The following is a 72,089-nucleotide window of genomic DNA, read 5'->3' as shown; positions in this document are numbered from 1 at the left end:
AGGAAATGTCATTAGTCTTGTGTTTTGTCCTGTTTCCCACCTCACTATAGTCAGTCAATGTTATCTAAATGCCAAATTATGACCATCAGCTAAATTAGGATTTGGAGTTAAAGAAGAAGTTGAGGAGCATTGAGGGTTATTACATTTGGGAGGAGTTATCTGGTCAGAGGTTCTGATGAAATAGTGTTTTCTTTAATTATTCTTGTCCAGATGAGTTACACCAAGGAGCAGTCCAATGGCTTCGTCCATGCTTTTTTAATGAAATGGGAGACCCAGACGTGACATGGAAATGGGATGATTCTGAGGGAAAAAAAAAAAAATCTAATTTACACAAATTATCCACTTATCTCAAATCAGCCAAGACATTTTTTAGTGTCCAAATTTTTTGTGTGTAGCATGAGTAACAAGCATTAGAAGCATCATCATGATAGCTACAAGCCAAAACCTTCACACACTGCCCTTATACCATCACTGGACGTATTAGCAATTGTAGGTAAACCTAGCATGATAGAATATCTACATGTAAACATCTGCAACATCTTGCAATGGCTTAGATATAATTATATAGGTATTTAGATAATTATATAAAGATAAGATGCTTTCAAAAATAATGGCTATTAGAATATATGCAGTAAGTGGTACAACAACCATTATATCAGGAGTCATGGTCATTCTCATAGTTACATTTAAAGGTGCATTAAGATCTAATAGGTTCTCTATTTCAAATGCAATGGGCTGCTAGTTTGTTTCAGGATTCTTGATACTTGATACAGTTCCTTTGTTTCTGCAGATGAAATCTCAGAAAGCCTTGATGATGTTTCCAAATGGTGGTCTAGTATTTAGTAATTTTTTTATCATATATTTTTTTCTTTGTTTCTACTGACACATTAAAGATTAGGTATTATTGCTTCAGGGTAGAGAAGGATCGGGAGCATTTCCTGGAAACACTGGGCATGAGGCAGGAATATGCTCTGGATTGGACCATCTCATATACACACACACACACACACACACACATATAAACACCTAGGGACTATTTTGCATAGCCAATTTACCTTAAAAAAAAGAGAACCTGGCACACTCCACACAAAAACAGGAAGAACATGTGATACTCCACACAGACAGCTATAAGGCATAAAATATGTATGTAACAAAATTTCCAACAATGTGGAGTGTCTAAGATATCTGCACAGTACTGTATAGGCCCCAAAGGCGCTTTAAGGTCATTGATATCAGCCAATATGGCCATAAATGGCCTAATTAATCATCCTGTGAGGGTGTGTCTGTATCTAATCCTAATAGTAATCTTGTGTAGTGATTTAGATACCAAATGTAGTTTCCTCTATGTTTCAAATTATTTTTAGCTGGACTCCACTCAGTTGTATTTGGTTTATTTTAAAACATTAAAATAAGTCCTAAAACTAATGAAATAAAGAAACCAAATGCGTTCTGAAAGAGGAACAGATGTACAAAACAGAAAGAGAGAGAGAGAGAGAGAGAGAGAGAGAGAGAGAGAGCAAGCGTGAGAAAAGGGCGGGGAGGCTCGGTCTGGGTGTTCAATTACTGGAGCCGTGAGGTTAAATCAATAGCATTTAAATTGCTTATGCTAATCACCTGAGTTCCAATCACTGCGATCACCATAAGCAATCTGCTGACCCCAGCCAAGTTGAACGCAAGCTCCGCAACAGCACTCCTAATCTCCACCTGAAACATACAAGCAGAGTTCACACCGCTCTGATCCTATAGGGTTTTATTGAAATGGGGTGAGTCTAATGCTGTGTGTTCGAAGGGAACTCGGTTTATGTGTCTTTCTGAAGGAGCATCCTGTGGAAGATCTTCTAAACCAGATGTGGGTTGACAGTCCACTTAGCATATGGCATTTTTCGATATGACTGAGCAGCTGAGTTCTGTCTGTGCAATTCAAATATTAGCATTTGAAGTTTGGTGGGATTTCAATGGATTTTGCAATTAAGTTAGAGGCACTTCTAAGAACCTGACAAGTTTCCTTGGAAGTTTTGGTTGCACAGCCCAGGCCTCAATCCACTGACGTGTCTAGCGGTCGGTTCATTATGGAAGAAAAGGCTATTTTGTCCTTCTTTTAACTGCATACCTTTGGCCGAAAATGGCACATGGCAAAATTGTGACCTGAACTTACCAGAGAAAAATATTACCAGCTGCCACATGCTGTAATCAAGGCTTCAGGATGACAACAAAGCAGAGCGCAAAGGATCAACATTAAAAAAAAGACACTATTCATAGGGAGAAAGCCTGAAAGGTGACATTTGCTGAATGTAGATTTGTATTACGTACTGCCTGAGCCAGAATAGCTTTGAACTGCTACTCCATCATATCCCTCATTGAAAGCTAATAGGTTGTAGCAAGTGTGTGTGTGTCTGACTGTGACCATTATAGACTGGCCTCAGGTACATTGGGGCCTGTTTCATCATATCAACCTGAGCTGGATGAAGCACCAGCAGTCCACACATTACCTCAGAATCAGTCGCCATGGAACCATCACCTGCAATCAGCATGTGCCCTCGAATCGTCCGTGCTGCGAGGTCCAGCGGGCAGCAGACAGCAAGGCTCAAACTCAAATTGATTTATAATGCAGAGTGTCGGCTCTAAGTCGGATCTCGGCTAAGCATTCATTAATTTTTCAGGAGCCGGGGAGCCATTGTGTGATATAAATCTCTGCCGCACCTCAGCACCAGCCCGCGCCACCACTTTGAAGTTCTGCCTAATTAAGCCCCTGTACAGTTAATAACCCGAACAATAAGGCAGCGGGCAGATCTGAGAAATATACGATGTCTGCTTAATACAGAGACAAAGAGTGAGGAAATGTTCTGACAGGCATGGAGGTGCACAGGCAGTCCATCTGTGTTCTCATCTGTACGTCTGAACGTCTCTCGGATTAGTGATATGTTACCATGAAATGCTATAGGGTGCAGGAGAGTTTTTTAAGAAAAAGCTAATTCCAAACCAGTTTTTGGGAAGGAGCAACCAAGAGCATCTAGATCTGAGCCCTTGTGCCATAGACAGAGGAGGAGGATCGGTAGCTATTGATCATAAAACAAGGTTTAGGCGTGCCTCAGCTGCCAGGACTGTAAAACGCTCGACTTGACTGACGTATTGCCCCGGATCTGGACAAACACACAAAAGAAATAAACACAAGACTCTCTCTGCAAGGCGTTTTCCCTCTAAGCTATTATGTAACTAAATAGCGTTTAATTTGTTATAAACTGAAGGTTTATTAAGGAAGTGTGCTCCTCTGAACTTCTTGTATACTTGAGCTCGATATGCCTGCGTTATGTAAATAACTCACTGATTCATGGACCTTCCTTCATGTATTTGAAACTACAAACCTATAGGTGGGAAATGTGCGAGTTCATAAAATCAGAGGCACATATTCTGTGTGCAGTGATCAGTTGAAATGGATTGGGTTTTCAAACACCTCCCTCTAGTGGACACAGAACACATCACTTCTGTTAACGTGACTTTAAGAGCAATGTGTTCTGGTATGTCAGACTTATTAAGTTAAGTGCGACTGGACCAAAAAAATAAAAAAGAGAAAAAATGGGTTTTGGTTTATTTTGTATTATTCACATTGTAAATTTAAATTTTTAATATAATGTATAGAATTTTCTAAAATTTTATACCTCAATTTTCAAGCAAAAAAAAAGGAATCATTTCAGATATAAATTAAATCAAATAAACAAAACTGTACCATTTTATAGCATGTTTATTTTCACTTATCTTCTCTTGCTTTACAATGTGCTCAGATCAAAATAACATTTTCATATAAAATTCATATACACAAAAATTCGATATTACATATTTTATTACATGTTTTACCTTTTGAATAATTGTTGTTAAAACTAGCATGGTTATTAAAAAAATATATTTATTAATAATATTTCATAGCTGGTGTGGTTGTATTCAGGAGTTCGAACAATGTGTTAACTTGTCTTCACTGTCTGATGTGAAATTATACTAAATTTAATAGCATTCAGACTGCTCTGTCTTTACCATTACATGCTTGTTTCTGTGGCAAATGTGTTAGCCTGCTCTCTGGAATCTACTCTCTCTATTTTTTTCATATCACTTTTGCAGCTTTGATCAGTTTTCTTTTTATACCTTGCAGTAATCTTGAGAGAATCTAAAGGTTGATAAAAGGAGGTGAAGGATGGACATACGTCCATACACTTGGGCATATTTATATCACAAATGAGGACTGGGATATTGTTGTTCTGAAATTTTTAAGAACATCATCACTTATTCCATTTATTTTTCATAGTTAATACTACATCTAATCCAGATGAAATCCTCAGTCTTGAACTTTTTTATATTTATTAGTGTTGAAACTTATAAGTGAAATGAGTTTAATTGTCATTAAATCTACATAAAGTAGCCAATAATACAGAATAAGGGAGAAACTTTTAAATATTTGGCAACATTGCAAATAATAAACATAAAATTTGTAACTGCATAACTATTCACCCTCACTGGTATGAAGCACCTGAATTAGGTCCGATTGCCATTTCATGCATAACTACAACAACAGTCCTCTGAAAATAGTTAAAAAGAATAAGGATAAAAGAATAGGATAAAAGAAAACATAGAAGAAAAATCTCTAGATCAATATGAACTAAAGGCATTACTATAACACTTGTTTACACTTGATGTTATTCCTGTAAGATTTCATGACAAATCACTGCAAATTTTTTTTAAAAAAAAGAAATGTATTCAGCGCTGCATTAAAAGTAGTAAATGGATAATATATGGTCTGGTGTCCGGTGATGTTTCTCTGAGGATTCTCTCTACAGCCGCATTACAGTGGTGAGGATGCAGTAGGCCATGGAGATAGTAGTGCCCATGCCCACCATCCAGGACAGACCCCTAATGGGTTGAGGCAGTATGTTCACATATGCTACTGTGTGCATAAAACGTGACCCGACAAACAGACGGAAGTGGAGCAGAGCGGTGGAAAGAGCTGGTCCTGTCAGAGTGTAGATCAAGCCAATCATCACAAAGGGAATGATGTTCTCCAGGTCATTCAGATGGCATCTGGAGACACAAAGCAAAGCTCATTTTCACACAATTGAATCGCATTTGAATATTTTTGATACACTTGAGTACACTATACATGTCTATGAGATGTTAGACCTTCGCACACGTTCCACATCTTCATTGACCTGCAGCATCCTTTTTTTCTCCTCAGGAGTTCTGCCCATGTGAGTGTCTTCAGGGTTTGCAAATGCCTGTATAAGTGAAATAAAAAGATCATAATCTAGAACAAACCATATTGATATATATTTAAAAATGACCTGTACTAGTTATCTATCTATCTATCTATCTATCTATCTATCTATCTATCTATCTATCTATCTATCTATCTATCTATCTATCTATCTATCTATCTATCTATCTATCTATCTATCTATCTATCTGTCTGCCTGTCTGTCTGTTTGCTGCCTGTCTGTCTATCTATCTATCTATCTATCTATCTATCTATCTATCTATCTATCTATCTATCTATCTATCTATCTATCTATCTATCTATCTGTCTGCCTGTCTGTTTGCTGCCTGTCTATCTATCTATCTATCTATCTATCTATCTATCTATCTATCTATCTATCTATCTATCTATCTATCTGTCTGCCTGTCTGTTTGCTGCCTGTCTATCTATCTATCTATCTATCTATCTATCTATCTATCTATCTATCTATCTATCTATCTATCTATCTATCTATCTATCTGTCTGCCTGTCTGTTTGCTGCCTGTCTATCTATCTATCTATCTATCTATCTATCTATCTATCTATCTATCTATCTATCTATCTATCTATCTATCTATCTATCTATCTATCTATCTATCTATCTATCATTTAACAGTTAAATCACATCCAAGTATGGCTTTTGTGGTGAAAACTGTGCAGTAACTGTGAAGAGTGGCTCTTAAGGTCTACGTGTTAACAGACATCTATGCTAAATAAAATATATGACACAGGCAAATTTGTGGTCATTTGCCACAACAGGACTGCTTCAGCATGAAATGGAGTGAGAAGAGAAGCGTAAGGAATATGATTTGTCCACTTTTAATGTCTTAACATTCTAATTTTTCGGTCCATATGATTTAAACGTAAACTCCAGCTTGAACAACTTGCCTAATAATCCTTTTAATTAACCCAACTTCAGTGGTTTATTTTGTAATGCGATATTTGGATTGTTTTCACTAGTTTAACCATTTCCTACATTACCCACAATGCCGTTTGACTACATTCTGATTTTCGACACCTGTGGAATTTAGCCCTTACATTACCTCTATTTACAAAGGCCAATGCAGCATTGCTTTAGTCTTTTTGTCTGTCCAGTTCTCAATTCCTCATCTGTACAGCCTCGGTTTTCATGTTAATACCATCACCAGCACCATTAGCTATAATTATACCAAATCTCTGACATATTTCAGCACAATGGCATCGTATAGCTGAACTGCTTTGAGGAGTATCTCTACTACATTCATCTACATTGGATTTCTCTTTGAAATGACATCACTAGGAAATGGTGGGTGAGTAACGTACTCTTTTGTTTTTTAGACACCAACAGCGAAACCTGACACTGTAAACACCATTGTAACTACGCCAGAAATGTGACCTAGATGTAGCACAAAACCAGTAACCTTCTCACGAGAATAATAAAAAATGTAAGCATGTCACTTTAATATAAACATATTTAATGTGTTCGAGGCAGGGTAGAGCTTTCCTTTAATTAGAGTGTTCAAAAATGCTAAAAAAGAATCCTCACAAAACCACAGGAGTAATAAAAATAGAACAATGTTCAATATATGCCAAGACAGTGTTGTCTAACGTGTATCCTCTGTTACCTTTCTGGTGACTCTGAAGTATCCAGTTAAAACGCTCATGAACATCATCTTGAGAATGACAATGGTGGCATAAGTGGAGAAAGCCTGAAAAACCTCACTGTCAATTATGTTGGCCATTGTCGGAGTTCCTCGATGAATTCCTGTCATAACAGAAACGGTATTTGACACGTCCAAAGTCAGTCAATTTCCCCAATAACATTTGCAAATCTCTTTCAGTCTGCCATTCATTTTGAGTGTGAATCACTGCTCTGGGTAGAAAGACTTTTCTGGCACCTCAGGATTTAGTCACGATCCAGACTGAACAATAAGTATATCCCTTCATATAAATCCTACTGGACAATCGAAAACCTTCTGTCATATAGGATAATGTTCAGCTTTGCCTGTTATCTGTTCACAAGTAAATTCCTGCACTGTGAAATATCCAGTTACTTCTGTGCACTGTAAAGTGTAAAGGACTCTGCTCAAGTAGACACGTCTCAAGTAGCACATAGCATTCATAAAAAACAAATTCATAAAAATCTTAAATTATTTTTGATTTTTATTCATTTTGAATTTTTATTTTATTTATATATATATATATATATATATATATATATATATATATATATATATATATATATATATTTTTACATTACATTATATTTATTTTTAAATATGTCTAAGGCTTACATGACAATTTTCTGCACTTCGTATTGAAATTTATATTTAAATCTACATTGCTGAGGTTTACCTGTTTTGCTGTTACATAGCTGTGCTTTGCCTGCTGTAATTCTTTTTTTTTTCTTCTTTTTTCCCCTTTTATTTTCAGTGTTTGTATTTGGGAATATGATCCTAAAATTTGCATTTCAGCTTCTAGCTGCCGAAGCACAACACTGTAATATTTCTCCCATGTGGTGAAAGCTGAAATAGTTCAATAGTTCCAATACAGTAAAACATGTTCTAACCTGAAGCTACTTTGTGCAAGCTTAAGCATGTGAGATGTGCCAAGAAACTTTGTTAAGAAAAAGGTTGAACTTACCTCTATTATGCAGCAAACTACATATATGTTTAGTCCAAGAATTTTTCTGTGTTATCTACGGGTGTATGCTGACACTGAATTTGAAATTACGGACCGCCTTCTTGTGCTAAAGCCAGTACACTTGCCTTACCTTTGTCCCATAAGGCTTTAGCCAGTGTTGCAATATCTGAACTTTGATATGTGTTAAACCTGCAGCAAGACAACCATGCTTTTAATATGCTTCATTGTGTGATTTCTTTAATGTAGCTAAAAATAATAATAGGATTTGATGTAGACTAGCTTGTAAACGATTAAACACCATTCTCACATAGATAACTAATTATAAGCAGTATTTTGGTTTGTCATTCAATAATAAATGAAATCGTTGGAACCCTTTAACAAGATAATACTTCAGCTTCACCAGCCAGCATACACAGCACTGTACTAATGTTTCCAAGTATTTTATTTAGCTAGTGTTAGTCTTTATCTGGAGCTATTGGATTATGGCAAATAGGAAGCCTGGCTTATTATAATATTTTATAATAATGTAATCCAGTAGCCAAGGTCTCTAACAAGCTAGCTAACATAAAACAGTAACCAGTATCAGTAGTAAGTATTAACTATTATATAGTGTAAATTAGGAGCTAGCTAACATTTGGCTATCGTGTAGCCAATGTGATAATTCCAAGCTAGTTACTAGTAGGCAGATTATTATATTGTATAAATCAATCTTATTGAAATATAAAGCCTGATCTGAGCATTGTGTGCCATAACAGTCATAATGCAGAGTTCATCGGGGTTTACACAGCGTTAGCTGAGTCACTGTGTCTGCGATATCATGCAGATTAATTCAATTCTCCCCCTCGCTGTAAATCAATAGCTTCTTGCAAATGGTGTCCTACGTTTTCTGTTTGCTGACTCACAGAGACAGTGCAGAGGAAATGCTTCAGTGTAGAGTACTTTCCCCTTTGCTTGGCTTTTGCGTATCAGAGCAAGACGGTTAATCCTAAAAATAAAAATAAAAAAGTATTATTCAAATACTTGTGTCATAATACAAAATAATGGTGACAAAGTCGAGTAAAGAAGTGTGGCTGTGGAATTGTCACATACCCTGAAGTAAACTTGACTGACTGACAACCTGTTTCAGCAAGATAGGCTGTCTGAGGGTGGAGGAGGGCCAACTTAATGATAAAAGAACACTCCCAAACATATCTGTAGACTTAAATGATGAAACAGTCTTCCTTTGTTTGTGAGTTGGTGCTATCACCCTCAGTCAGCAGCTGAATGCACCGTTATTGCTTTACTGCAAGGTCTGCACTGCTTAAACTGGGTAATTTTAACTTGTTAAAATCCTGTAAGGAAATATTGAGTATTTCTCTGAAATATTTTCTACCCTATGGACATATAGAAATACTACAGGCCTCCCCGAATGTGATGAAGATACATTTTTATAGATACATTCTTCTTTCTCATACACAAACATGTAATATGAGAGTCTAAAGTTACTAGAGTAGTTGCTGCATTCGATCGACCACATTTTTTTGAACAATAGCTTTCGGTTAGAGATGGCATCGTTGAAATGTTCAGTCAAGTCTGAACGATCTTCAAGTCTTCTAACACTGGTCCAAACAACAGTCACTTGCTCAAATTCATATTTCAACTAGTACCTGCTTCCTTTTTCTTCTAGAGATTCCCAACATAGTTTTCTAATCAATTCCATTACAATAAGCTTTATCAGCATGAAGGTTACAGCACATTCAGTATTGCCAAAGCATTGAAATGACAAAGTATGTTCTCTTAAATATAAAATCACCATCTCGTAACATCTTGAGACTCAGGTATGTTATAAATCAATTTAAAGTGATTATTGAAAGTCAACAACTCTCCATCTTTGCTGTTAAAATATCAGCTGCCACCAAATAACCACTGTCCATACACTTTCCAAAGAAGGCGATTAAACCGGATTCAAGTTGTTAAAGGTCTATTCCATCAGTTTCTGTTTATTTCTATCCAATTTGGAACAAGACTGCTCCCATCCATTTCCGTCATATAACAATACACACTGTGTTACTCTAGTCGAACAGAGGATGTATTGTTAAATGAACAATAGTAGGTTTAGGCACAGAAGTGAAAGAGTTATGATTTCTTAATTTTAAATAAAGGTAAAAAATTAAGCTATAAACTTTAAACTAAAGATTGCAAAGTATTATAATATTAATCATATTAAGTATCATATCATTCATTCACCATAAAAGATTATGTGTATCATTAATCAAATACATTCACATTCTCAGATAGTCAACTGTGTCTTTGGGGGTTTCATCAAGATGACCAATACAGGAGATAGGTGTGGGCCAGGTGATGGCCCATACAGGAGATGTGGACATTCAGTTTTGTGTACTGAGGACCCTCCACGGGAGGTCCTTACAGTTCTGTATTCTTGTATAAAGATCTATCTCACAGACAGATCTTTGGATCAAGATATTTTGAAAACATCACTGTTGAAGACCGGCTACACTGCTACCTTCAATAAATTCTTCTCCCCACAAGAACTCTGGTCAAGCTTACTCATGGTATTCTTATGCAATACTTTTCTATATTTTATTTATACTTTATTTTTCCTTGTACAGGAATCCCATTTAATTGTACAGTGAATTACATTTTATTTACTTTTAACTTTTATTGTTGACTTGGCTGCATGTCATACTGTGACTGTGTATGAGACAAATCAAATGAAGGGCTGTCTTAAGCCATTTAAACTAATACATATTGCAGTTTTTCCCATTAAGCACCTTTTTAAACACTGATTTTTAAACTTGCCTGTCTCATTATTGTTTATGGTAACTTTGTTTTTGTCTGTTATTCACCATTTTATTTTCTCTAACTTTTACTTATCCTGCTTCCATCTTATGTTTCTGTCCTTTCAAATGACATTGCTGCTTATTAGATTGCTACTGTAAGAATGGTAACATTAAAAGGTAAATACAAAAAAAAAAGCTGTATATGATACTGTTTGATAAAGCCCACCTACAGGATTGGGGATTAGATTCCTGCCTTCACCTTCACCTTGTGAATGTGGTTTTTGCATGTTCTCCCAATGCTTCAGGGGTTTCCTCCAGGTACACTGCTTTCCCCCCCAGTCCAAAAACATGCTTTTTGAGGCAAATTGGCATCTCTAAATTGTCCGTAGTATGAGAATGGGTGTGTATTATTGTGCCCTACGTTGTGTTGGCACCCCATCCAGGGTGTCTCTCACCTTGTGCTGGGGTAGAATCTGGGTTTCCTGTAACCCTCTACAGGATGGGTGATGATGCTTTAACTTACAGCTTACAGATATTCAGTATCTGACTGATTTATAATCTGAGTTGAGCACTAGTGGAAATAGGAAACTCTGCCATTTATGCAAACTGAACATACTGAAGCGATGCAGTCATTTCCGTTTCCTGTTATCCTAATACACCGGACATCACAGCATGTGGATTTAGCCCCATCTTTCAAGCTGGGTGACAAACGATGTGCCCTGTCCCTCTTCACAATCGCACCATCGTCGGTTTAAACGCTATGCGTCAAGTTTGCTATTGTATTGGTTTTGGAAATGCATTTCAGGTGTAGGCAGCATTCTTATCTCGACTTGAACATATTTTCTTCTTTCCATATGCATGAGCTGCCAGAAGGAGACAGTACAGCAACGAGAAATATCCGATAAAGTTGGTTAGATACCTTGCATGCACATGCACCTCATGCTTTCCTATCTGTTTAAGGTATTTTGCATGCTAGAGAGGGCTGGAAGAAGGAAGGGGGGCTAAGTTGTCAGTACAGCACGTGAGAGGTGTCAATCATAAATGGGACAGGAGGGTTGGAGGTGTCTCTATTTAGCCTGAGGGCCATGAGTGAGAGAGGGGGAAGTCGAGGTGACGTGTCGATGTGCTTACCATCACGTCAGTAACGTTTGGAGACACAGAGGAACAGTGTTCGGTTTGATCAGTGGTGCTGCGAGAGGGATGAAAGCTAATAGTAGCTCTTGGTGTGGCATATTTACATAAAGCTTTATGATGAGAGATAGAGATTGGAAAATCATTGAGCCCAAGATTGATATAAATATTATATATGTATATGTAATATACTAGCAGACTGGTGGTGTGTTTAACCACAAGTTAATAAAAGTAAAAAAAAACAGATAAGGATTCAACACTAGCAAAGATGATCAGTGTCTGATTTTCTGATCGTCGTGTACTGTCAAAACACTTGATGTCATTCCACTTTGAGCAAATCAACGCTGTATGCGAGAGAATGAGAGACCCCTAACACAAATAATGTGGTATGATTTCCCACCAGGACCTGTTAATGGCAACCACTTGCATTGATTTCTCACCACATTCACCAGTAATTGGGATGCTGGCTGTGGTGTCACTCTATTGATTTTTAACTGCCAGCCAGCTTGTGCTAGGGCTGTTAGGACAACGATGACTAAATAACAGCCGGCCCGATGATCCTAATGCCTGGAGCCAAGCGCAGCTATTGATTTCATTACTGAAAGCCTCCATGGCTCCCAGCACATACATTTTTTTATCGACCCAAGGTGGCGCCCACATTTCTTCCTGTGCTGTCACATGCCCCATGCCCATCCAATCAATGCGTGAATGCTGAGCATGCGTGGTATCACAAGATGAGTTCAGGGGCCTGCTGGATATTTTACAACATGCAACCTTAAGACATACTAAACAGTAATAATGAGTACTTGAACATACTCGGAGTCTACCAGAGTATTTGTTATTTTTAAGATAGTGCTCCAGCAGGCATATTTAACGGTTTAAAAACAATACATCATTCCACCAACTATGGGGTCTGTATCTGTTTAATGCTGAAATGGCCTTGGTCAAAACCAAAAAAATGTTGTTTTTTTCCCATTAATATATCTTTATTACATTTCTATTAAAGCCTGATCACTAAACCCCCAGAAACACTGAGATAGAGATATAAATGCCAGCACTGTCAGCAGGATCCTCACTCTCAGCTATATCACTCGACTAGAGATGCTTAAAGTTTTTATTATTAATTATTTTTATTATTTATTTTTGTTTAAGTGCCCCAATATTATTTAACAAATTTAGTTAGGAAAAATATAACCAAATAATTTAAACCACTGTGACCCGGACCAGGCAGTTACTAACAATGAATAATTTAACTCTTTATATCTGACCACTCTTACAGCCGCCTGAAAGTAAAAACCAACCCTCAGGGCTTGTGGTAGTGATGCACACCTCTAGTCTCAATGAGTTTCACTGTAAGCCCTTCTAAAGCTTTCCAAAAAAAGGAAAAAAAGGACTGGTGCTCCTCCTATTTGTATCCGTTTTATAACACTCTGCGTAATGTATTTGTATCTAACAACAGCAAAATGTGACAGATTTTTTGGATGTACTGTATGTGTAATCTGTGTTATTTATTTATATGTATAATATTTGCTGAGGAAAAAGCATGAATCCATGACAAGGGTCAGAACACTCACAGACACCATTTGTTCAATTCAATTTAATTTTATTTGTGTAGTGCTTTTTAAGAATGAACATTGTCACAAAGCAGCTTCACAGAAATATAAATTCAGGAAATAAATTTTTAAAATTTATAAATTGACCCCTAATGAGCAGGCCAGGGGCGACAGTGGCAAGGAAAAACCGACGATATTAGGAAGAAACCTTGAGAGAACGCATATTTGAAAGGGAACCCATCCTCATCTAGGTGACACTGGATAGTGCAATTATGAAATAATTTGTCATATAAAAGAGAAATGCATTCTCGAAAATCCAAACAGGAGGCAAAGGTCAAAATGTCTAAATACCAGAACATTCCAGCAAAGAAATTAGATTTGATATGTAATACAGCTCATGATTACAGTTGTATGCAAGATATGCAAGACTTCATAAATACACACTTCACACACTGGCATGGACGTGGATTTTGCATTGCAAAGCAGTTAATGTGTTTAGCTACAATGACATGGAGTTGACCAGATGAATCATTTTTACTTAAACTCAAGGACAATTTAGCTAAACACATTTCATCATTCATTTGTAGGCCATGGTCAAAAAACATGCACACACACACACACATACACACACACACACACACACACACTTTATATCTAATTAATTTTGCAAGACAATATTGAAGTTCTTTAATGAAGCCAAATCTTTCAACACAAACCAAAAAGCAGATTAAACTGAACATTATTAAGATATTACAAATACTGAGGCTAATTATTACACTGTGCTTAAGAATTCCAATGTAAATATCCATTATTAGCACTTAGGGTTTATGAGTAAAATTCATCACATAACTATTTTTCATATTAACAAATTATTATGTATTCATTCTTTCAAGTCCAATAATCATTTTATCCTGGTCAGGTTCATGGTGGGTCTGGAGCCACTGGACCTTGGATGAGCATCACATCACACAAGTGTAGGGTATTTCTCACACACACACACACACACACACACCAGGCATAATATTGTGAGCAGTGAGAGGTGAAGTGAATAAAACTGATTATCTCCTCATCATGGCACCTGTTAGTGGGTGGGATATATCAGGCAGCAAGTGAACACTTTGTCCTAAAAGATGTGTTAGAAGCAGGAAAAATGGCCAAGGATTTGAGCGAGTTTGACAAGGGCCAAATTGTGATGGCTAGACGACTGGATCATCTCCAAAACTACAGCTCTTGTGGGGTGTTCCCGGTCTGCAGTGGTCAGTATCCATCAAAAGTATCCTTTAGGTCCTCTAAGTATCCTTTAAGTCCTGTAAGTTGTGAGGTTGGGCCCATGGAAGCCCCACATCGCAACTTACAGGACTTAAAGGATCTGCTGCTAACATCTTGGTGCCAAATACCACAGCACACCTTCAGGGATTTAGTGGAGTCCATGCCTTAACGGGTCAGGGCTGTTTTGCAGGAAAAGGGGGACCAACAGAATATTAGGCAGGTGGTCATAATGTTATGCCTGATTGCATGAACTGTCGAAATTGGAAAACTTGTATCTGAAATTATGCACACAACCTTTAAGACTTCCCCCACTAGGACGAATGAATGAACCAAAACAAAAGAAATGGTATGTTTTATTCCCTACAAAGTGTAGTGAAGGTAATGTCTACTACTGGAGAAGGCTTATTTTAATTGGATTTTAAATTAATTATCAAGCTTTTCATGATTCAATAGAGCTTCAAGGCAATTAAATTCAGTGTGAGGCTATAGCATATAAAAAAAAGGGGGGTGGAAAGAAGAAAAGTTATACACTGATCTAGAGGTCAGATAAATGAAACTGAAAGACATTACCATCCAGTGTAGTATAAGATGTCGAAAACTGTATCACAAGCTAACTGTTCATATCTCCAGTGGTTATGTGTATTCAGAGTTCACCTCTTGAGCACAGAGGACAGGTTGAAAGATAAGAAAGAACAAACAGAACTTTCTCAAACAATGAACCATCATCATGGCATCTGGCTTCACTTTCCTCCTTTTATGTGAACATAACTGAGTGTCCTTGTGTTTTCCCTCAGAGGCAGTATGATTTAAATTGTTGAGGGAATATAAAGAACTGTGGATTCATTTAAGTAAAATATGTGACCTTCTCCCTTGTCAAGGTAATCTCAGATACATTTAACTGTAAGCGGAATATAAAGGTGTGTTTTTAATGAAACAAAGAAATCACTGGTGCATATATTGGAGAACATATACCCTGGTTTGAGAGTTAAAAGTGTTGCATCAATGATGGTGGAATGAATCCGTAACATCTAGCATCTAGGTACAGATTTTCCATACTCAATTTAAAAAAGGGTTGGTATATATCATTTTTTAGACCATTTTGAGAACACATGTTTATCCTTTTCGAAAGAATGGAAGTTTCCTTAGACAAAAAATATATACAATCAGTGATTAGTATCTTAAACCTAAAACTGAAATGACTGATTAGCAAAGTGGATACCATTGCCGACTTATAGATTCATCGATCAGTTTGATCCTAAGCTCAGGATTTTGCCTGTGTGGAGTTTTGCACATTCTCCTTGTGTCACAGGTGGAATTATCCATATGTGTCAACAGATCCACTTCAACCCTAACCAGAACTTTGAAAAGATATATGCAATTGTGTAGTTAAATGGTACAAATCAGAGTTAGTTATTTATTTATTTATTTATTTATTTATTTATTTATTTATTTATTTATTTATTAATCATTAATGTAACTTGGAAGACATGAATGCTGTAAAGACCTTCCCTTCATGCTGCTCCGTTTCCTTTTTTCATTTATTTCTGTTCAATTTATGCTTAAGTATGGTTCATTTCAATTTTCTTTTTTTTTTTTTTTAATAAGGTCCATCATGTTCTGCTGAATTGTAGACATTACTTATAGAGTTATTTAAATGTTTAGCAGTCAAGGACCCTGTTCAAAATAAACTTTAAAGCAGATCTTATGAACACATTCCAACTATTCAAATATTAGTATTGCGTATGAATACATACGATAAACTTTTGAAAATTTATTAGCGCTGTGGATCCTTTTAATGACGGAACGTTCTATTCGATAAGCACGTCTATTAAAATGATCATATTCAAGTCATATTCACGTCGTATTAAGTCCAAGAGTCCAGTCAAACTGGCAAAATAACTGTAATAAGAAGAGTTAAATATAATAAATTATATGGGTGGGGTTTGAGTACTAGCAAAAAAAATGACTAAATCTTGAACAATGCTTTGTTGAGGATGACTGTAATATGATGATAATGTACATCCATTTAAAAATCCAGTAAAAATAAATAAATAAATAAAAGAAGAAGAAGAAGTAGAAGAAGAAGAAGAAGAAGAAGAAGAAGAAGAAGAAGAAGAAGAAGAATAACAACAGTTGTGTATGTTGGAGTTATCCACCTACACGAATCAGTGAGAGACAAGTGTGTAGATTTAGCTGAAACTTTAGTTTAATTTGTTCTACAGTTATTACTTTGTACACGCTTATGAGGCTTAGTCTTTGAGTGGAGGACCTCATATTGGACATGGCCCGCGGGCTACAAATTAAGCTAATTGCAGCTGGCAAGGTCCCCCATTAAGTGGCTGGTATAAGCAGGCGGCTGCTTCGTTTCCATTTACCATGCAGAAAAAAAAAAAGAAAAATGCACACTTTGCTCGAGAGCCACAGTGCTCTGCAGGAGGCCATGCGCTCATTAGGGTACTTTATTCTAGCCAAGCGTCTCCCTGATGCAGTTCTATCTCCTCATCCTCCTCCTCACAAAGGGAGATACATCTCTTTTCAGCGGGATAATTACCAAGATAATTTTATCTGTAATGATGCTTGTCAGTCAGGAGCGTTGATGAAACTGGAGAAGTTCGCACATAAAAGAGGGGGTTGAGAGGGGGAGGTCGTCCCTACAGACTTCAGCTGCTGAGAAGAAAAAAAAACAGGAAAGTATTAAAAAATAAGCAAGGAAACTTTTCTATCTGACCTTCTAAAAAAAAATGCGGGGAGAAATGGGTGTGAAGCACCTCATGAACCTTACCTGTGAATGACTTGCTTAAGGTTGGTTCAAAAAGAAGCTAATACCGCCTTCATAAATTTTCACTTAATTATACTTTATTATGATCTTCACTGGAGAGAAAAGTGGCTTAATATATTATGAAGACTTACTGTTATCCTGTTCTAGACTCTTTTCTCTGTTGTCCAGCTGAGTTAGGCGTTGATGCTTAGATACCTTTTACAGGCACGAAGTTTCCACCAGCCAGTAATATTAGTGATGATCAATAATTTTTCTTAGTGACCTTAAAAACTTAACCTAAAAATTGCAGTAACAGGTCTTGGCTGTCATTCATTTTTTCCCCCAGATGCAAGCAAAGAAAATATTTTTATACATCCGTTATCTGTTCATTCTGAATAATTCATGCATATTTCTATTGATTTAAATCCCTATTCAGGACCCCAAGGAATTGTGGAAATAGTTCACTGGGTGAAGAAACCAACACCAGAAACAGCACCAGTAAGCTGCTGTTAGTAATCAACAGTTTTTGCTCTCCAAAGTAGGATGTAGCTTAGAAGTATGTTGCTTAATATACAAGTAGCTTTGAGTGAAGAGCCCCTGAAAGAGTTCTGCAGAGAAACTGGTTGCTTAGTAACCAAAATCACATGCTGTAAGTTGCACAGGTTGAATCTAAAGGCAAACTGCGAGGAAAAGATCACAAAAACATGCAGGCGATGGAAACGGTGCTAACTGAACAGTGTCGACAGGATCCTAAGTGTTCTTTTGAAATTGAAGTGCGTAAAACTGCGCAACTAAACAGCGCCAGCTTCCCAACATTTTCAGACCGAGGTCACTAGTGGCATCACTGGCATTTAACTTTAGAACAGGTGTGAGCACCTGCAGCGTGAGGTATTGTACAGTGTGAACACCTGTGTGATGTGATTTTTCAGCATTGTGTCAAGAGCTGTGAAGTGTAAGCAGCAGTGAAATAACATCATTTCTCTCCTCAATTCAGCGTAGGCCCAACTTTAGCAAGTGAGCCTCGAGAAAGAACACCGCTAAACGTGTTAGAATTATAGTTGTGTAGTGGTCACATATATCGTGGTGGAATTAACTTCCAGCCTCTATCTGGAGAGCAGAATCCAACAGTGAATCCCAAAAAAGTGGCTACCTTTTCCCTGAAAATTCAACTACAAATTAATTCATTAATTAATCCTCTATCACTCTTGCATGGTGCACTGCTTGATATATATGTCGTTTGCTTGTATTTTCTCATTTATAACTCACTTTGGATTAAAGCGTTTGCTAAATGAATACATTTATATGTACACTATAGCTGAAATACAGAGCAGTAAGTATAAAAAATATTGTACTCCTTTAAATGTACTACGCCTCTGCCTTTAGATATACAGGTAAACATAAAGAAAGGAGCATTAATGTAGCTCAGGCTGATAATGCTGTTAGATGATGCTATCCAGGTCTGTATCAGCATGTGCCATTCAACTTGGCAGTTCATTTGCTGTACACACACGTGCGTCTGGCGGTAAACGCGCAGACGTGACGAGCGTTATGGGCAAATGCTAGGAGAGTCAGAAACGGCCCTTTAACAAAACACAGTGCTTGATCATCACGCAGGAAGCAAGAGAGTCAACATTGAGTGCTACGCACAGGCTTTGATCGCAGAAAGAATTCTCTCAGCTTTCGAAACGGGCCACTTCGCTAAGGTAAACACCTGCGGATCCACAGCAGATGAAAGAGGTGCTCAAAAACACACGGCGACAGTAAAAGTTATGATATTTAGCATAAGGAGTGCCAATCATGCCTTAAAGGAATAGGAGCCGTGCTGATTCTCTTTGTAAATCACCACTGAACAAAGGCACGCAAACAATCGCTTATTATGTCAAAACTTTTGACAATGACAGAATTAGAGCACGGCTTACACAGCTCGCCATCCTCCCGAAGGGGGAACCGCCACAAACACACACACAAACACACACACACACAAGAAAGTTAACTTTCCCTGTCATTCGACATTACATTCATTTGCATTTTTGCAAAGAGAGGCAGGCCACATGGAGAGAGAATAACAAAATGGTGCTTAGAAATAAGATAAGAGAGCAAAAATGGACTCTACAGAGTCTAATGTTGCTAAATAAAGCTAACCTCTGCCCACACGGTTGTCTCGTCTTCGCTATCATCAATTTAGAGAGGCAGTTGTCTGTCAACACACTACCCCATAGCAACATGGCTTGCTGTTTACTCGATTCAAAGTGCTATTACGAATAATATGAAAATATATGCAGAAGACTATGTATCGTATTTTTGTGATGTGATCAAAGTGAATGTTTCGTGATTGAGAATAATGTGAAGGAAAAAAAAAAACCTTTCTATTATGTTTGTGTGCTTCCTGTTGAAGTAAAAATTCAGCAGAAGAGTTAAAGAATAATAATACTAATTTTTTATTAATTAACTTTAAGTAAGCGCAGTCAATGTGGCTCGTAAGCTATCTATGTTATTAATTCAGGTATCTACTCAGGATGGATAAATAGGGAGCAGGAACCATGACTTCATGATATTTCTGAATTGTACTTTGATTGACAGTTTGTAAAATGCATGCTTGTGTTGATCAGCTACAATCTCCATGAAGCGATCCATCACAATCAGAACAGAATATGCATTTGGACTATATAGATCTTCTGTACCTTTAGTGAAAGGTCAGAGCGTTTGAAATGGCCCAATTTCAAAACCATTTCGGAAGTTATTTGTAATCTTATTTTTGGAATATGGCATTTTGTGCCTCCAGAGTCAAGTCTATATTGCATAGCACTGCTCCACTTCAGACTGGTGCATTCACAAGAATATTCCCCTTACTCTGAAGTCAGAGCAGACACTGGAGGGTCAATTCATTTTCACACTTGGTGTTATACATGAAGCAAACAAGCCACAAGCATTTAAATCGTGACACAAAAGAACAGGTACAAGCGACATACAAAAATGCAGAAAACCAAATACTTTAAACGCACTCTACTTTTCCATGTCACCGAGTGCTTATTGCTGTAGGACCAGGAATGACGGCAATGGATATGGTACATTATGAAGACTGCCTATTGTCTGAATCTATGATTTGGAATAAAGCAAGGGGCATTCAAATCAAGGTTGGAATAGACCAGAGAGAAACACTTAACTCACTCACATGTTCCTCATCCATGAGCCTGCCATTCACACAGCTCACCTTCAATTTTCAAAGGTCACCAGTAATTCAGCCTTCACATCCATTTACAGGAAAAGAAAAAGCTCACAATGGATGAATTTCTCTTTTTCTTTGAAAATAAATAAAGCTAAAAAGGAGGAATTTATCAGAACATTCACCAGAAACGAGTGAAAAGAAGAAGGGGGGAAAAAAAGGATGTGGGATGATGTGAGCAGACACGGCACAGCATGAGAAAGGCAGGCGAGGATTTTTTGGCACCAAGCTGCATGGAGAGACCTTGCTCACTCACACACAACGTTGACCTCCATCCATTGAGTGATGAAAAGGAGTGAGTTGGCAACTGAGGCATTGATTGATTAGTTTATGCTAATGTGTTTTTGATCAGTTGGAGCTTCCCCGTTAAACAACAGAGGCAAGGAAGGGGGAAGTATAAAAAATAAATAAATAAATAAGTGGCATGTTTTATTTACTCGCTTGCCAGGTCCCCGGATGTTTCCCACCACCATCTTCAAAAAGATTCTGTGACAATTCTGCCAGTTGTGATTGATAGAAAAAAAATGTTTGCTATATTTTCCCCCTCTCGATGTCTGATTGTTTAATAGTTTACAGTTTGACTCAGATTTAATACAAGTTGGGGAGCAGAATGAAAAGGTCTCGTGTTTCCTTCACGTCGGTTGCCTTTCTTCATTCGACTGTCTGGTGGGTTGGCCTCCTTTTCACGGTGTGACATTTTCCCCGCCACGCTGGCTGCCTGTCACAAGGATGCACAAGGAAACATCACATGACTTTTAGTTTTTGCCATAATTTATCCCCTTGTTTCTGGGTGGAATCTTTACGGTTTTCGCTATTAACTAGGCTACTCTGCGCGTGTTTGTCTGTAAGAATAGCGTATGTGGAGCTCATAGGCTTGTTTTTAATTTCACATGTTATTTGTGCAATGCTTTTAACAAGAGACATTGTCACAAAGCAGCTTTACAGAGATCCAGGTGTAGATCCACAGCCCTAATAAGCAAGCCAGAGGTGACAGTGGCAAGGAAACACTCCCTGAAATGACATGAGGAAGAAACCATGAGAGAGACCGGAATCAAAGGGGAACTCATCCTCTTCTGGGTGACACTGGATAGAGGGATTATAAATTATTACAGTACACAGGTGCAGAAAAGCAAAGGCAAACAGTAGAGTGTTGAAAGGATGAGCAGATTAGGACAGTCTGAAGATGAGAGAGTGATATTTACTTCACATGCTTAGCACATACATGGAAACCACTGTTTGTTTACTTATTCTAATAATCAAATTCTGCATTATTTCCTCAAGTTTTTTTATGATGATATATGAAATGTGTTATGATTGCTATTTTATCAGGTAGGCCAAATGTAAATTCCTCCACATGTGCTACATGTCTTTCTTTTCTTACACTTATATAATATACTATAGTTATACCTCTGTGTGCTTAAATAAAAACATTATTAAACAGTGCATTATTAACATTAGCCCACTTTTCCCACTGACTGGACTGTGGCAGTATCAATGCTTCACCTTCTGTCACAAATAATCCCACCGGTCTTATTTTAGAACTGGGGTTTGCTGATTTTTGCCGAGCAGTCAAATTGTAACAGCGCCTTTCTGTGTATTTCTGTCTGTTTTATTATTTTCAAGTCAACAGCCCCATCCACTATTTTGCACTCACAGCCATACTAATTGTCCATGCGCCTCATGTTACACGCAAGAAGCATGTCGTTTCTGACAGCCTGTGAGTCTGTGCTACATATAACCAATTTAAAGTGAAAGGAGCTAAGAATCACCCACTTGAAGCTTAAGGGCAATCCGGCCTTAATCAGCATCCCTGCAGCTTAGGCTCAGCATGCTCTAGCAGTTAGCGGACACAACAAGGCAATCATCCTCACATGCGCATGGCGCTCGCTGGAGGGCAGGCTCGCAGGCATTACGGCGTTTGATATCATTTTCAGTGTAGTTAAAGCTACAACGAATTCATATGTGGTCTTTTCTTCATATAGGATGAAGGGCAGCATACCTGTGTGTAGCCAGGGAGAGGTGTCCCTCGCTGCCTCGCTTCTGTTTCTTGTAGAATGATTCTCAAGGTGACGAGTGATGGATTTTTTTTTTTTTTAAGTTGATTTTTTTAAGAGATGCTCAAGGTCATACCCAGGGTCCTTGAGCTTCGCAGGCATTTTGAGCCTCGTTGGATTCTCTCAGGGCAACAGTGGGCTCTAATAGTTAATGAGAGCTGTGAGTTTCGAACCAGCCCAGTCCTGAGCTTGCACAAACACACACACACACACAAAGAGCCCGCTCAGTGCACCAAACCACTCATATCTTCCTTTGACTTCAAAGTAAAATGGCACTTATGACTTCTGAAGTTGACTTGCCTCCATCTCTGTTTTTTTTTTCCCTTTTCACTTTCACTATTTTTCTATTCCTGTCTCATTTGAGAGGCTCTGTTTCTTCCCCCATCCCCCCTGCCCTTGAGTTTTTCCAATGTCAGGGCAAACTTCAAACTTCAAACGCCTGCCAACACGCTCAGAGGAGTCCGCCGAGAATCCCTTACTCCAAACAATTATTATATCTCCCACTAACTGGCAGATCCCTCACACTTTTGATTGCGTTACAATTAAAAGGCTTCTCCAACTGATGCTTAATATGAACACCTGCTCTGAATTTTCAGTACGTTGTTTTAAATATCTTAACATACAATCAACTCCAAATTTATTGGCACCCGTCAAAAGAATGACCAAAGAGAAACTAAACAGTGCACACAAACAAATAGTTTTCTCTCAAATGCTACTAGAAAACACTTTCTCTCCCCCACACAACGGACAGTATTTTCTTTTTAAAAAAATATACAGCATTACGCAAAAGTCTTAGAGAAATCTACACCATGCACACACACACGTTCACACCTAGAGGCAATTTACCTAGCAGGTGAATTCTTTATTTTGTGAATCACTAGAACAGACTAGAGGTTCTTGTGTCAAGCTGTGTATAAGCCCCATCTATAATACACTATATTGCCAAATGTTTGTGGACAACTGACCATCCCATTCCATATATGAGCCTTCTCTAAACTAAACAAAGTTGGAATCATACAATTGTGTAGGATTCTGTATGCCGTAGCATTACAATTTTCCTTCCATGGAATTTAGAGGCCCAAACCTGTTCCAGCATCTCAGTGTCCCTGTAGACCAGTTTGCCAAGGTTGGAGTGGAAGAACTTGATTGGCCTGCACAGAGCCTCTGACCTCAACCCCACCTTTGAGATGAATTTGAAAGCTGACTGCACCCCAGACCTCCTCACCTGACATCAGTGTCTGATCTCACTAATGCTCCTGTGACTGAAATCCCCACAGCCACATTCCAAAATCTAGTGGAAAGCCTTTTCCGAAGAGTGGAGGTCATTATAACAGCAAAGGAGGAGTAAATACTGACTGGGATGTTCAACAAGCACATGAGGTGTCCACATACTTTTGACCATATAGTGTATCTTAAAGACTGACTTATGGCATGATTGGGTACTGCTGGAAAGTCATGTGTTTGTTTGAAAGACTGAAGACTATGAAGAATCGCATGGCAAGAATCACTTCAGATACTGATATTCTCAAGCTAGCAATTTATAGTCTGCTCGTTCTCATTGCTCTTATATGACTGTAAAGTCTTAGACTCTCTGCAGTAAGTTCACCATAGTTTGTTGTTGAGTTGTGGTATTTAACCTTGTTTTTTTTTTTTTAAAGAATTTTCAGGATTACTCTCATCTCCCCATAGGAGATGGAAGCCAAACCGATAATTATGTTCACCCTGATTGAAAAAGGAGGATCAATAAGGATCACTGCCGTGTTTTTGGCGCATCCATCAAATGTCGTAATCTGGGAGTGTGGCTCTTACACCGCCTCCACCGCCAGCTCCTACCCCACCCAATCCTAGAGCGGTAGCATTTCATTTATTGTGAGCATAGAAGGATATTTCTGTATCGATTGCCCTGTGATTGTGGCATTTTGTGCTTTGGAAACTCAATTGGTGTGAAAAGCGCAACCTTGCAAATGCAAAGGGGTGCAGATCAGCAATATCAGAGATGTCTGTTGTACTGACGCAGTGAAGATGTTGGAAGATAATGTGCTAAGGACGTTCAGCTTGATTTCGCTGATTGTCAAATCTAAACATTTTTCATTAATCAATAAACAGTGCAAAAGAAGCCATATGTGAAGCGGTATGTACATCAGCTAGAGTCCCTGTTTTCTGTTTGAAGATGGTGTAATTCAAAATTCAAGAACTAGAACTATTATTATTCACAAGCCATATTTTATACCAGGAGGTTAGACCCCAAGAAGGAATTTTCTTTATGTTTCTCTTGGCCACATTTGCTTGTTTCTTTGGCAAAACAGCAGGAGTTAAAATCACTTTCAATTCATGCGTGCCAGGACCTAATGGACAATAAATACTCCACCGATCTGTCAATGACAAATAATTTATCTGCTGCAGATTTGAGAGAAATCGAAGCTAATTAACATTTATCCTTAATTTGCAGCAGTGTGCTTGACGAGGACAGCTGAGGTGCAGCCCGTCGGAGGGAGAGACTTCAGAGCCAGGTGAATTCCCGAGCAGACGGTTTGATCTCGAATACATGTATTCCATCTCTTCTCTGTCACTGGGGAACTAGGCGTCAAGGTCAGAATTAAAGACAAGTGTGCACGGCAGGAGACGCTCGGCGGCGAGCCATCGCACGCTCTTGCTTCGGCCCTTTGCTTTTGTGCGCATCATGGCAGCATCAGAAGCGTTAGACTGACACTAGTGAAGTCCCTGGGTAGCAGCCATCACTACCTGTTTCTCCATCTCCCAGAGAAGCAAGCTCTAGTTTTAATTGCATCATTAATATCATTACAGCTGAAGAGCCAATTATCGTCTCGGCTTTTCACCTGGGCTTTGTGTTAGTTAGACAAAGAATGACTGTGTGTGACCTTCCAGGTGAGGTGAGATTCACCATGGCTGAGGGCTAAGGTTAAACCTCCAGTGCCATCCGACTGGGAAGAAAACAGTCAGATGTAAAACTTGGCGGCTGCTATTGTTGGATTTCCTTTAAATGTGCTCAGTGCTTCAGTCAATCTTTGCACGTTTTTTGTTATTGCTGTTGCTTTGCCGTTTTCTCACCATGACTTTCTTTTTCTCAGGCAGACCTGGCAACATTTTCACCTTCCTGAATTCTCTTGGCTCCAATCAAAAGCTTAAGCTCCTGCGGTTGAGCCAAAATGTCAAAGTGTAGATTTCAGTTAGCACCAAATAAATGGTTCTCTCTGTGAAGTAAACTAATTAGGGTTTATTATGTATGTTAAGCTTGTTTTGAATTTACAATGTGATAGTAGTATAGGTGAATACATGGCATTCAGGGACTTTAAACACTTGCACTGGTTTGCTTAACACGTCTACTCAAATTAGCTTAAATCACATTCCCATATTTAGTCTGCAAACTGGCACATGTCACCATGCATCAAATCCCAACTCCTACTGTCAGAATGCATTGTCAAACACGTCTCACCGGCTGTGTCACATCACGTTACCATTTATGCATAGATTCTAGCACAGAGTCTGACACCATTTTGAAGTGCACTCACAACATTTTTCGTTCACTTTGTTTCACACATTTGTCATTTTATACTATTTATCAACATCTTGTGGTATTTTAATGATTTGGGCTGCCAGCAGAAAAGAATGACATCCTCTCAAGAATATACAAGTTAGACTAGTCCTACATATTTTATACCATGTCCTCGGCCTGAAATATCGCCTTTCCTTTTTTAAGCCTCTCAGTGTTATTGGACCTATTTTCAAACATGTGTTAAATATATGATGTGTGTGCTCCATCATTCACATCAAGGACCACAGTGTGTCTGTCCAAGAAAAATTAGCTAGTGGACTGCTATAACTGATGGAAAGTTGACATCTCACATGCCTCCCCATCTCGTCTTCCGAGCCTCCGAATGACAAATCCTGGTCCTGGTGTGTAATGAGTGTAGTTGACATGTGACTAGTGTCTCATTACAAACAGCTTTTTGGTGTGGAAACACCTCCCGGACCACACCATTTTTCACGTCTGCTCTCTTGCTAAAAACATTGATGAATAAAACAACAGAAAAGCAATCAGTCTGAGCAAAGGGATGTGTCAGAGAGTGAGTGAGAGCCACTCGGGTCAGTTGACAGATCCAGACACTGTGTTAAAAAGAGCATGACGTTACCACATAGTTTGAAATAATATAGTACAAAGGCATGTGTGTAGCTGTTATCTCAATTCCTTTCGGAAAACCAGATTCCAAAGGCTGAGTTTCAGACTTTCTTTGTTATACCTAGAAGTTGATTAGGTTTAACATCTTCGGTGATACTTAACCATCTTGTAATAATGTTCTAAATGATATATAAAATAGTCGGGCACAACATTCTAAAGATTTCGCTAGATTATGTGTCAACTGCAATGATTTATATCAAATGCAAAATTGTGCCCCAAGCATCAGAGCTCCATATTCTAATGAATAATTCAACTGTAATTCAGCTATTCCCCATGGCATCTGTTTCCTGGAAGCTTAATTAATTTACATTTCATTCACTGTGTGACCCCATAATCAAATTAGACTTATATGACAAATGAACACATCCATAAAAGTATCAATCTTGTGCCTTTCTGAGGAAGAAAACAGTGCATTTGTTTTCCAGTGTAGAATCACAAACATTTCAACCATTACACTTTCTTTCTTTTGTACTTCGTACTAGATTGTGCAGCAGAGCTAGTTTTTCTAAGATGACCTCAGCTCTGTGGTCAATACACAAGAGCGGAAAATCAGTAATTATACTATGAACGTGTCCAGAGAGAATCATCAGCTTATAAAAATACATAACCACAGGCCACGCAAGTCCTGGGGTGGAGTGATAGAAGGCCTTACAGGCAGCGAGTGACTGAGAGAGAGAAAGCGAGAAGCAGGGACAGAGAAAGAGAGTAGACAGAAAGAGCTTTCTCCACGGAGGGTAGAATCAATCTGGAGGCCGACTCAATCTTTCAGTCTTATCTTGCGTGCTGGTGCAGGCCGCGGCTCCAGATTGCAGATGATCTACATGCCTTTATGTAAGTGCAGCTAATCTGTCACGGCTTCTGGGAGGTGGAGAGAGACACATAGCGCTGTGGTGCTTCATCAACCTGATGCAGCCTTTTCCTGAGGCCTAAAACACTGCAGCTGGTCTAAATGAGACCCGTCCACAGAGCTGCTATTACTTCATTACTAATCAACATGTAAATAAAATAAAATGAATAGTGTATATAGTTCACATACTACTCAAAGATGGGAGCAGCTGAAGGTTATAAGCAGGATGGAGGGTTTTACACTTTACAGTGCATTACAACTCTATACAGTACAACAGGCTGAAACACTGGGGAAAGCAGACAAAGTACACATGATTCTACAGCTCTAAAGAAATTTCTGGAAGTTTCAATAATGTGTTCTCATGCATTAAAAAAAAAGAAAAATCTAATTAAACATAGAAAGCTACAAAAACAATCACAACAAGAAAATTTGATTATGCTTACTTAGAGTATAAATGTAATTGAGTTATTGTCATTAGAGCAGCTAGAACTTTTTAGGATTTGTTTCCTAGTTATATTTAATTTTATGGATGGATTGGCTTTTTATGAATGTGGATTTTTCATTTATGGATTTTTTTTTTTTAAATAGTATACTATTTTTTATTTGTAGTGAGAGGGGCTTATTGACATTGCCCAAATGCATGGAGGGCTCTGTAAAAAAAAATAAATACATAAATAAAAAATAAAAATAAATAATAATAATACCACTACCTTCCATTAGTTTCTCCTGATACAATGCTGAATATAAAATTTTTCTTTTTTTTAATGATCGCCTATAATGCCAATATACTGAAAATTTGAGATTGTCATTGGGTCCATAATTTTATTTAAAACAAACATTCTCAGGCTGCATGTTGGTGCTTTCCAAGCTGTCATTTATTCCCCTTTATTTTATCGCCACATTAAATGCTATTTGTTTACAAAAATAACAATCACAGACTTTAAGCTGCCAGTGCCCAATACTAAACAGTAGCTCAGATGTAGGTATGCACATTCAACACTTATTATATTCTCCTATTTTCCCGGGTCATGCTGGGCTGAATATACTTCCATTTTCTAAAGTTTTACCTCGCTTCAACCCATCTCCCAGCTCATTCTCCATTCCACAATTAATTCACTCATTTATCCTCTGTTCCAGTCAAGGGCACGGCCCGAGATCTCTTAATTAAAGAAGAAAGAGGGAAAAGAAGAAAGTTCGTTCCTCCGTCTTCAAATGAAGCCCAAATTGGTGTGCAGCTCGATCCGATCATTTAAACTCACTTAACCCCCTTAATTAATCCCCAACACACACTTCACACGATCCGTGCAGAGTTAATGAAATCAGCTCCGTTGAAGTCAAATAATATATCCCTATGCGAATGATGGTGCGACCCCGAGTGCAGATTAGGAGATGCTCGAGGAGGTTAGCTGTCAGCAGAATTGAAACAGAAGAAGGGTATACAGTGGAAATGGGAAAGAGTGAAAAGTGATCAAGTGAGAACAGAACACTGTAATACATCATGTCATTTGGCCTTTATTAAAATAATTTAACAAAAGTTTCTTTAGATAAAATGATTTAGATAAACTTCACATAATACCCTTCTAACAGTTTTTTCTGATCAGTTAGATATGACTAATAAAAGTCAGTTACAAAATCAAAGCGAGGGCAATGGGAGGTCCTGCCCTCAGCATTATCTTCATATCTGTAAAATACATATAATGCTCATCCACACATTACTTTATTTCCCTGAAGACTTCAGTGGAGGTTTTTCTTTGTGGGCTGATTGGAACAGGTCCTGAGTCTGAATTGGTCACATTAACGTGATCTCAGGAAATCAGGCCATGGGCAGTTCATGACTGGCTGGATAGCGTCCTGTTACATAGTGATAAATCTGCAAAGAAAATAAATTAATTCGTCAGATTTTATTATTTCGAAATAAAAATAAAGCATGTTTAAATCATATACAGTCATTTAAGACCTCTAAATATACTATTTAAATAATACTATTCAAACCCACTTGCAGTTATGAAGAAACTGGGTTTACTGAGGTACAAAAATCATTTCAGTGATAAGTAAATTATTGTGACCTTACAGATCATGAAAATAACTCAAACTTTGTAATGCGACAAACAATTTTAAAACAATCTGTATTTTCAAACCTGAATGGATTTATGTTTAGTGTCTATCAAGCTTTATGCAGTGGAAAAGCATTAAAGTAGCATTAAATGCCATCTACAATCAGGTTTTAGCACCTTGGACACCAACAGGCACTAAAGGACCTCTTGATTTTGTACCTTAAAAACCTTCTGAGGTTCCCTCCCCTGTTTTTTTTGCATGCTTCTGAAACTAATTTCTATGGTCTTTTATGTGTACCATTGAGTGATGCAATTCACAAAGGAGGCATACAAACTCCTGGAAATAGTCAGCACCGTTGAATTCAGAAGAAAAGGAAAGCAGTGCTTTTATGAGCAATTTATAAAAAATTACAGTGGATGGAAAATGGGAAAGAACAGTTCACGCAGATGTACTTTTCTATATTAAACAGCATGGCTTCCTGCATTTAAATGCACTACGTCGCATTTATAGCGGTAATAGCTATGTATTTAAAGCATGCAGATATTACATGTTGCTTAAGGCTGCCTAGTAACTGGAAGAAAAATAACTGGAAATCCCATTCTGCTAAACATTCTGCTATAGCTCATTCTATATTAAACATGAGTCATACCAGAGTTAGCAGACTTCTGTGTAAAACAGTAATGGTCAGTGATTATAAAGCTGCTGAACATGAGTTCATGAGCTGCACTGTGTGGTGTTCTGTGCGGTGTCGTTTGAGCAGAGCTCACCTGCCGTTCGATGTCTCCGAGCAAGCTGCTGGCTCCCAGGCGGAAAAGGTGAGGAGTGAGCCACTGGTCACCCAACTCTTCCTTCATCAGTACCAGCCACACCAGGGCTTCCTGTGCTGTGCGAATACCCCCTGCTGGCTTAAACCCAACCTGCATCCACACACACAATGTAATATTTCAATCTTGTACTAGAAAGCTGAAAGAACAGGTAAAGTAGATTGGACAGCCTTCCCTCATTGACTCTACCTTGTGACCCGTCTTCAAGTAGTAGTCTCGAATGGCCCGGACCATTACTATGGCGACTGGGTAGGTGGCATTAACAGACTCTTTGCCAGTAGAAGTTTTGATGAAGTCAGATCCTAGTGGATAATGAGACGACATGAGTGAGACTTATATCCTGTAACTACACCTATAATCAGCAGCTTTTACTATGTAATAATGATAAGACTTATTCATTTATCTTGAAGTGGTACAGGAATATACCCTGGATTGGAAGGTAGTCCATCATAAGGCACCATGCATACACACATTTATATCGAGGGGGAAAATTTAGATTATCAAGTCCACCCACTGGCATGTTTTTTTTTTCCTTTTCATTTTTTCCTTCTTCTTGGGGTTGTTCCACCACAAGGACACAAGTAACTCCAGAGACAGCATTCATCAAGCCTCTCCGAGCAGAAAATCTGTCATAACTGGAGCTGGAGAGGCATTAAAGCAAGTTAAGGGTTGAAAAAAATGACTGCAGTCAGACCCAAGGCATGCACCTTTCAACAACGGAAAGCAAGTTCCTGTTATAGCTTACGTCAATGTGAGGTAAGATTAAAAACAAAAAAGGCACAGCTTGTCAGAAAGCTTCACCAGATCAACAATTCTGTTTTTTTTATTTGATAAATATGTGAAAATCCACAATAAAAGTCCCTGTGAATGAGATGGTACTAGAGAAATGATAGCATATTAAGACCAGTGCATTAATATTAAGCTCTGCTTTGACTTGCAGCCGGGAATTTTAGAGTAAATTAATCAACACCTTCTCAGCAGTCACACTAAAGATTTCAACGGTGCTGTCTTATAATTTCATTTGAAATATTTAGTCTTGTTTAAAGAGCTGTAGGATAGACCCTCACGGCTCATCTTACTGTCTAAGTGAAGTTTCTGTACATGTTCTGGCCTGGCCCTGACCCTGTGGGCTTTCTCAGGTTTCCTCCCACCTCCCAAAAAACATGCCAGCAGGCAGACTGTCCCTAGGTGTGAACTTATGTATACATGTTGCCCTGAGATGGTCCACCATCCCATCTATAGTTTTCCAGCCATCAACATTCCCAGTGTTCCTGAAACAAGCTTCGGATCCACAGCATCCTAGACCAGGAAAAGCAGTTACTGAATGTTAGAGAGTGAGAGGTTGTCTGGTTTAATGATAAAGCTTTAAAAATTCTTTTAGAATCCTGGGTTGCAATTTTACTGATTAGAAATCTCTAATTCATTGTATTAGAAGTCATCCATCACCGTGTAACATTATACAGCATAGTAATAACATTGAGTCATGTAAAATGACCAGCACACATGTATATCTTCAGCTGGGCCACCCAGTTAATGCCTTTGTACCCCACCATTGTTCCACAATACAAAACAAATCTACACCTACACCTGTCCCTGTTGAGTACTACGAGGGCTTTAAAGTGCAGCAGTGTGAGAGAAGAGTCCCGCACCCGCAGTCATCTGCTCGCTAACAGACATACTGCAACTGCAAATGATGCAGACATCAAAACGTATCAGGTCACGATCACGATTTAATCACAGATTAAATTAATAATCAAATACAGCGCAAACGTCGCATTACTGGGACAATCAATTCGGATGCAGCAGGTGGTCATCTGGTTGCTCAGTTCATTTCGTCTTGTGTAAAGCGGCACAATGTAATATGTGGATTGTAAATATGCTAATGTGTTTATGTTTACTCACAGCATTGTTGGCTTTCAATGCAGCGATCTATGAATTATTTATTTTTGTTTACTTTGTTTATACTGAGCTTTACGTGCATTTGGCCAATATTTTTAAGCTCCACCCACTGCCAGTTAAAAAAAAATATTGTATGTGAATAAAATGAAATTCATCTTTGGGAAACAAATTCTAAAAAGTCCTAGCTTCTCTTATGACAATAAATGTTTCCTCTGTGTTCAGATTTTCTTGTCTTGATTTTTTTTATACAGATTTTTTTGTTTAATTAGATTTGATTTTTTCTGCTTTCATAACACATACATTTATTGTGTGTGTCTATTGGCTGATATTATGGAAATGGGGTATGGCTGATTGATTTACAGTGTTTCTTGATATCTAGTGACTGTCACTATTCATGCCTTGGATTTACACCTAGAATGAACTCCTCTTCTGTGCTAAAAGTTGCCCTGAGAACTTTTATAACACATTTTAATTCCAGCTTTTAACCACATGTTCAGTCCTAAGCACACTTCTAATGCTATTTTTAAGTCATTAGTAATCAGAAGCTTGATGCATAGCAAGCCCTGGTTCCTGCTCCACAAATTTGTCTATAATGTTACATCTGAACAAGTGTGTTTATTCCTCAGTGACTTAATTATGCTATTTTCTTTTTATTACAGAAACTTCATGACAACTCGTGCGAATATTCGCTTTTAGGTTTGGGTGAATATTATAGTTTGTTCCTTCTGCAGTAATGAGAAGCCCATGGGCTAAAGTTCTGATTTTCACAGACCATCTGGTCTGGGATCAAAGTTCGTCTCTTGTGGCTATTGGGGTTCATCACAATGCAGTAAAACGGGGGAGAGAGCTACTTCGAGGCACTTGCGGCAGGCTCAAATGAGCTACAGAAATAGAAAAACCTGAAGTGAGGATGCACAATTTTAGAACTCGCTTCTATTTTGGCATTTTATAGGGCCGTCTGGTTCTGCACCCAGACAGGACATTAGTCCTGAAAGCACGCCGGGCCAGACAAGAACATATGCTCCCGTCGGCAGAGTGCACAGGGCGTGAGCGTGTTCATCAATAAGAACACTCATTTTTTTCCCCCCTTCCTCTCCTTCTCAGCCTATTATGGTTTATCAGTGATCTGATAAAAATAGAAGATAAAATGACGATTTTAATAGATGAACCACAAACTGTGAACCGGTTTCGAACCCCCACCCTTCTGCCCTGCCGTATGTCTAATGACTGTTCATTACCAAACAGGACAAGATGAACATTTTTCAGTTCATTAGGGATATGTTCTATGTGTTTTTCCACTCTTTTTTCCCCCCTCTTCCTTCCTCTCCTCACTTCCTCTTCACTCTCTGCTCTCTTTCTCTCTCTCTCTCTCACTCCCCTTTTCTATCAGACTGGCGTAATCCTTGAGATTCGTTTGGGGGAGTCTTAATTACACCATAATGGATAACGGTTATTAAACGCAGCCGACAGTAATGAAGCTCTATTCATTTGCAGCGGTGCGGTGGTACAATGCCGGCGAGCGAGGGAGTAAAATAGCCTCGCCGTCGCAGATTAATAGGCAAAATTATCATTCAATTTCAGAAACCTCATACGCAATTCATAGGAACAAGGAGAGATTAAGGAGTGAGCACTGCGACAAAAGCAATGCATTTTAATAATGATCCCTATCAGCACCACTGACAATTGGGTACAGTAATCGGCTTAACGGGCGATGGCTATTTAAGCACACAGTCACTGGCTTGCTCTGTGCGTGTGTGTGTGTGTGTTGGGTTTATTGGCCATTATGATTGGCCATCTGGAGAAAAGGAAGGTAAGCAACAGCTAACCAACAGCACCATGCAGTGGGCAGTGTAAGTCATTGCAGCACCCATGAGTGCAAAGTATACTTCTGTAATTTCACTCCCCTTAACTTTTCCATATTTTGAAGTGTTACAGCATAATAGACTTAAGATTATATGTCACAAGTCTATACCAAATCTCCCATAATACTTTAGATAGGGAGAAAAATCAATGATGAACATTGATCATCTGAGTTGCAACTTCAATGTCTAGTGGTGAAGTGCTGCAAAACAAGTGTTGTGTTTTCTGTGTAGTGGAAAACATGGGGTGGCTTAAAGGCATTAATTTAATTGCTTAAAGGCAATTATTATGGTACAATTATGTACCTTATGTATCATTTTAAAGGTACACTATATTTACATGTATGTGATATGCTCTGTTGTTTTATGTAGCACCAGGGTCCTGGAGAAACACTGTTTCATTTCATTGTGTACTGTGTCAGCTATATATGGCTGAAATGACAATAAAAGCTTCTTGACGTTTTTAAAAACTGTGCCATTTTCAAGACCTCAGTCATTTACCTGCCATCATTGCCACAAGACTGGCTTTGTAGACGTTGGTGAAAGTGCCCAGCTCTCCTACTGCCAGGATGGTCTTCATGTGGGCATCGCCACATGCCTCTCTGAACTGCTGGATCTCGTAATATAAATCTGAGGAAATGAGGAGAAAAGTATATAATTATAAAAATATAATTATAAAAGTGTAATGGCTGAATTTATACTTCACATAAATAGCACAGCTAGGGGAAATCCAAGGAAAATTTAAAACAATGGAATTGCCACCAATGCTTTAGACATGTGAATATCTGAAAGCTGGTGCAAGAGGAGGGGTTTTCTAACTAACAAGCAAGCAGAAAAGCCTCTTTACTGATGGTTTGAATGGTGTTAGTTTCCATTGCTGTTTTTTCCCTCTCTGTAAAGAGCTAGGTGAGAAACAGACACCAGGGATTACATACTAATTTGTGGCTCAACTGGTTAAGGCTACGAGTTGATGATCAGAAGGTCTGAGTGCAAGCCCCAGCACTGCCACGCTGCCACTGTAGGGCCTTTGAGCAAGGCCTCGACCCCTCTCTGCTCCAGGGGCGCTGTATCATAGCTGACCCTGTGTTCTGATCCCCAACTTCCAATAACGTGAAGAAAGTATTTCACTTGGCTATAATGTATATGTGACAAAATAAAGGCTTCTTCGTTCTTCTAATTTTACTAGCCAGAGGAAAGGCAAATGTGTCTGGCTTATATGTAGAGGCTGGGCCTGTGAACAAGGCCCTTAACCCTGAACTGCCAAGCTGTATAAAGAAGATAAATATAAGTCACTCTGGATAAGAGTGTCTGCTAAATACTGTAAATGTACTTCAAACTGAAATTCACTCAGAAAGTAGTTTCAACAAGCAGCAAGGTTATGTAACATGCTTGTATTTAATAAAGTATATGTTCATATACTTTATGTCTGTAATAAAGTAATATAGGGAAAGAAAGATGAGAAACAGATACAAATAATAACCTTCATGTTAGAGGTAAGGTCAGAAGAGTGCGGCTCAGAGTGTGTATGACGGCCAAAGACTAGCTAACTGGACAATTAGGTTTCCAGGCAACAAAAATAAGGGGCATGATGCCCAGTGGGATAGCTAATAAACTGAAAAGTGTTCACATATAAAAGGTAAGCAACAACATGGGGATGATATTAAGTCCAATGCATATTAAGTCCAGTGCATAAACCAGAAATACACACCTGCCCACTGTCCGGTGAGAGCCAACGTCCGATTAATGACGATGTCAATTTCGGTAGCTCCATCTTCTACAGCCATACGCACCTCCTCTAGACGTGTCTTTAGCGGAGTCTGACCAGCAGGGAACCCAGTAGCCACTAGATTGAAATAGACAAGAAGTTAAATAAGGGGAATTTTTGGGTTATGTTAAATGACTACATCATTGTGCAGTGTCAGTGTTAGGATCTCACCAGAGGCAACAGGTATGTTGGATTTGGCTGCTTTTAAAGATTTCACTGCATCAGCCACACGAGATGGATAAACACACACTGCAGCTGTTGTAATACCTAAAAACACAGATGCATAATGCAAAATTATGTATATAATTAGCAGCTAATGTTTATAGCTACTCTGATGAACGAGATGGTAATGAAGGCCAGTTGTTTAAATAAAAGTGATTTGTCTCCCTCTTGTGAGCAACAGCATAACTGCACAAGCATATACACGTACATAATTATGGACAATGAAATTTTGGTGTCCAGTACCTGAAAAGAAACACACAAATTCCATTTCCATGATGCCTGAAGGTTATATAATAATTATATATATTAATAATTTTTATTAAGACCAACCAACAGTAAACACTTTTGCAGCTGCAATCACTAAACTTCTCTGTGAAAGAAATGTGTATCAACTGACCCTATCTTACACCTATTTGTCATTTAGACTGCTAATCAAATAGCACCTAAAGAATCTATACAAAAGTCTAATCTCAGAAACTTCATAAAAACAAGTTTAATTTAATACAAATATTTAAAATCTTGATCTGTGCTACCAGTCAGCTTTCTGTTAACGGTGCAGTCTGTAAAGGTTTAGTTCATGCCACCGAACTCAAAAATTCAACAAATACTCCTCATCCCTTCTGTGCACCTTCCGACCCATGTTCCCAAAAACAAAGTTAGAATGCCTGACCACTACTGCATATAGCAAAATCAATAAGGTTTATTTTTTAGTAATGGACTTTACATGATTTTAATATGAACTGTCTGTCTAGCAAACTACCAATCACTTTTCACAGGGATGAAGAGTCTTGTGTTTAGAGAGCAGCCTTTCAGAACTAATCTAACCTGAATACACAAAGTCAAATTAGAATTAAATTAAAATAAAATCTCTATATGAGGAAAAAAAACCACAAGGTGGCCAAACATCATTCAACCAATCAGGGTGAGGAGGCATTTCTCCTCTTGCACCAGCATTCATCACTCTAGCCTAACATACTGACTGAATGGTAGTACAATGGTCAGGCAACATGATCAAAAAGTCAAAGAAGCTTTATTGTCACTTCAACCATATATAGCTGATGCAGTACACAGTGAAGTGAAACAACGTTCCTCCTAGACTAAAGGTGCTACACAGAACAAAAACAAAGTACAGGTGATGCAGACAAACATAGAGCTAAAACTATACTTAAGGTGCAATTCTTTAGAAACTAAACATACAACATAAGTGCACAGGATGACAAGACAAGACAGTGCAGACAAACAGGACATAAAACGCCGACTCTGTGCAAAAAGAATAGTGTTGACAGTGAGTGCAAAGAGATACAAATATTAAACTGACACATGTAAACAGATCAATGTAAAGTGACGTATGCATGTAAACAAGATAAATTTGTGTGTGTGTGTGTGGCCGTGGCAAACAAGCAGAGACGGCTCCTTTTCCTAAATAGTTGGCTGTATACAATTATACAAGTTGTTTTTCTCCATTTACATATCCCAGGGCATCATATAGACTGAAGATGGTCTGCTGAGTTGATATTTTACCGACAGCTGCTGAAGTGACTTTAACTCACGGTCTCCACCATTAATGCCTTGAGGTCCAGATTTTCTGGGATTTGTGGGATGCAGCCCATCCATCTCTGTTAATAGTAAGCATATAAACACACCATAGAAACAAACCTTTATCATGCATGTCCATGCTCTGCAGCAGGTCATAGCGGACAGGCTGCATGGCCTTCATGCACAGTCGGTGGACGTTAGACGGCGTGTCATCACCAGAGAGGGTCGTCAGGTCAATGCACGTCACAGCTTTCAGGTGCCAAGCTGCCTGGAAAGGATGATTCTTTTGGGTCAGATGCTTCAACACAAGCACAAATTTCATGTAGTATCTGCAGTTAGCAATTTGCAATTTGCCTACCTGCCATTCTTTCTTTGCGACCTTGCGGCCCTGAACTTGCTGGGCCCTTTTCAGCACGGCCTGGGTGTTCACTCTGACCTTTGACACCCATTCCAAATCTGTTGATGAGGAATATAAGGCTTTACTATGCATCTTTTACACAAACAAAATCTCGCTTTTGTGCTATGTGGATGATTGTGTTGGGAGGAGGACATGAAAGTGGTTAGGTGTTAAGATTTTGAGATTTTCTTCTCAGGCTGAATAGACATGAAATGAGATTGTTATTGGCTTGTATGCTTTTCTGTGTGAGATATCTAATCAACTTCACAAAAGTCCTTGGGTCCATCTGCTTTGCAGGTCATGTGTAACTTTATAATTGGTGGATCTACACCTAAGCAGGAGTTTACGAGAAGAAAAAACTATTATCATTATTATTATCGCCAACAACACTGTTGTTCAATCATCTATCATTTTACAAAATAAAACCCTCACCATCACGTGCATACCGGATCCACATTAAGTAGGAAAAAAATATTAACAACAAAACACTTACCCAGATCTATTCCGGGATTTCTCTCAGACATGACTAACAACTAAAAAATATCTAAAAGGGAAAAGTAATATATATAGATATATTTATTAGTAGAAGTATTTTACTGCCTTTGCACACTGATAGCTCACACCATGCTAAACTTCCTGGTCGTGAAACGTCATTATTTCATCTTGAGACCACGGACCAATCAGATCACAGCTTTTCCAGGGCGTGAAGAGTCACGTGTTTAGAGAGCGGTCTCTCAATGTAACCTGATTATACAGAGTAACAGTAGAGTAAATAAATACCTAAGGTGTTTATTGTATGGTTTGGAATTTGAATGAATTTTGGATTGGGATAATTTATTTGTTTATTGTTTATTATATTGTGTAATATCATAAAGCAGGAAATCACAGTTTTTTAAACTAAAGTGTGTTTTAATATTTGTTTATATATTAACTATTTTAATGAAGGTCAAATGTGTTTCATATGCTGGAGGTAGCAGAGATGATGTTGAGGTTCTCTTTGGGATGTGACAAGGTTGGACAGGATTAGGAACGAGTACATCAGAGGGACAGCTCATGTTGGACGTTTGGGGGACGAAGTTAGAGAGGCCAGGTTAAGATGGTTTGGACATGTTCAGAGGAGGGAGAGTGAGTATATTGGTAGGAGAATGTTGGACATGGAGCTGCCAGGCAGGAGGAAAAGAGGAAGGCCAAAGAGGAGGTATATGGATATAATAAATGAGGATTATGAAGCTAGTGGGTGTAAATGTTGAGGATGCAGAAGATAGGGATAGATGGAGAGAGATGATTCGCTGTGGCGACCCCTGAAGGGAAAGAAGAAGAAGAAGAAGAAGAAGAAGAAGAAGAAATGTGTTTCATACAGAGTTAAGTGGAAAGGCCTGAATACATCCTCGAGATAAAATAATGTTATGTTTCAGATTTTCCTTATCGCAATTAATTGTCAGATATTGTATTTTAATACAAAAGATTATTATTTTAGTATACAATAATATTTTGGATATTCACTGGAGTGAGATTTTTTTGTTTTTGCTTTTTAATTTCTGAACTTTTCCACCAATAGAACCCATTTGTATTGAATGATTAGATCCATTTGACATTATGGTAGGCATAATACTTTTGATAATAGTGGGATAATTGTAATTTCCTCCACTACAGTAAAAGTAGAAATGACCCTTTGCATATGTTTAATTGACCCATGGATCGGATCGATGGATCTCACTTTAAAAATGCGTAGCCTTAAACTAATACGTAGGTAATAATCACTATATGTTTTGACCACACTGATCTTAAGTCAGGGTGGTCAAATTAGCCCTCTTGTTTAAATGAAAGAAAAAAATTAATAAATAACAATAATAAAAATTAACTCTTTTGTTCCACTAGGGGGCAAAATGTAGCAACAGACATCATTTGCACTGTAGCCAGTTCCCTCAAACATTTTGGTATTTCAGTCATATTTCTGTTAAAATAATGAATTTTAGAAAATAGCTACTACTTATGCTATGTTTGAAATCAACATAAGGCTTTATACATTATCATCATACATTAAATCTGTTTATTAACAGAAACTGTGGGAACAAGCAACATAAAACAAGTTACACCAATCAGCAATAACATTATGAGCACTGAGAGGTGAAGTGATTAACACTGATGATCTCCTCATCATGGCACCTGTTAGTGGGTGGGATATATTAAGCAGCAAGTGAACATTTTGTCCTCAAAGTTGATGTGTTAGAAGCAGGGAAAATGGACAAGAGTAAGGATTTGAGCGAGTTTGATGAAGGGCCAAATTGTGATGGCTAGACCACTGGATCAGAGCATCTCCAAAACTGCAGCTCTTGTGGGGTGTTCCCAGTCTGCAGTGGTCAGTATCTATCAAAAGTGGTCCAAGGAAGGAACAGTGGTGTACCAGCGACAGGGTCATGGGCGACAAGACTCACTGATGCACGTGGGGTACGAAGGCTGGCCCGTGTGATCCGATCCAACAATTTGCTGAAGATGTTAATGCTGGTTCTGATAGAAAGGTGTCAGAATACACAGTGCATGACGGGTCAGGGCTGTTTTAGAAGCAAAAGGGGCACCAACACATTAGGCAGGTGGTCATAATGTTATGCCTGATCAGTGTACATTATCAGAATAATTAGGAAGACAAATGGAACAAATTTTGTATGGAACATTTATTTATTTTTGGAACAAATGGGCTTTTGATGAATAAAACAGTAAAAAAAAAAAAAAAAAAATTGGTGAAATACATGTATAGTTAGTTTCCTATTGATAATAATACAGTTTTAAAAAACAGAAGTTTCCAAAATGGACATTGGTACATGGTACAATAAATATTTAACTTGGCTTATTTAGCTAGTTAGAAACAATGGGAGTAAAGTCCACCTAGAAAGAGCATGTTTGGTATACAGTATAGTGTCTCAAATAGAAATTGGTACAAAATCAGGAATCTTTCCAGGTAAACTAGAAAATAGGGCTAATTCCAAATCTATTATAAAGGCTGAATGCACACACCTTGCAGAGACTGAACTCTTGTTATGCATGTTTAATGCAAGATTAGCAATTATTATAGGTAAATGACTGCTCTAGCCATCAGAGTAGGATGAAGAAATGTTTATCAGTGATGACCATAATGATGATGATGATTTGAACCTATTTATTCAGACAACTTCTTGGATAAAGTAAGCTGACAATCCAACAGGGATTTAGAGTGTGGGGTTCTGCTTACAGTGGATTTTTAAGCAATGTTTGTGGGAACAGTTTTTTTCCACTACGAATCTTGTTTCTTTTTGAAATGTTTTCATTACTAAGGAATTTCTAAAATGAGATCAGCCAGAATTGACCTTGTATGGCTCTTTTCATAAGGAAAATATTGGCACTGGTATGGCAGCAACCTGCACAGTAAATTCAAAACCCCAGCCCATAAAAAATGTGCTGATGTTGCACATGTTGCTGATTACACACATAAAAACAAATACAGTTAATGCTTATCAGAAACATTTTTAGCAGAGTCAACATAGCTTTTCTGTGTGTATTAAAGACATAATGACAGGGTTTGCATTTTAGTGTGTGTAGCATTGATTTAAACATGCAATGATTGCAAGCAGGTAAAATAAAATAAAGAAAGGAAATTCTTACAGGACAGAAAGCTGCATTTCAAACTGAGAACCAAATTGTGTTGATTCCCAACCTGAAAGATCGGACAAATGACGCAGTTTCACAATTACATGTGAACAATTGTGTGCATGTGAGCCTGTGTCTCCCGTCATTTGTTCACTTTAGATTATAATGCATGCGAAAATCAACAAAATCAAGCATGATATGAAAACTAAACCTAAACACACACCTTGCATATTTGAACTGTTATCTTGAAACAATCTAGACGAAGATATTACAGGAACTCTTACTGTTTGTCTTGTGATACTCCATATGTAACACACTGAAATCCACAATAATACAGGATGCCATTCTGTAATTTGGTGAATCTAAAATCTGGTTTGAAAGGTGAATCACCTTAATGCTGCAAGGCACACAAAGTCCCTCTCTGACTTTCAGCATGTCAAAACAATTAAGGTCTCTGGCAGGCTCCTCCAGCTGTTTCCTGCTCCTGGTCCAAATCATCAGCTGTGGGGAAAAGCTGTTTTGGTGTGGTGTTAAGAGAAAGGCGCTGTAGCTTTGAGCTGCCCAGTGGTGTGTCCACCTGCAAACATGGCAAAGAGTTATAAACAGAGCTGCAGCAGCACCAGGCAAATACTGGACCTACATGGTGGTGATGTCAGAATTGTAGATTACAAAGCATAATATTATTTCATAGGCTGGGTCATGTTTGATGTAAATACAATGTTGAATACAAGAATTTTTTCCCCAGACCCATACATCTTCTCCAAACTGCTACTATAAATTTTAGTGCATAGTCTTTTATTTTGTTTTTTTAAAAATATGTCTTTGTATGCTGTAGCATTACAATTTCCCTTCACTGGAACTAAGAGACCCAAACCTGTTCAAGCATGACAAGGCCCCTGCACTCCAAGTGAGGTCCATGAAGACATAGTTTGCAAAATGTGGTGTAGAAAAGGGATGTCCAGACATATCCAGAAAGGGCCGGAGTGGCTGCATGTTTTCATTCCAACCAAGCAAAAGCAACACCTTGTAGTATTTTGAAAGCCAAAATCAACTGATTGAACATGTGGAATCTGTTGTGTCTCCTGCTTGATTGGAATGAAAACCTGCACCCACATCGGCCCTTTTTGGATTGGACACCCCTGGTGTCGAAGAACTATGCACAGCGCCGTGATCTCAACCCCACTGAACACTTTTGCTTCCCCAGAAGTGTGGAGGATGTTAAAACAGCAAAGACGGGACTGAATTTGAAATGATGTGTTCAATATGCACATATGGGTGTGATGGCCAAGTGTCCAAATATTTTTTGTCAATATAGTGTATCTAGTTTAACCCCACCCCAACCCTCTCCATATGGACAGAGAATGTTAGTGTCACCCTAATAAACAGGGTAGAGTGTATCCTTACACCATCCTTCAAACCCCAGCCATGCATAGTTATGGCATTGTCAGAATTTTTATGGCAAACCTTCATCTATTGTGCCAATTAGGACACTCCAGACTATTTGCAATAAGATACATGCCTACAGTGTTCTTACCTTCAATTTTTTGGATGGTGTGGAGCTGTCTGCGATTCCCTCTCGCTTACACGGACTGGGAGTCGCTGGGGAACTGAAGCAGCCAAGCCCACTGCTACACATCAAACTCATCATTCCAGAGTAAGCTTGGGATGGACCAGGGCTTGGCGAGGACTCATGTGCAAACCGAGAGGAAGCTCGCTTTGGCGTGTTGAACTGACTCTGGCTGAGAAAATCTTTCTTAAGCAGGTCCATGACAAAGCCTTCCAACTGTGTGTCACGTTTGATGACGCGTTCTCTGATGGCGTTCTCAAGCCCACCCTGTTTTGCTATGACATACACACGGTGTTGACCCCGTGTGATTGCAGTATAAACGTGTTTCCAAGTTTGATTGTTGCCTTTGTCGAGAACATACACAATAGTCTTTTCCTCTGAGCCCTGACAGGAGAAAATCATAGCTGTTTTAGCCCCAATAACAAGTGTATACTTTGTGTCTTAATACATGCAGTAAAGTGCATATGAACATGTGTTCCTATGTGAATAATGAAAGCAATTCTTTTGTGACTAGTAATTATATAGCATCTAGAGCAATAGTAACAAGTTTAAAGCCTGGATGTAACTCAATAACAAGAAATAAAGTGTAGAAATAAATGTAAGTCACAAGAGCATTTTCAACAGCACTGAGAAAATGAGGTGACTGAGGAAAGAAGAGTGTATGTAAACGAAAGTGCACCTGAAAGGTGTGAATGGTCCGAGCCCAGGAATGCCGCAGTTTACACTCTCTCATTAACTCCCTGTAGTCAACAGTCAGCTTTCTGCCCTGCTTGTCATCTAGAGTCAGGTCCCTACTGCGCTTTTGTCCAGTTTCTTCTAAGGTCTTATCCTGTAATTAAGTCACATACACAATTTCTTTTCAGACTCCCATTAAACCCATTACAACTTCTAGACAAAAATAAACAAATATTATGGGGATATTGCATTAAATTAAAATCACTTAGGTTGTCGCATCTTTCTCTTAAAATAAAATTAAAATGATTTTCTGCAGTAAATGATTTTGCAAAGGAATTTTCGACAATACCTCTGTAATAAAGAAAATCTCTCCATTGCACAATCGGTCTTTTTTAAACCGTTTGCCTTCATCCAGATCATCCTTTTTGGATTTGGCTTCATTTTCTTTGTCTTTATTTGTCACATAGCCATTCTTTGTGCAACATACTTTATCACCGATCTGAAAGTTCTTTTTTTTTTTATGAGTCCTGAAGAGTGAAAAAGAAAGGGTTAAATAATGGTGTTGGAGTCTGGCTGAAAAATTGTTACACGCTGGCATGATTTAGAATATAGCTGATTCTCTGTTACACTCAAAATGCAAATTAATAAAAACAGTATTTAACAATACTCAGTTGGACTCACTCAACTTACATGGTGGTGTGTTTAGAGTAATGCTGGCAGCAAAGCTCATTAATCAAAGCACATTCCTTCCTATTAAAAAAATAAAAATATTATATATACACATATATTAGTGTGTGTGATATCTATATATATCTATCTATATATATATTTTTATATATATATTGAACCCTATGGATTAGGAATGGGATGTCACTTAAGTTCATATGCGAGTCAAGGCAGGTGAGCGAATACTTTTGGCAATATAGTGTGTGTGTATATCTATATCTATATATCTATATCTATATATCTATATCTATATATCTATATCTATATATATATAGATATAGATATATAGATATAGATATACACACACACATACACACACACACTATATTGCCAAAAGTATTCGCTCACCTGCCTTGACTCGCATATGAACTTAAGTGACATCCCATTCCTAATCCATAGGGTTCAATATGACGTCGGTCCACCCTTTACAGCTATAACAGCTTCAACTCTTCTGGGAAGGCTGTCCACAAGGTTTAGGAGTGTGTTTATGGGAATTTTTGACCATTCTTCCAGAAGCGCATTTGTGAGGTCACACACTGATGTTGGACGAGAAGGCCTGGCTCTCAGTCTCCACTCTAATTCATCCCAAAGGTGTTCTATCGGGTTGAGGTCAGGACTCTGGGCAGGCCAGTCAAGTTCATCCACACCAGACTCTGTCATCCATGTCTTTATGGACCTTGCTTTGTGCACTGGTGCACAGTCATGTTGGAAGAGGAAGGGGCCAGCTCCAAACTGTTCCCACAAAGTTGGGAGCATGGAATTGTCCAAAATGTCTTGGTATGCTGAAGTATTAAGAGTTCCTTTCACTGGAACTAAGGGGCCAAGCCCAGCTCCTGAAAAACAACCCCACACCATAATCCCCCCTCCACCAAACTTTACACTTGGCACAATGCAGTCAGACAAGTACCGTTCTCCTGGCAACCGCCAAACCCAGACTCGTCCATCAGATTGCCAGATGGAGAAGCGCGATTCGTCACTCCAGAGAACGCGTCTCCACTGCTCTAGAGTCCAGTGGCGGCGTGCTTTACACCACTGCATCCGACGCTTTGCATTGCACTTGGTGATGTATGGCTTGGATGCAGCTGCTCGGCCATGGAAACCCATTCCATGAAGCTCTCTGCGCACTGTTCTTGAGCTAATCTGAAGGCCACATGAAGTTTGGAGGTCTGTAGCGATTGACTCTGCAGAAAGTTGGCGACCTCTTCGCATTATGCGCCTCAGCATCCGCTGACCCCGCTCCACCAGTTTACGTGGCCTACCACTTCGTGGCTGAGTTGCTGTCGTTCCCAAACACTTCCACGTTCTTATAATACAGCTGACAGTTGACTGTGGAATATTTAGGAGCGAGGAAATTTCACGACTGGATTTGTTGCACAGGTGGCATCCTATCACAGTTCCACGCTGGAATTCACTGAGCTCCTGAGAGCGACCCATTCTTTCACAAATGTTTGTAAAAACAGTCTGCATGCCTAGGTGCTTGATTTTATACACCTGTGGCCATGGAAGTGATTGGAACACCTGATTCTGATTATTTGGATGGGTGAGCGAATACTTTTGGCAATATAGTGCATGTGTGAGAACAGACCTGACACAGGAACATCTGCTGTATTTGTACAGCTATATATATATATATATATATAATGCTGTATTTGTGCTGGTGTTTAAATGGGGAATGTTATAGGTTTAACCAAGTACTCTGGCTGTATATTAACTGATCTACAGACAATACTGTTAAAAAACAAAAGTTAAACGTATAGAAGGGGGACTTTAGACCATTCAGTGTGTAGAGCCATGTTGATTTAACATCGCTCTGTAAACAGTGAAGAGACTGGTGGTTGAGAAGACTACTTAACCTCAAACACAGCAAAATGTGATCTCTGCCTGTAAAACTAGTACAATTCTTAAAAGTGACATTCAAATAAACAGAAATATACAGTATATAGACACAATTATCATTCGACGGATTAAACCCTCACCCCAGAACACACACAATAAACCTTGTTCTGTTAACCTTTTCATTTGGTCATACAGGGCTTCATCTTGATTCCCCAACACATTTTTACCTTGTGAAAGCAATAAATTGTGAAGATGCATCATCGTTCAAACCAGGTGCTGGGCCATTCAGCAATCTCTTTATAGAATTCTGTAGATCTAAGATTTAAAAAGAAATTGCACAACATTTTCAAACAATCTCATAGGATTTGTGAAAAACAAAATTTTTGTTTTTGGCTGAACCACATACCACATTTGATCTTGAATAGACCAAAAAACGGTTTATTTTACTGTACTTACCATCGTCATTTTCTTTTGCCGGAAGAAGGATCTCTATGAATCTCTTTTCAGGTGATGGCAGTGTACACGCTTTACCCAGTTCCACAGTGGCATCATAGTTTAGATGATGAAACCTTTTACTGACACCCATATCTGCTATTCTAATAGAGCAAAAGGCTAGAATTTAAAATGATCTAATAAAGATTACACTGGGAATCAACTAAACTCTATTACATTATAGATAATACAAAACAACTTACAAGCTGGCGTTTTCAACAATGAGTTTTGATTCAGCTCGGTGGTTGGTGCGCATTTCAATGGCACAATATACCTTCGTTAGACTGGTAAAGAGATCATTGAGGACATTTCCTGGGCTAATGCTAGGCAGCTGCCTTATATCTCCTGTACCAAAAAAAAAAAAAAAAAACCATAATGTGATCATCATTATCATCACTGTTATTAAAGTAGCAGTCTTCCATGATGTTACACTGACAGATCAAGTAATACACAATAATTAAATTCAGTTTATTTCTTTAATGTTGTTTACAGAAGTATAGAAACATATAAAGGTAATTACTATTTATCCCCAATCACAATAACAAGAATACATTTATCTAAATGCTGACAAAACATCTATAATTCTACCTATTTTGCAGTGGATTTGCAATGTAACTAAACTAATGACTAACAATTAATGCAAATTTTCAATCAATATTATCAGACAAAATCATTATACTGTGTATTTGCCTGAAATCACAAAAGCAATGGGAACAATTTTGCCATTACACATAACTCTCTCTTGAAGGAGGTCATTCAAGATTGCCCATTACTAATGTTTAGATACAGATACAGTAATTTGACCTCACCCAGAATGATGAACTTTTGTAGCTTAGCATGTTTGGTAAGAATTGACAGGATGGAAGAAAGGATCTGCACATCCACAAGACTGCCCTCATCCACCACCAGCACTCTGACTTTGTCAAACTTCCAGTTCATTGGTTTTCCATTTGGGCCTTTTTGTGCCAGCTTGTAATTCCACAAGACCTAAATGCAGTGTGGAGAAAATGACAGTTTTACTGAAGGTAAAGTACTGAATTGTCAGTAAATACTTACCCTATGGTGCAGCTCCTCTAGGAAGGCGAGGTATTATAATTTTACATACAGTGGGTTTGGAAAAAGGATTGAGAATCGTTTCGATTCAGACACATTTTTTGTGCAGGTTTTCTTAAAGGACCTCTCTGTATTTGGCTTATATTCATTCTTCCCTCAAGTCTGACCAGGAGTAGCATCTATTTAGCTATTCTACCAAAAAGACCATTTTGTGTGATGGTTTTCCTTCTGACAGGGTTATCCATCTCTGCATAACGTCTGTTAGAGTGGCCATTCGGTTTTTTAAGAAAAAACAAGGATGTCGATTGTTCTTCAGTTGCAAGTTCCATAGAAGTTCAGAAGGTGATTAAACCAATAGGTGTGAAGGACAAGTCTGAACAGTAGTTAAGCAGCTGGATTTTGCTGTGATAATTTTAAGTTATTTAATTGACACACAAAATTGCCAGATTGTTTGTGCTAATAATGTAGGAGTGGATACACGTAATGGTTCTGACTTGCTGCACAAAACCACAGATTTATATACTGGTTTAATTCTTCAATTCTGACATTTAGTGAGAAAATAGAAGACTACAAACCTGATGTATGGTATAAGCTGTGAAGCAGGTTTTCTTGGTCAGTAGTGATGCAGCTCTACCGGTGGGGGCAGTAAGAAGAACCTCCAATGGCTTATCGTCATTCTCTTTCTGTTCAACTTCCTCCAGCATGTGGCCATTATTCTTTCTGCTCTCCTGTTGCTCCATGGCAGCTTTAAAGATCATACTGACCACAGTGGTTTTGCCACAACCCCCCTTTCCACTGATCACCGTCACAGCATTATCACACATCATCTCTGCTGCTCGGACCTGGTCTGGATCCATTTCATCCATCGGTTCATGCTCATCTGTCACTGACACCCTGCTCAGACCAGACTCATCTTCTCCATTCGTTCCTGAGGCAGAAGAAGAATTGGCGGCAAGCTGGTCTCTCGTTCTCTCGCGCGCTGCAGAGCGGAGAACCTGCCTCACGTCCAGATCAATCTTCCAGCGTTCCCCCAGTATTAGATGGTGGAGACATTCAGCAATCTTCTTCTCATAGTTGTAGAGATTCATCAGAGCAATCTTATCCTTTTCTACTTTCAGCACTTCATGCTGGCAGAGGAAGGCCACAGCATCCCAAATTCTGGCTTCCGGCATATTCAACCTTTTATTTATTTTCCTGCCAAAAGCATTCTTTTGGATGTAGGTGTGGCCAAACCATCTACAATAGTCTTTAAGCTCATTGTACACCTTCAGGGCATTTTGCTGCACAGTAGTCATGGTGTTGAATAACTCACAGGACATAAAGTTGTTCAGGGTAGTCTCACATCTGATTAACCAGAATTCTTTATGCATGATCTGTTGATGAATTTGAAAAATTAAATAAGTAATTATTCCATTTAATTTAGATACACAGTATTTTTTTACTCAGGTCTTCAGAACATTACAGTTTCTGATCGTAAATGAAAGCAGCAACAATTTGATTGTGTACAATAAAATATAACAAAGTGTGCCGGCAAATGAGGAGGGCTAGCATGTGCTTCTGCCAAGACACATTAAGCCATAACCTCTTCTATTCAAAATACTGTTCATGCTGTGATAAAGGGAAAAAAACTGTGTTTGATGTGACTGACAAAGATAAGGGTTTACTGTCATGTTGTGCCATAAAATGTCAATTAGTTTTCCCGAATATCAGTTTGGTGTTCTTAATGTTCAGTCTTACTCACACAGCCAAAGCCAAACTTCCACACTTCAGTCTTGATAAGCTCTTCCAGTCTGGCTAATAAGGAAACCTTATTATATTTGTGTGAGGAAGCCTCCATGTTTTCCTCATCAGTTTTAGCCTGCTGTTTCTCCTCCTCCTCATCCACCTCCTCATCCACCTCCTCCTCCTTCCCTTTTTTTAGCAGATTTAAAAACTGCCCTGGCAGCAACGTTGGCAGGTGTTTCATGATATAAGGATAGCTGGTGGCGACTCTTACAAGAAAAGCTGCATCTATTTGATGACAAGATTGAGGGAAAGACTGCTATAACACAAGTGATAACTTTTTTTTTTTTTTTTGAAAATGTCAGCAAATTGTTTGATATTTCTGAAATAATGAATTGTGAAATAAATTGCATGCATATTCATTATCACTGCAAACTGTTATGGTCGAAGGAGAATAAAAACACTAAAAGATTACATGGGGAAAAGGGTTGCATCATACTAGAAAACAGGCATTTAAACATGTTACTTATACCTGATTTATATATCTGAGACCTGACATAAACAGAAGCTTGATTTGCATCACTGCTGCTCTCTCCAAATTCAGACAGAGCTTCATCTAGGTTTCTGAGGTCCACATGTCTGTCCTCTGGCAGCCACTCCATGAACCGAACAACAAAATTACTATCCACATCAAACTCCTTCATGAACAGGGATATGATAGCCCGCCAGTCATTTTTCAGGTCTGTCCGGAGTTCGTAGGAAGGGAAGCCAGTGGCCACATATTTATGGTTATATTGCTTGGCGCTGCAGGAGATCTTCCACCATGGGTTCCTGAGAGGAAATCGACCCCTGAGACGTACTTTCTTCCCATTGGACATGAAATTCACTGGACATGAAGCAATGCAGAAAGAATTAAAACTACAAAACATTTGAAAAGATCAAAATAAAATAACAGCACAGTAGGTGGTAATATCTGTTTAAATAAATATATGTTGGCTCCTGTGTGCTGCTAGCAATGAACTAATGACATGGGAACTTGTATGTATATGTATATATATGAACTTTGATATGTTTTAGCAGGTTACTTGTGTTGCAAGAACATCCTGTAGTACCTCCTTTTGATATTTTCGTAAAAAAGCACAGTCTGCAATCGACTGCGGTAATTAAATGTCTAATACACACACACACACAGATCAGGTTCGTACATTCATTAGCATGCCACATAGCATCATGTGGCATCAAATGTAGGCATCAGTGCTTTTTTCATTTTATTTTTTTTTTACAAGTAGTGTAAAGCAGTAGTGTGTACATCACTGCAACCCAACCTTGACCATTTTTTTGTATGTTAAGTAACTGACATCTATTTCTATGTATAATTTATTGACTTTATTGTAATATGATACCACCTGCATGTATATTTATACATTTGCTTTTGTTTAACATGTGGAGTATATGCATTTTATGCCTTTAACAGCCAGGTATATGTAAAAACAAGAGTTGTAGTCTCAAGGAAACATCTATATAACAAGTAGGATCGTCGTACTGTCCGCCATCTTCTCCAGTAGTTCACATTGTGAACTACTGGCGCATGCGCAGTGTAATGCCGCAGTAAAAAGTAGCTTGAAATTAGTTGTATTTAATTGCTACTAATTAAATTTGTCGAGTGACCACGCAATACAAGCATTAATGAGTTTTTCCTCTGTATACAGTGGAATTAGTACAGCACCAACAGGTACGTACTTGTTGATTTTGCCATGTACGTGTCATGTCTAAATAGGAAAATAAAGAATATAAAGATGGTTGTACTAAATTTCATACCTTCATCCCACGCGGGTACAGACCGCTGAAACAGAAATGCCCCAGAAGAGACTGCGTCCATTTCGTTCATGTCCAGAAACTCTGGCACTGTCTCTTCCTCCTCTTCGGACTCTTCACCCTCGTCGTCTGTCTTTTGTGCTAAAATGTAACCCTCTAACTTCACGCTTTTAAAGAACACCATGTTGTTATGCCTTTTCTCCATTAAAAGCTACGCAGTAATTAAAGATACAGATTCGTATTTAGCGCGCCACAGGTCATGTGACAAAATTCTTAGTTCTACCGCTTCCTGTTGTTGGCAAACGGTTTGGGGTGTGTTCCAGCCACTATCAAGACACCCTTCAAGTATTTTAAAAAGTATAACAAATAAAAGGTTGAAAATATGCGTCTTACTTAATTACTGTCCTATCAGTGTGTACGACCCGCAGGAGTTGAAAAGGACACGCTGAAGTGTTGCCAGATTGGACTGAAGCCAAACTACAGCTCAAAACCCGCCCATTTCGAATAATACCAGCCCTGTGATAACTAATACAGACCCAAAACAAATGGGTTAATGCAAAGGGAACTATTTACACACACTACGTTAGCTACCTGTTTTATATATATATATATATATATATATATATATATATATATATATATATATATATACACAAGTCGCTCTCCCATTCTTTTCGGTAGAACTTTCTAGATTTCCCCCACATTTTCCTAGATTAAACTATATTGGACAGGACTCTCCTGAACCTTATTGGCTAAACTGAACCATATAATAATAGTGTCAATTAATAATAGTATACCATATTATATGAACCATATTATAGTAGTGTCATTATAAAGTGTCAATTACACTTTTTCGTAATTTTGTAGTTTGAATGGAAAATTAATAAAATACCATGTAAATATCAAATAAAATAATTATCAATAAAATATCAAAACAAAAACCCGCGAGTTGCACCACAAACTCGCCCAAATTTTATCTAACCGCCAAGTAGGCGGGACCCCGCCCAATCTGGCAACACTGACAGGCTGTACCGAGTGGCGTATGCGATGAGTAAATTAAGCATGACACTTTGCGCATGCGTAAACCGAGTACTTGAATAAGAGTGCGAAAACGTTCAGTCAAGAAGACATGTAAATACATGTTTACAGTGGAGTATTAGATTAGCAGATTATCTTTGAAGTTATGAGGTAGATCATGGTTTCTGTAAAAGGGTGAGTTGATCATGACTATTTACTTGGCATGTTTTAGACATGGAAAACATTGGTTTGCACATTACACAACAGGACCCACATTTATCTCATTTCTAAAAATTCTAACAGGTCCCTAAAGACTAAAGAAAATTTCAGTTCCTCTTTCTAAACCCAGCCCTCAGTATTTCCTTTTCCTTTGTCTACACCGTACAAACATTGATAACATATTATTCATCCTACCAAATAGGCAAGGGTGGAAAATACTTCATTGTGACATTCTACTTCATTACTATACTTAATTAGTACCTCTGGTATATTTATACTTAATTTGAGCTTTATTAAAATGTAATACTTGTAATTAAGGCAATAAGTGTTTCAAGTGTTTTACTTCTTACATTGTTAAACCTTCAAAGCACTAACAAATCTCAAAGGTCCGTTCTCTAATTTAGCCATGAATGGACTCATTATATTTGCATTTCAGTTTATCGAACCTTAGGATGAGCACTGCTGGCTTTACCACTGCTGGAGTATGCAAAGTTAATTTCAGTTAATTTGCAAAAGCATGTTTTGCTAGACAAGTCTGAGTCAAATGATAGATATTAGTTATTTACAAGATATTTAACTTCTGATTAATTGATTAGCAAGCTTTGAAGACTTTATCATGCGTATGATCAGCAAAGGTGATAGATCAAATCTAACATGTACTTTTCCACATACTTTAAAGCATGTTTAATCAGTTTAAACCATGCAAGTCTTTCTTTTTTTTAAAACATGAGTACATTGTCACGTAGCAACCCTTTTCATTCAAGGACATTTTTGGCTGGACACACCTCTATGAGACATCTAACTGAAGATACTAATTTTTAACTTAAGTATAATTTCTTTTTACTTTTCCCACTTTTCCCATCAAGGTCAAGTTTATCTTTTGCCATATGTTTTACTTTGAAGAAGTGCAAATTCCTTTGCATCAGTGGAAGTTTATTTCAGTTCAGCAGTGCCAAAAAGTAAAAATTACTTTATTATTCCAAGTAACCAAAAGAAGATTAGTGCTTATGATTGACCTACCAAGAGGTAGACCCAAATCTATTTAAAAAATCTGTAGAGTGACATGAAGCAGGCTGTGCTCAGAAGACGGCCTTACAATCTGATGGCTCTGGAGTGTTTTTACTCATGATGTGCCATGATAAAACACTCACCCCCAAAAGACTGAGTGGTCTAATAATATCAAAACAGTTTATTACAGTGTACACTAAGCACTTTGGTTCATCAGAATCAAGAAACACACAGGACCAATCCTGCTCAAACATTTTATACTGGTTTTCCTATGTGTAATTTTTAATGAGTGTAAGAATTAAGCAGCCCCAAGATGGCTGGGTGACTCTATTGTTTAGCCGGATGTAATCATGCTCATGTACACCTTGGCTTGGTATTGTCAGAGGTGTTATTATTGTTTAAATAGGAATCACGGTCACATACACCCTTCACAGATGATCCTTGATGTCCTGCTTCCTCTCTCATACCAAAATTAATTAAGGTTATTTATTTATTTAGTGTTCTAAACATATTCCTCTATGATATTTAAGCCTTTTTTTTGGAATGAGCTCTTTCTGAAATGTGTCTTGGAGTGGAATCTGAGTCTGTAATTTCTTGCACGTTCTTCAACAGAGTATTAGTTTAGGTGTGCGCAAACTTATTTAACTAGATTATTGTTTATTATTTTATTATTCCGTTTTCCATTGAAGATGTTAATAGTCCGCTACACACTGTAATTTCACACTGAGGGAGGAAAAAGTCGTGACATAATTTATTTTCCCTGAGGGGATCAAAAAAATTCTGATTTCTGATTTTGCTTTCTCTTTTTTTTTTACATCACAGAACCTGCCATTTTAACAGGGGTGTATAGATTTTGTATATTCAGTTTTGCTTGGAGTTTCATGATGTTATGTAAAGACTCTACTTTCACTACTTTTCACAAGTTACAAAAAGAGGGATTTTGAATAAAAAAAAGTCTGCCTGTATTGACATTCAAAATATTTCTCAATTTGTGACAAAGGCTATGAACAAGCTAATAAATATAACTGAATATAAGGATCTGCTCATTGAATATTAATTAGTGGGTTATAGTGAAAACTGCTGGAGAGGCAGATAAAGTTACAATGATTTTATTAAAAGTCACTTTAAATGTGTTTTATAGACAAACTACGTACAAATGTCCACAATTAATATATGGGACTTTTTAAAAAATAAATAAATAAAATAATATATATGGAAAATGATATAAGGAATGTAGTAATAAATGCAGGTTCAGATTAGAGACTAGATGTGTTTCCAGATGCTTCTGTAAGTAGTGAGTTATCTAACAGGATCTTCTAGTCTGTTTGTCTAGTCTCGATATAGTTCCACTTTACACATAACCTCTTATGTCTGAACATTCTTTGACATCTTATATCCTGAATAACCGTAACACACATGCTTGCAGATCTGCTTACCATGCAGTCTACTGCTACATTACATTATTATTTAATGTTATTTTATTTTACTTAATATTAAGTTCAGTACATTCCTCTTGTACTCTGCACTAGATAGAGTTATATACACCTACAATTTATATATTTTTAAATATTTAATATATTATATTATGTAAATTATGCAAACTAATGTGATAGTGACAATTGCATTGAATCATTCATTGTCAATAAGTCTTTGTTTCTGCTGAATATTGAGTGCATAACCTTAGAATACAATATTTTAAAATTATCCTTATGTACAGTGTTTGGAAACTTTGTCTTTATGAAACTTAAATAGCTTTTTAAAAAAACCCTTAGGAAATTGAGGTATTGCTGAAACATGTATAACCCAAAGGTATTGCTGAAATGCGTATAATACAGAGCTACTGAATCAGTCTGATGTCATTGAAAGTAGTTCCTCTGTCTTGAGTAAGCCTTGGTTGTACAGCTGGATTTTATACCGGAGCCTCATTTTAGCAGGATTTTCTATTGTACTTTCACAAGGCTGTCTTCTGTCACCTGGAAAAGTAGAAAAGAAACATTGCAGTGTCTCATGTAAAACCAGTTGAAGCCATGTATGAAATTAAGGTAAATTATGGTAAGTTATGGTGTCTTTTCAGCAGCTTTAAATGATTTTCCTCTCTAAAACAGACTTAAGATTTGTTAGTGAAAGTGTAGAAAGGATGAGATTATTTATTTGTAGTAAGAACAGTTAACTTATTACATGCCTTCAGGAATGAAGGAGGGATCGTGGCTAAAGCCATTGGCCCAACAATCCTCACAGCATGTTTCTGCTCCGGCTGCGCAGCTACACTCGACAGGCCAGCTGCTGTATAGATCAACTGCAGGGGTGCACTCCGTCTGAAGGCACTGCATAGCTGTGCCATCTCTTCTCCCTTTCATGACCGAGCTGCTGGATAGGCACATGCCACATTCCTTCTTATCCAAAAACGTGACTTCTGACTGGCTGCTCTCTCGAGGTATGGACTGTTCCGTGAGTTTAGGCTCGTCGACCTCTTCAGGCAGGCTGGAGCTCAGACTGTGATCAGCAGCAGGTACGGAAGGTGGGGTCATGTCAGCCAGGGTCCGTGGACGCTCATCCAGGGCAAAAGGCAAAGGGAGAAGCTCGCTAAGCTTCTCTACCACCTAAGAGATGCAGATAAACAGCAGTAATTCAGTCTGTTGTTAGGATGTGTAATATTTAAAGAAGCATCACTCAATAAATGGTGTATTTACATTGTCCATGCATGGTCTGGCTCGGGCTCGACTGCTCGTACACTCCAGACCCAGGCGGAGCAGGCAGAGGGCAGCTGCAGTGGGCCACTCTCCTGCTCTGGTGTCCAAAAAGCATAGGCAGGCATCCACAGAGCCCTTCTCTTCTGCCTCTAAACTCAGCACATCCCTCTTAGAGAATACAAAGAAAAATGACAATAAAGTATGTCATAAAGTAAGTATGAGTGGTTGTAGCATCCTCTATAATTACTGGCACACTTCAACTGTTAAATAGTCCCTCCAGGATTTCCCAATTATGAAATCACAGGAATCAGTGCAAAATCGAGCAAAGTCGGTGGAGCTTGTGATTTTTCAGAATGACCGCAGATCTTCCACAGAGTTGGGCCAAGACACATTGTGTGATATCACAGCACAGATTCAGCCTTTTCAATGAAGCATTGAAAAGTATCATAGAAATTAATTACATATGTTTCTTCACTGTAGTTCATTAGAAAAAGAATCCCATGCTTACAATTACACCAATTCAAGTAGTTTTCAAGTACAAATATTTGTGTTAATATGGCACATTTATTCAAGTTTTCTTATACAGTTGGATCCTAAAATGTATTTTGTTAAGATCATTTTAAACAGCCATTATTACAGAGAAGCCTACTGGTGAGACTACAAGGAATTTCCTGCTCATAAGGAAAAGCCCTCAATCCTAAACCCTGTAAAATACAGTGGTGGATCCCTGATGTTTTGAGGGTTTTTTGCAGCTATCCATCCACAAACTTTTTGGAGTTGGCTTATACTTTAAAATGACCTCAGTCTCCAGATTTTAAAATAAAGGAAACAGGAGTGCACATGCTCAAACCAAGGAATATAATGGAGTTTAACATGAGAATGGTTATGTGATTTGAAGCAGGTAAAAATGTCTTTAACCTTGTTAGACATAACATGAAGATGATTTTAAAGCCATTGTTTTGCTGAGAAAAAAATCAAGCTCAAAATATCACTTATTACATGCTATTTATTTATTTATATATTTATTTCCATAAAGAGTGCCAATAGTACAGCAGTTAACTATGATATTGTCAGTGAAAAGGTTTTTGCTTTACCAGTAATGTTTGCTTTGGTGTCTCCTGCATCACTTTCTTGCCTGTGCATGTCTCCAGAATGACCTGTGTATAAAAACACACATTATTCCCTGGTCTGAATAGGAATGCTGCAATATCTAACATGAATATAAGCCGTGAACATTTTGACTTTAATTATATCATCAGAAACAGGAACTTATGATCAGGTCAGGTTTATTCATCCAAAAAAAAAAAGATTCAATGACCAGTTCTCCTTTTTTATTACTTCTTCACACCAATAAATCCTCTCACTCTCTCTCTCTCTTTTCCCACAGTCCCTTTCCATCAAAACAAAAGTCCTTTTAGACATGCAATATCACCCAAACACAAGATAAACCCTATAATACCAGTAACACTTCAGCATAAACAATATTACTAAATTTAGCTATTATTTAAAATAATAGAATATAATGTGCATAACATTTTTTTAGAATTAAAAAATCAATAATAAATTATCAATAATAAATAATTACATAAATATTTTTAATTGTTTAATTATGTTGTTTTTTAGTTATATTATCATTATTTTTTATCTGCACTAATGTAATCTGCCTAATGTAGTTTAACTTTCACAGTTTCACATTTACAATTGCATTTACAAAATACAAAACTGTATTGAAATGTATGATACATTTATATATTTCATGGAAACAGCAAGAACCCTGTTAAATTTGCATTCTCTGTTTGACTGTATGTGTGTGTCTGTCTCTAACGGTCCGAACAGAGACAGGAATATCTCACAGTTTTCAAAAAAATAGTAATCTTTTGGTTAGAGAGATTAAGGTTAGATTTAATTCAGCATGGGCATATCATTAATTAGCTGTGTTAATGATGTCAACGGAAAGTCGTCGCATGTATTGTAAGACCATCTGATCTGTGTGTGTGTGGGATCGCTAACTCACCATACCAAGGCTGTAAATGTCTAATTTTATGGATAGTTTGCCATCACGTATATACTCCTCTGGTAAGTAGGCCAGGTTGCTGCGGGAGCCCGTGTCCATGGTTATGGTCAAGCTCTGGTTAACAGTGTGTGGTCTGAGACGAGCCATTCCAAAATCGGACAGCTTAGGTTGCAAGCGTTCATCCAGCAGAATATTTGAACTGCAGAACACAGATGCAAAGTTGAACTGAAACCTTCATGAAACATGGTATAACATCTGCAGCAGTGCATGAACCCAGATGGTGTGATAATAAAAATACCTTGTGATGTTTCCGCAGATAACCATGCAAGGCTGAGCGGTGTGCAGGTGATGTACAGCCTTTGCTGTGCCTTTGATTATATTGAGTCTCTCATGCCATGACAGGGGCCTCCCACTTTCCTGTTTGAAATGAGAGACTCAGTTTATGCTGAGCTAGTCAATACAGAAAGACAAGAACTCAACTTTCAACTCAATCATATCCTGCTGTTTTTAACATGCTCTTGTCTGTCACCTTCACAGATATAAGAATCCCTGATACCATCTTGAAATTTGATTACTGGGAACTCAGCTGAACTTTATTAGATAACTCCTTGAAAATGTGAGAGATTCATAAATAAAGACATCAGGAACAGAACTCACTGAGATCTGACACAATTTTTCCATTTTAGAAATAACTCTTATTTGCCATAAGTATTCAGAAGTATTTAATAAGCATTTGATTTACTATGTTCAAACTGGCTTTATGTAGCAAGCTATTGGGTACCACAAAATTTGCTTCATGCGCATTTGTGCTTAAGGTGTTCCTCTTTTCAAGTCTGCACACTGTTGTCTTCTCTATTTGTTTGTCACTTGCGTGACATAGGTCTTGCATTTCCGAACCAAGAAGGGAAGTCAATGAGGTCATGTTAAAATCAGTACTGAAGCAGGTCACTGTGAACCCACACCCTGCAGTTTGAGTTTTCACTACCTCCAACATATCAAGTTTGACAATCTCCTAATTAGGTGGATCAGTTACAGAAAAATAGTCTCCTTGGAAAGTTTTGGAACAGAAAGGCCAATCCTTTTGCTTTTGCTATAAGCTGAATTTCAGTTTTCACTTCCTGATATTTACAGCTAGAAACACCCACTGACATCACCAAACTGTTGCGTTCTTCTATTACTGTTATTTTCCAGGCTTGTACCATAGCTTTTTCTGCTGCTGTTTGTTTTTGGGGGGGTTTTCTCCTTTCAGTCTCTTCTCCATGAGGTAAAAAGTGCTTTGATGTTTTCACTGTATTTGTTTTTTAATTAATAAATAGGTCCAGAAGCAGCCATGCAAGCCCAAGCCATGACACTCCACTCCACTATGTTTCACAGATGCGCTCATATGTTTTGGATCATAAAAAAAGATCACTGCTTTCTCCACACACAACTCTTAAATTTTAATCTTTGTTTCAGAACTCCTGTGGTTCATTCTTTATGATTTCAATCTGCTTTCAGATGCTTACTGCTTATAAGTGGTTTCCATCTTGTGGTTTGGCCTATATCTTTCAGATATTGAAAGATCTTCAAACAAAGGATGTAGAGGACCTTCACCCCTGCTTTTGCTTTGTGGAGGTTGATGGTGATGTCTCTGACTTATGTGGATTTTCTTCACAGCTTTCAAATTCAAAATGCGTACCTTTTCTCACATAGACAGTTCTGTTGTCGAGTTAGTTTATCCTTTTTAAGAACAAATGCAGTGTTCACATCAATCAATCGGTCAATTAAAAAGACCTATCAGTTCCGTGTTCCAATATTTTGGGCAACTCATCTAAATGGTGATCTTTTGTGTCATATTTATTTATTTTATTTTTTTTTATCTCAAGCCCAAATGTCATATTGCCCAAAGGCAATACGTGAATTATTGGAACCCATTTATTCAGCCTTCATTAAATAAACATTCTGAATGAATCTGGATGTTCCACTCAAACAACAGGAGATACTGAAGGAACCACAGCAGTGACAGTACTAGAACTGTAAAATCAAAGCAGTATGCCACCACAACATTACTGTACACGGCATACACGTAGACAAAAATGGTTTTTGTCAAGTGTATCTAGAATTTCATCAAGAATTTGCTGAACAGAGACATACATGTCATTCTCGTAATACGGATACAACTACATACGCACACTTAACGTTGTTTAATAATTGATTTACCTCATTATGCAGTTTATGAAACAGAGATCCATTAGGCATGAACGGATAGACCAAACAGTAGCGCTCATCCTCTGAATAACTACCCCAAAGCTCCAAGATGTTGGGATGATCAGAGCTGAGAATGAGGAATAAAATTGAGGGGGGGGGGTTATTATAACATAACCAGAAACTAAATTTAACTAATAATTGTTTATAATGTATATTACATAAAACACTGGCTAAACTTACAAATGTAAAACTTCAATTTCTGTCTTGAACTTTTCCCACAGATCCTTCCAAGACTTCTTTTTCTCCTGTAGTCAAAGTAACATTGAATTGATATTAAATTTGATATTTCTATATCCAATAAGAGAGCTAATATTTTCACCATGTGGAATGAGTATTGTCTCTTCGAATACTCAGTAGAATATTCACACACATTTCACTCATATCAAACATTGGGTTCAGATGCCATATATATGCCATATATAGATTGCATTTATATTCTTATTATTCTCTTTTTGTATCTAATATTATTTTATTTTAAAGGAAACCTATTGGAATCTTGATCTTTCACACACACACATTTGTGATAAGCTTTTCACCATATGCATGATTGTGTATGTGACAAATATTCATTTGAATTGGAATTAATACCTCTTATTTAGAATATAGGAAACCAGGTTTATAATTATTGTAAATATTATGACATCATACATCAAGACAATGATTCCTAGAATATTTTGAACCTAAATAAAAATACATATTTAGATGTAGAGTTTTCCCACATGTTGACAGAATTGTAGTCCACAACACCTGCTTGAAAACCTTCACAGCAAAGCTTTCGTTTCCTCGTCTTCCCTGGTAAACCTCAGCAAGCGCACTCTCTGCAATTTTCAAATCCTTGTGGAAGTTCCTAGTTCCCACTTTGACCTCTAAGTAAGTGATCAAAGCGTTCTGTCGTCTGCCTGTGATAGTAGGAAGAGGAAGAAAGGGCTAGGGTTTAAACATCTCTGATTCTTCAATCTTTAGTTCTTTCACACATTTCAACTCCCAGGGCTTGGCAGCAGTCCTAGACATAACTTCCTTCTCACACACTTCTCTCTCATCTAAATACCTCAATCAGTTTCAATTTTTAGCTACTTTTAAGAGTAATAAGTAGGTAGATTATGAGCAACATTTCAGAAAATGGTGCTTTTTTAAGATGAATATTACCTTCACCGAACACACATTTGTGGTCAGGATCAGAACCCAGTCTTGGTTCTTCATTCTGAGGCTGAGGCTGAAGAAAACGAGAAAACATGTTTCACTCACGTGGCATTTGCACCGCATTCTGGCAAGTCTGAGATACGAGTTTGTGAATTTCGGGCTGCAAGTTCCTGAAAATACATACAGTGATATGTGTAGAACTACAAATGATTGGTCACTACCTTAGAAATGGTCTGGACTGAAGAGGTATGTGGTGAGTCTTTGTACCGTGAGTCTAGAATAAAAGAGCACACAAACTAATCCGTATAGTATCCAGTATATCATTTCGTATGCTTACACTGAAGCTCTGCTTTGGCCCAGTAATGCTAATTTCATTTTCAAGATAACATCAGTCACATGGATCTCGTGTGAACGGGATACCTTGCTTTAAACTGCACTTTAGTTGGGCTACTGATGAATCAGCGATTTGCAGTGGAAAAAAAGAGTTAGGCTCAGATTACCATCAACCTCTCAAGTGTCACAAAAAATATTTATCAGGAATAATGCTGCTATCACAAACACAACATACATATTATTTCTGCTGACGTGTCCTGACGGATTGAAACCTATAATATTTATAAAAAAAATTAAAAAAAAATCAGGAAGATGAAATGTAGCTCTAGATACATGGAAGTGAAACAGAGAATAAAACTGTCACTATGACAAAGAGGTTCAAAAGAAACTTGAACTTCTTCCCTTCAATTAACCTTTTCTTTCTGTTATGTATTATGTATATGTACATTGTTATTGACAGATGTAAAAATATATGTATTGCTTCATTCAATTAAACTAGTCTTCTTTCCTCAGTAAAAGAGAACTTGTTGGAAATCTCTCGAATTGTTTTTTTCGAATTGGAAATCGCAATTGTTTGTGGTAATCTGTCATACACCACAGATAGGTGCAGTATAGATATCTTTAGAAAAAAAAAAAACCAACAGTCTCTCTCTCTCTCTCTCTCTCACACACACACACACAAATGCACATACATAACAAATAACAGTGAAATGCCAACAGCCTAGTGACATGTTTTACACACAGACACTTATTTATTTATTTATCTATCATCTAGATTTAAATTGTCCAATCAAATCTATATTTGTATTGTACCACAATCATTAACACAATTACTTTTACACAACACTGACTATTAGTCTTACTTGTTCTTCACTGTCATTTTATGAAAGTTCTCATTATATGCTATCTGTCTCTCTCTCTGTCTCTCTTTCTCTCTCTCTCTGTATCTATTTTTGTGTAAACACTGATCACTACAGGAGCACTCACGTATACCTTCTGCCTCACATACAGGTACAGACATGAAAGTAATCAATCTGTAAATGTAAGTGCAGTCTGTTCGACCGGTCACTTGAATAAACGTCAGTCACAGAGCTCATATTTTTCCTTCATTCTGACGTCTGGTGTGAATATATAACTGAAGCTCTTGCCCTGTATCTGCATGATTTTATCATCGTGCTGCTGCCGCATGGGTTATCTGACCTATAACTACATGAATGCGCATGCGTAAAGGTGGTCCTAATAAAGTGGACGGTGATGTAATTCTAGAATCTGACATTAAATTAAGTTCCATATAAACAATGAAGTCACGTTTTCACGTTTAGAAACTCTAGTATTTGTATTTGTTTTATGTAATATGTTTTCTTAAACATGACTGACGGCATAGTTCATAATACTGTACCTAAACGCAAGGATACAGGCAGACACAGACACATCCAGTGTACGCACCGTGAGAACGGAAAAGATCGAGTGCTCGATAATGTCCCATATCCTCCAGAACCTTCATCAGATCCTCTACCGTTTTGTTCTGCTGAGCCCAGGACCAGAGCAGCTCGTGAGTCGGGCTCTTCCCAGCAGCTGCATGCATCTCTGAGCATCTGACCTCCAGCCAGCTGGGCAGAATGCGAGAAGCTGGACAGAGAGAGAGAGAGAGAGAGAGAGATCATTATCAGGCATAACCACAGATAACACCTAGCGATTAACTGATTGTTTGCATTCACTGTACAACTTTCTTACCCAAACCTCTCCATCCAAGGCTGTCAAAACCGCTGTCCATCACTTTACAAAATGTCTCCATTAACAGCGGTGGCACGTCGAAAAGATACGTGGACGGGTCCAGTTTGCCTGACATGTTTAACAGAACGTGTGGACAGTGCTAATGAAACACGGAGTGTTTGTCTGATAGTGGAATCTCAGACTTGTTGCAGAAACTTGGAAATACCCAAGCCCCACCCATTTCCGCGCACACTCCAGTGACGCACATGTTATTGGCCTGTTACAGCGGCGCGTTACTTTTTGTCTCCATTAAACTGAGCGCAAGTCTATTATATTGGTTACGCCATGGTACGGGGACTTTTAAATGAGTAATGACCTACTGTTTTACCTGGTCATATACAGGTTCACATCACCTGGTCTGGATTTCCCCTCATTAAAAGGCTTCAGAACAATCTTTATTCGTGCGGCCATCTGACCTTTATTTATAGTCTTTAGTCATTTGATGACTGCAACTAAAATAGACTTGAAGGTGGTCATAATGTTATGCCTGGTCTCCTTTATACACAGACCAGGCAAAACATTATGGCCACCTGCCTAATATTGTGCCGGTCCCCCTTTTGCTGCCAAAACAGCCCTGACCCATCATGCACTGTGTATTCTGACACCTTTCTATCAGAACCAGTCTATTGGATCGGATCAGACGGGCCAGCCTTCGCTCCCCACGGGCATCAATGAGCCTTGACCACCCATGACCCTGTCGCCAGTTCACCACTGTTCCTTCCTTGGACCACTTTTGATAGATACTGACCACTGCAGACCGGGAACACACCACAAGAGTTGCAGTTTTGGAGATGCTCTGATCCAGTCGTCTAGCCATCACAATTAGGTCCTTGTCAAACTCGCTCAAATCCTTACACTTGCCCATTTTCCCTGCTTCTAACACATCAACTTTGAGGACAAAATGTTCACTTGCTGCCTAATATATCCCACCCACTAACAGGTGCCAATCAGTGTTATTCACTTTACTCGTCAGTCCTCATAATGTTATGGCTGATCAGTCACATTTCACATTTCTTAATGATTTAGGCTGGTATCTATGTTTTTGTTTGTTCAATCCAATAACGTGAGACACTCTTCTGTCTAATTGTTGAAATTATTTTAAGCTCTGTTTCACAAGTGGAACCTGGAAGTTATTCTCTGATTTTTATGATAAAACTTTGCTTTGTCTAATCATTTTTAGATTTGAGAACTTTTTAAAGTTGAGACGACTCTTCAGTTCCCTTCCAGTAATTGTTGCCTGTTGTGTTAAAGATGTCTAATTGCATAAACAGCCTATCACACTCAGGATAATGTGCAATAGTCATCTTTCGTCAAACTACTGAACTTCCTACAGCTTTTCAACTAGCTAGCTAGCATTTTAATCAATTTTATTTGTATTCTTTATTTTATTCTTTATTATTTATTCTTTATTATTGTACTTGAACAGTGATAATAAAGTTATTAAACTATTTTTACATTTTAATTAAAAATAAAATAATAAAAATAACTTAAAAAAAAAATAACCAGCACTGTCAAACAAGCTCAGTTTTATTTCACAGTCATGTTTATATTCACCACCACCTTTCTACAGTAATGAGTGCCGTACATGTATATGTATATATGAAAATCACAAAAGCACCATCATTTCACTTTTCTTTAAACGTTTTCTCCGTTCTTTCTAAATAGATGAGAAATATTGTGCCAAACACATCCTCCTCTAATACCAGAGCATAGTTAGCGTGCTAACTTAGTAGTTATATTTGTAGTAATACATGGTGAACATTTTACAAATACATTCCACACAAACATATAAATTATAATCACTACCTGACGTTCTTTAAGCAGAAAAAGAGAAGGCTAGTTTAACACTAAACAAATACTACCCTCTATAGGAGACTTAGGGTCAGTGCAGCATTCTAAAGGCATTACCCAAAAACAAAACTGATAGGCTGTTTACGTGGCTATGCCACTAAGTTTATGATTATTCAGGCCAGCAAAAAAAAATAGACTAGATTTATTTAAAATATATAGAATAATGTAGTCATTCACCCTGAGTGAAGAAAAAAAAACCTACGTCCATGAACTTTTATCTATCTACAACAACTCGTTATTGAGAGTATAAAAGAGGATAGACATTTTTAAAAAGACATTTGTAACACCAACATAAAGCTGTCTCCACCACCAGCCTCCAGTCTGTCATAGCCTTGCAGTGCTTGAGTCCCATTTCAGCTGAAATACACTGAATAATATCCTTAACATTCACCTGCAAACAAGAAAACATGCAGTTAAGTTATGTATAAATACATAAATACACATATGTAACGAGTTTCTTCTTTTATTGTAACGAAGAACTTCAGATTTCGACATCGCATACAACAAAATGACCTACCCTCTGTCCACCATGTTCACGTTTACACATCAGGTACTGTTAAAAGAAAACAAAGGAAGAAACAAGTGTAAGTTTTTCCAACTCAGGTTAAGCAGCATTTGTAGAACCTCCTAGACTTTATACTGTATGTGGATAAAATAAGTGGCAACCCAATACTCTTTAGTCTATAGAAATAAAAAACCTCAATTTGTTAGAAAAGCCTGGTGGATATGTCTCATATACCAGGACAGAAGACCTGTGAGTCATTTCCTACTTTTATTTGACACTGCCACCTCTGAGAGATACATTTTAAAAAGAATTAGACATGTTTAATTGTATTTATAAATACAAAGAGTGTAGTAATCTGTACTTACTCCAGGTGAAGGTCTGACTTTTTTGCATATGTCTGACCCTGCAGCAGTATTCTTTGCCCTTTTGGGGTTTAAAAGACACACTCTTGGTGAGATGGAACATCCAGCCCTTCTCGAAGGCCAAGTCTGTCTGTTGAGCTCCAGGAATCACCGCTTCATCCATCAGAAGGTCAATGGCAATGTCTGGAGGATGAAAACCACTTACATGGCAGATCAGGTGGTTGTCCTTGTCATATTCACCAGGGCTATAACTGTATACTTGGACTTTAGGTGGGGCTAGAGAAAATTAAAAATAGATTAGATATAGATTCTATAGATTAGAAATAGAATAGATATCATTTTTTCAGTTTACATACATTAAAGCAGTACAGCTTCTGACAAGTGATTTGTTTGACATTGAACCTTTTATGTTATTAAATAATAACTTAAGTATACAATATTATGCAACAGTCAGCATTGTATTTATACTTACTTTCTTTTGCGTATGCACAGATCCACAGAATGCAGACTACCAAAAGAGAAAACAGCTTCATTTTTGAGCTAGTTGTAGTCACAGTCCTGCTTTCAGGGCTCTTGTGTCTAAATTGAAAGTAATGCTTGCTCTTCCTGATGTCTTGCTGCTTTAGAGTTTAACAGCCAATCACAAATCTTATGCACCAGTTACTAGGTGGAATATCCCCAGGAAGGTTGTGCCTATGCTAGCTGGAAATTCCCAGAAATCCCACAATAAGCCAATACCCTATTTCAGTTGAGTGATATGAAAAATAGAAAGCAACACACAAATATTAAAGAAGACTTTCCAAGTACAGTACTCTTGGAGAATGTGAAATGAAAATGGAATTAAATCAGATACCAGGAAATAGATTTATTTTCCAGTAAATGTTACAAAAGGCAAGAGAGATGCTAGTCGAGACTTGTAAAGTGTGCTTCAGTAACACTAACACACATGTAGGTCATGTCTATTAGCTGGAGATCTACATATAGTTGGAGGTAAAAAGAAAACTATCCTTGTAAAAATGCCCTGCTGAAAGCAAAGAAAAAAAAAACTAGCTGATCTCTTTCACTAACACTAGTGTATCATAAGGGGTATTTTTTAAAACATATTATTACATATTATAATGTTTAGCTATTACTTATCACCACTGCCTTTCACCGAATCCTTGGGGACAATGAAATTTTGAGTTTATTATGAATGATGAAATTATAAATCTGGTAATTCTTGATTACAACTAAATGTATTGCAGTGAGCCGTGTACTAAGATATTGTCTATCTGTTTATCCATTCTCTGCACCACTTTTCCTACTGGGTTGCAGGGAACCTGGAGCCTATCCCAGGAGACTTGGGGCACAAGACAGTGTACACCCTGGAGAGGGCGCTAGTTTATCACAGGGCACACACATTCACACACTACTACACTAGAGATAACAATTACCTACCAAGCATGTTTTTGGACTGGGAGAGAAAACCAGTTTTCCCAGTGGAAACACTTGAGGCATGGAGAGAACATGCAAACTTCACACACACATTGCAACTAAAATAACTCAAACACTATATTTTTAATGTTGCTTTAAGGTTAGCTATTTTATATATGTATTTTAGCTTTTTATTCATACTATAGATTTTGTGTTTAATGTATCTGTAATGATGTAGGGAATATAAATGTATTTTTTATGTGTTTGCGCAAGAGGAATGTTTATAAGTTCCTGAATACTTGGTATGGTTTTCACTAGGGAAGTTTTTGTAATGGGGCAAGAGAGTGGAGTAGGTGAAGTGATGTGGGTGAAAATGACAGATATGTTTTTAATTCCATTTGCCCAATCTGTCACTTCACTTTTGGGATGCCACAATTTCATTTGTTAGGTTTTCCCACTGTAACTTCTGCTCTTTGTTACTCAGCATGTGAAGTTCTCTCTCTCTCTCTCTCTCTCTCTCTCTTCAGTGTGTCTGTGTGTGTGTGTGTATGTGTATGTGTATGTGTATGTGTATGTGTATGTGTGTGTGTGTGTGTGTGTGTGTGTGTGTGTGTGTTCTGCTGTAGTTATGGTATGCCGAGGAGGCGCATGTTAAATGCGGCTTGGCTCCGGAGGACTGTTCTTCTTGCCACAAACATTCCACCTTTACCCCAGTTACCATGGATACACCGAACAATATTATGGCACCATAGTACAGGGAGACCTTGTAATGTTTTATAGTGTTTGTACGGATCTATAAAATGTCTACATATAGACTAAAGGCCTGGCTGCTCCTGCCTCATTCTTTATGGTATATGAACTGCAAAGGTAAAAAATATTTTATGTACCTTTTGATAGAGTTCATAGCAAAAACAGATGTACCTGTCACAGTACGGTTTATTTTGTGACGTAAGACCAACACCATGAGGCAAGCAGGAACAGGAAGTAGTGTGTATTGTAGTGTGATAATAGTATGTAGTTGGGTTTTTTAGGTTTGTGCATCAGTAACATCAGTTAAGGTGTAGTTAATGGGGTGGGAAAATGCAGCTGAAGTAATGAAGGCCATAGGAATAACTAGTAAATGCTGAATGTGAATACAGTGTTATTTATTGTGTCCCCTAGATGGCAGTGTTGCACCAGCACTAAAGTGTGGGCGAGGGTAGGGCTCTCTCTCTCTCTCTCTCTCTCTCTCTCCCTCTCTCTCTCTCTCTCTCTCTCTCTCTGTCTCACACACACACACACACTGTGTGTGTGTGTGTGTGTGTGTGTGTGATGATCAACAACATGAATATGAATTTTATACAGTATGTTATAGACATATTTGAAATATTTACAGAATTTCTTGAAAATCAGCTGCTAATTTGCTTCACATATACCATAAGTTAAGATGAAGGTTTGTGGAAATGGGTCTAACCTGAGAGAAAATTCGTTCCTTGTTTATAGACAAGAAGACTCTTTGTACTCTCTGTACAATAACAAAGATTTGCTCTCTTGAAACCCTCTGTTCAGATGTACATTCCTCCAGCTCATAACACGGTTCCATTTGAGTTACTGAATAATTTATAGTATTTACTGAGTAATATGCTATAAGATAAATATCTGAAGCCATAACTCTGGAGTTTAAGGAGGTTAAGAAAGATAACCCACTGTGTGGTCACATAAATTCAAAGGTGAACTGTACATGAATGTGATAGTTCTCTCAATCTGCACGCTTCTTTTGTCAGTGTAAAAGAAAAAAGAAGAAGCCTGCGACAGACACCTGAGCCAGAGAAAATAGCCCACTGTTTCACACCTGTTTAGTTTTTCATATCTAAATCTACAGTAGGCCAAAAAATCTTTAGGCCAACTCAGGTGGAGGTGTAGACTGCTGGGACAGCACATGTGGTAACATTCACTTCCCTGTAAAGGCTTCAGCAGAAACCATAACAAAAGCTTCAAAGTCTGGAGAAAAGGCTGCTCTATGCAGACACGGCAGGCTTGCCAATCACCCATTTGTTTGACCCTGCACAAGAACAGCCATGTCGAGTGTATTAACCACTTAACAACAAATAACTAGACATTTATAGAACAGCTTTATGGCACTGCTGTGCTCTCCAGAACAGCTAGCCGTCACTAGGGTATACAGACACACGACATCCTGAGAGGTATGGGAAAATGTATAGATACTTATAGTTTTATGAGACACTCTCAAGTGCCATGCAGACATGGGGGGGGGGGTCCTATTATGTGTGGTATTGTTGCCATTAGGTATGGACCACGTTCAAACATTTGTCATGAAACTCTAGAGCCGCTCAAGTCTCGGGCAGCTCGTGGAGTGTGTACGATGGTGGAGAACAGCGAGCAAAGAGGGAGGCTCCAGCCGTGCGGTCTGGTCTCGCCGCCAAGTCTGTGCTTCATTAAAATGAGGTCATTTACAAAACCAGGGAGGAAAAAAAAAAAAGGGAGAGAATGAGAGTGAGTGAGGGAGCGAGAGTGAGGGGGAGGGGGCAGCAAAATGAAACCAAAATGAGTCACAGAGAGTGTGATCCAGAGAAAGCAGCAAGACAGAGACAGGAGGAAGAAGAGGAAATCGTTCCTCGATGACTACACAAGCATGGCCCAGTTGTGTGTGGTGGCACGCGAGCCCACAGGCAGTGACGGCGAGATGAGTCAGGACCGCCAGCATGACTCAGGGACAGTGTGAAGCCAGGCACACCCTCGAACAGGAGCGCTCGTACTACACACACCCACGCAATGCAAAAACAGGCAGCCATGTGTGATTCATAACTGTCCAATTTATAAATACTGATTCATAAACAGTCCAATTCATAAACAGTTCCCTGACATCCTCTACATTTTTGTGGGACCGAAGGGAACACTGCCTTTTCATTCATCATGATGAAGCCACTCTGAATCATTCATGCCTTCACCGCCATTCATATCAACTGTCCCGTACAAAAACACATCTCCATGTGATTCAGCTGCTCACTGCCGTACACTCACCACTGGAAAGGTCTCCAAAAATACAGAACCTCAGACGTGCACAGCCTCATTCATTGAAAGCGTGCTCACGTGTACCTGCAGATCACTGCGGCAGAGCTGTGAAACACACACAGACGGCACCACACACCAGCGAGGGAAACCAGACACACTCCTGTCCCGCCCTTCGTCTGGGGCCTGCGGTCACGGTTATACAACCTGCCGTTTTAATGTACTGTGACTCACACACATCGCACAAAATCAGGTTATGAAGAACAGCTCAACTATAAACCACCAATACTGTTTTACTCTTCGTTTTATATACACTGGCACAGGTCAATACTTGGCATTAGTGGAGACGGATATTTGTGTATTATTTTATATATGCTTATTCATTTATCATCAGACAGTAGGTGTAAATATAAGACAGAAGACTATAGATATTACCTGCATTATTGGTGCCTGTACAGCCAAAATAGCATTCAGTTAAAGTGAACACATATTATTATCAGGCACGGATGGGTGTAGTGCTGTGATTTCCTTCCAAATCAGCTCACAGAAGTGTGAAATAAGCACTTTGTTACTGTGCTTAAGTCTGATATTTAAGTATCATGTAATTCTGTTGGCTTTTATTTACTACATTTCAAAACTTTCCACTCCTTTGTGGAACACAACATCAATACACTTCTCTATAATCTTATAGATTTATATAAGTCATCAGTTTTGAGCATCAGATCTATGAAACC

General features: G+C 38.2%; 4 protein-coding genes across 5 annotated transcripts; all 4 read right to left on the bottom strand.

Moving 5' to 3' along the window:
• Positions 1-3,721: 3,721 nt before the first annotated feature.
• On the bottom strand, positions 3,722-8,052 carry LOC131370279 (microsomal glutathione S-transferase 1-like). The gene is made up of 4 exons (XM_058417522.1): positions 7,898-8,052; positions 6,880-7,019; positions 5,164-5,258; positions 3,722-5,064 (listed from the first exon to the last, which is right to left on the bottom strand). The coding sequence occupies exons 2-4, from the start codon at positions 6,994-6,996 to the stop codon at positions 4,818-4,820; spliced, it is 459 nt and encodes a 152-aa protein (XP_058273505.1). The 5' UTR covers positions 6,997-7,019; positions 7,898-8,052; the 3' UTR covers positions 3,722-4,817.
• Positions 8,053-29,206: 21,154 nt separating this feature from the next.
• dera (deoxyribose-phosphate aldolase (putative)) lies at positions 29,207-38,917 on the bottom strand. Its single transcript, XM_058417521.1, has 9 exons — positions 38,761-38,917; positions 38,229-38,326; positions 37,991-38,138; positions 36,284-36,379; positions 36,056-36,190; positions 34,849-34,977; positions 30,779-30,891; positions 30,533-30,682; positions 29,207-29,580 (listed from the first exon to the last, which is right to left on the bottom strand). The coding sequence occupies exons 1-9, from the start codon at positions 38,789-38,791 to the stop codon at positions 29,524-29,526; spliced, it is 957 nt and encodes a 318-aa protein (XP_058273504.1). The 5' UTR covers positions 38,792-38,917; the 3' UTR covers positions 29,207-29,523.
• Positions 38,918-40,930: 2,013 nt separating this feature from the next.
• helb (helicase (DNA) B) lies at positions 40,931-52,248 on the bottom strand. The gene is made up of 13 exons (XM_058417494.1): positions 51,778-52,248; positions 50,492-50,845; positions 49,979-50,247; positions 48,813-49,610; positions 47,994-48,171; positions 47,388-47,529; positions 47,149-47,288; positions 46,920-47,007; positions 44,821-44,880; positions 44,480-44,657; positions 44,135-44,284; positions 43,423-43,839; positions 40,931-42,465 (listed from the first exon to the last, which is right to left on the bottom strand). Exons 1-13 carry the CDS (start codon positions 51,977-51,979, stop codon positions 42,334-42,336), a joined length of 3,108 nt encoding a protein of 1,035 aa, XP_058273477.1. The 5' UTR covers positions 51,980-52,248; the 3' UTR covers positions 40,931-42,333.
• Positions 52,249-54,015: 1,767 nt separating this feature from the next.
• irak3 (interleukin-1 receptor-associated kinase 3) lies at positions 54,016-64,372 on the bottom strand. Of its 2 annotated transcripts, none has more exons than XM_058417493.1 (13): positions 64,177-64,372; positions 63,889-64,071; positions 62,331-62,383; positions 62,116-62,176; positions 61,717-61,868; positions 61,150-61,214; positions 60,922-61,036; positions 59,021-59,139; positions 58,723-58,921; positions 57,803-57,865; positions 56,709-56,876; positions 56,201-56,618; positions 54,016-55,991 (listed from the first exon to the last, which is right to left on the bottom strand). In XM_058417493.1, exons 1-13 carry the CDS (start codon positions 64,289-64,291, stop codon positions 55,864-55,866), a joined length of 1,839 nt encoding a protein of 612 aa, XP_058273476.1. In that variant the 5' UTR covers positions 64,292-64,372; the 3' UTR covers positions 54,016-55,863. The 2 variants fall into 2 exon arrangements, with proteins under 2 accessions (XP_058273476.1, XP_058273475.1); XM_058417492.1 differs by having other exon boundaries at positions 54,018-55,991; positions 62,116-62,182.
• Positions 64,373-72,089: the final 7,717 nt, after the last annotated feature.

The sequence above is a fragment of the Hemibagrus wyckioides genome, linkage group LG19 (genome assembly GCF_019097595.1).
Source record: "Hemibagrus wyckioides isolate EC202008001 linkage group LG19, SWU_Hwy_1.0, whole genome shotgun sequence".
Classification (NCBI taxonomy): Eukaryota; Metazoa; Chordata; class Actinopteri; order Siluriformes; family Bagridae; genus Hemibagrus; species Hemibagrus wyckioides.
This window is presented reverse-complemented; position numbering and strand designations above follow the sequence as displayed.

What these genes read in the sequence shown, in the direction of transcription:
- dera (XM_058417521.1), bottom strand. Translation starts at nt 38,791, where the DNA reads ATGTCTGAGAGAAATCCCGGAATAGATCTGG. An exon ending in AAATCCCGGAATAGATCTGG is followed by an intron (nt 38,327 to 38,760) that starts GTAAGTGTTTTG and finishes CCTCATCAACAG; the next exon opens with ATTTGGAATGGGTGTCAAAG. An exon ending in TCGGAGACATCGAACGGCAG is followed by an intron (nt 29,581 to 30,532) that starts GTGAGCTCTGCT and finishes TTTTCTTTGCAG; the next exon opens with ATTTATCACTATGTAACAGG.
- irak3 (XM_058417492.1), bottom strand. Translation starts at nt 64,291, where the DNA reads ATGTCAGGCAAACTGGACCCGTCCACGTATCTTTTCGACGTGCCACCG. An exon ending in CTGTGAAGGTTTTCAAGCAG is followed by an intron (nt 61,215 to 61,716) that starts GTGTTGTGGACT and finishes CTTTGACTACAG; the next exon opens with GAGAAAAAGAAGTCTTGGAA. An exon ending in CCAGACCATGCATGGACAAT is followed by an intron (nt 56,619 to 56,708) that starts GTAAATACACCA and finishes TGCATCTCTTAG; the next exon opens with GTGGTAGAGAAGCTTAGCGA.
- LOC131370279 (XM_058417522.1), bottom strand. Translation starts at nt 6,996, where the DNA reads ATGGCCAACATAATTGACAGTGAGGTTTTTCAGGCTTTCTCCACTTAT. An exon ending in ACTTCAGAGTCACCAGAAAG is followed by an intron (nt 5,259 to 6,879) that starts GTAACAGAGGAT and finishes TCACTTATACAG; the next exon opens with GCATTTGCAAACCCTGAAGA. An exon ending in GATGTGGAACGTGTGCGAAG is followed by an intron (nt 5,065 to 5,163) that starts GTCTAACATCTC and finishes TTGTGTCTCCAG; the next exon opens with ATGCCATCTGAATGACCTGG.
- helb (XM_058417494.1), bottom strand. Translation starts at nt 51,979, where the DNA reads ATGGAGAAAAGGCATAACAACATGGTGTTCTTTAAAAGCGTGAAGTTA. An exon ending in CAGCTTATACCATACATCAG is followed by an intron (nt 48,172 to 48,812) that starts GTTTGTAGTCTT and finishes CACTGCATTTAG; the next exon opens with GTCTTGTGGAATTACAAGCT. An exon ending in AGATTTTCTTTATTACAGAG is followed by an intron (nt 44,285 to 44,479) that starts GTATTGTCGAAA and finishes ACTTAATTACAG; the next exon opens with GATAAGACCTTAGAAGAAAC.